Here is a 71,152-nt window from a genome sequence, read left to right as displayed (position 1 = left end):
GCACCTATGCTGGTTGGCCAGGAAAGCCTTTAGGTTGGATGTCAGGGCAGTCCCAAAGATAGTAGGAGAGTTTTTGAAGGCTTGTGGCAACTAAGTCCAAGTCAAATGTCCCTTTTCTCCAGTGTTAGAATTTTCCCATTGGAAGGCAAAGATGGGTTGGCTGTGTGGGGCCAGGTGGATGCAGAAAAATGTGTCCTTAAGATCCAAGCAGGTAAAAAATTTTGCTTCAACTGGGATAAGGCCCAAAAGTGTGTACAGGTTTGGGACTACAGGGTGTAAGGTAACAGTTGCTGAATTGACTGCATGGAGGTCCTGAACTGGCCTAGTCTTCTGTCACTGCTTTTTAGACAGGCAGTAGGGGGGGTGTTCCAGGGAGACTGACAAGGCTGAAGGATCCCATACTTTAGGATTCCATCAAGATGCTCTTGGATCCCAATCTGGCCTTGCAGGAATGTAGTATTGTATCTGACTGACAGGAATGGCTCCCGGCTTTGATTCTACCACCTCTGGAGGTATGTTCTGAGCCAGTCCAGGGAGAAGGGGATGTCCTCAGCCCATACTGCTGCAATCTTAAAGGGAAGGTCAGGAGTTTTAGGAATTTCTTTTTTAGAGGCGTAGAGTCGTCATTCCTCCTCCAGTGCAACAATGAGGGCCAGAATCTTGGCTTCAGGTCCTCTCAGCTTTAAAGCTGCCATGCCATCAGAGTCAAAGATTATCTCTCTCTTACCTTGCACAACAAATCTCTGCTCATCAAGGCCACAGGGCATTCAGGAAGGTAAAAGAACTCATGCCTTACTTCATGCTTTCCAAGATTGCATTTTCTGGATATGAGGAGGGAGCAGTGAGTCTGATCTCCTGTGGCCTTGACAATGGCTGCATATCTCTGTGAGAGAGAGCCCATGGGTTGGGTTATAATCTAATGGGTCATGCCAGTGTCCACCAGTAGGTCAATGGGATGGCCCCCTGTCTTCATTCAGACCATAGGATCCTGGGAGGCCCAATAGAGTGGAGCCTGGTCTGTCCCAGTCCTCTTCACAATCTTCAAAAGTGGCCAGTCCAATGATGTCTTCCTCCCAAGGGTTGCTTCTCCCCTGAGCAGGATGATACTTTCCTCCAACAACTCGGCCTCTGCCTCTGGTCAGGGTGGCCTTCTGGAGGTCCCTGGGCCATTGGGGACACTCATTTTTCCAATGACCTTCTTGATGACAGTACGCACACTGGTCCCACCTTAGTTCCTCTCTAGGGTGAGGCTGTTTCATGGGCATTGGCCATGTCTACAGGGATTGCCTCTTCCTCTGCCATGGCCTGCATGGTGGGGCCCACCCAACTGTCCAGCTAGAGCAGCAGCAGAGAGATCCACCTTCCTTTTCATCTTTCTATCAACCTCTCAGTTGGCCTCCTGGTCTCAATTGACAAAGACTTTTGTGGCCACTTCCAGAAGCTGGCTGACGTTTATACCAGCAAACCCTCAAGTTTTTGCAGCTTTAACCTATGTCCCCCTGGGCCTGGCTGACAACAGATGCATTAATCATCCTCTGGTTTTCAGCTGCCTCTGGGTTGAAAGGGGTGTACAGGCGGAAGGCTTGTAAAACTGACTAAGGCTCTCATCTGGCCCTTGGTGGATTTCTGTTGTCTTATTCATGTTCATGCCTTTTTTCCTCCTTCCTTCATGCCTCCTAATAATGCCTCCTGATACTGCTCAAGTCGTTGGTAATCTTGTTTGTCATTAGGGTCCCAGGGGGGTCCTCCTTGAGGAACTGGCCCTGGGCATAGGCTTGGGCATTTAGAGTGTCCACAGGGGCATGGTCTTCCAGCCACCTTAGCTCCACCAAGGTCATACAGCGTCACTCTGCAGTATTAAATAGCGTCAGAAGAAGCTGTTGGCAGTCTGTCCAGATAGGCTATGGGTTTGGATGATGGACAGCATTAGATCAATCAGGGCCTGAGGCTTTTCCGTGAAAAGGGGGGTATGGTGCTTCCAATTAAGGAGGTCTGTGGTGGAGAAGGGCTGGTAGAAAAATGTTTGCCTTCTTCCTTGTATCTGGCCATGATGATCATAATATATTTGGCCCCGGACCTCCCTCAGGGGCATCTGTAGGGTGGTGGGTTACAGGGGAGAGGCTAGGTCCATACTGGGACTGTTCAAATGTTCCTTGTTCAACCTAGGGGCCAGTCTCACAGGGAGCTGTGGAGTGAGGACTGGTGGGCTTGGAGTGAGCAGGAGGTTCATGGGGCCTGAGGAAGGTGGGGTTGTTGCACTTTCAAGGACTCCTGGGCTCAGCTTTATAGGTGTATTTGCTGCTGGGGCTTCCACATTGGATACTGCATCCCCTTCTGTGGATGGAGGCAAAGAGGAGGATGGTGGTGGCAAAGGTGGGTATAGTGGCACATAAGGGGGTGGGATCTTCTCGGGGTCTCCCACTGTTATGGGCTTCTCTGGTTTTTTACATTTTTCCCTGAACTTGGAAGCTCCTGCCACTCTGGCTACCATGACCCTATATGCTTCCTCTAGGTGGAATATTAGCCACATGGACCAACTGAGAACTGCATCCTGCCAGCAATCAATATAAGGAAATTGATCTGGGTATCCCTGTTCCCCTAGAAGTATTTCAAAAACTCTATTGATTATGACATCATCTAATGACCCCTCTGAGGGCCATCTGACACCAAAAGCAGGCCAATCTATTTCACAGAAGGTCCTAAGCTTGCCAGGAGTCAGTTTGAACCCGTAATCGCCTTTAAATTCCCTCTTAAAGATCTTAAGCACGCATTCTAGGGGGGTATTCTTACTCTGACCTCCTCCCATTCCTCCCTTTTGCCAGATGTGAAGACAGAGACAGAGATGGAAGGGATGAAGCCTACAGAGAGAAGGTAAGGGGTCCTCCTCTCTGGTACATAGGGGAAAACAAATAACAGAACTCACTTGTCCATCTCCAGCCACTCCCCTCCCAGGGATTTAGATGCCTCTTAACCATAGTGAGTCTGTGTAAGCCCTGGACTGGAGGCTGTGGTAGTGCTCACCCTAGACCATTTGAGTTTGCCACAGACCTGTGGACTGGGACTCCACACTCACTTCATCACCAGGCCACATCTCAGGCTCACACTTTCACACACTCTCACACAGCACAGTACTTCTGCCCCACTCCCCGAACCCGAAAGACAAGGTTTCACCCTAAAAAGGGGGGCTATTCAGGTGTCTTTGGGAGTTTATCAGACTTCCTTTCTGCCTCCTGAGGCAGGCCTGAATTTGAACCAGTATGATAAACAGGGCTCCCAAGTTGGTTCCTGAGCTTTTCCAAGTTCCTTTAAGTAAGCAGAACTCGCCTCCTCGGCTCACCAGGAAAGAGGCTCCCTCCCCTTGGATCAACATGGTCAGGGGGGTCTGGCAGTGGCATCCCACTGGGCTGGGGACATTGAGCCAGTAAAAAGGAGGTGAAAAGCCACCCTTCCAAATCCCGGGTGGGCCCCCAGAAATGTTGTAGGAGGGTCCAGACAGAGATAGAGAGGGTACCAAAGCTTTCAGGAAGCAAGTTTGTAAAGCAGCCGGCAGCAACTCTGTGGACTCAAGTCCAAAGTCTGAGCCCCAAGAACAAAGGGGGTCTTCCTTGTATACCATTTCGAGCAGGCTACAGAAATGGTGGGATACAGCTTGTCCATACATATTCACATGTCATTTCATTGGGTGCTCTAACCACTGGGGTGAGGTGACCCTTCTCTGGTCTTCAAGTAACATTCCCCAACTCCAGTTTTTCTTTGTTTCACTATAGCACTCACTGATCTCCCTTCTTCCTCCCTACCTTCCTGCCACACTGTCTTAGTGGTCTTGAATTCCTTTAGTTTTTGTTCGTCATGGAAAGTTTTTACTTCTCCTTCAATTATGAAGGATAACTTTGCTGGTTACAATAATCTAGGTTGGCAGTTTTCTTTCAGAGCTTGAAATACACTGTTCCATGTCTCTTTTGCTTTTAATATATCTTTTGAGTAATCTGCATTCTGATGGGTTTGCCTTTAAATGTGACTAGTTCTTCTCTCTTATATCTTTCAATAGCCTTTTTTGTTCTGTATGCATAATATTTTAATATGCCTTGGAGTTCTTTTCTGGTCTTGTCTGTTTGGAGTCCTAAAAAATCTATACATGTATGACAATCTCTTTCTCAAGATTTGGGGAGTTTTCTACTAATACATTTCATTTCCAGAATTTTAATTTGATTCTTTTTCAAAATTTCTATATCTTTATTGAGTTCTCTTTCAGGTTCTTCATTATCTTCTTTATTTCATTCAGCTCTTTATATTCTCTAGGAGTTCATTTAGGCATTTCTGCATTTCCGCTTTGCTTTCACTTATCATTCTTAGAGTAATTTTTTGGAAAAAATTCTTTTTCTGAGATTTCATCCACTTCACTATCAATGGAGTTGTGGAGTTTTGGAGGAATTACGCTGCTTTTTTTCCTAATTCTTGTTTCTGTATTGGGATTTGTGCATCTGAGTCCAAGTCACTGGAAGAATATTCAATGTTCAGGCAGATGCTATAATGGCAAGGTTAAGATGCTATTTCTTACCATTGGATTGGGGTATGGCTCAGAAGCCAAGACTTTTCCACATGCTCAGGGCACTGGGGCTAATCCCTAGCACTGCTCAGATCAAAGTAAACTATCTGGAGTGTCTTGTGAGAGCCAGTAGTCTGCTTCCGGACTGCTTTCTCTGTGGAACCTTCCCTTTTTGTGAACTGGGAGCCACTGCTGGTTTTAGGAAGCTCTAAAACCTGTGGGTGGGGCAGGTTACCACTTGTTCCACAAGCCTCCTGGTTTGTGCCCCCAGGGACTGCAAGCATGCAAGCCTAGGGGGGTCCCCTAAATGCATCAGAGAGTGGGAGGGGGAGCAAATAGAGAACTGAGTTCTGCACTGGCAGGGGGAAACACTGAGGCACTGAAGCAGCCTCTGGTCTCAGTGCTTTCAGACCCCACCTGTGAGTTCTCCTCCCTGTTGGAGGCTTTAGAAATTACCTGTTTTGGAAGGTCTGGTCTCAGGGCTCCCAGACCCACCTGGCAGCAAACACTATGATGCAGTTCCCAGAGGCAGGTCTCAGTGCTTTCAGAACCTGCCTAGCAATTCAACTTCCTATGTGTGTGGTGGTGGCAGGGGGCAGTGGAAATCATGATTTGGAAAATCTGGGGTCAGGGTTCTCAGGAACCTGTCTCAGGTGAAGCCAGGAGACAGCACCTGGAGGCCAAGTTTCATGCCAGCCATGGGTTTCATGGGCTCAGTCCTCTGTTTCCACCTCAACCAGCCAATAGTCTCACTCCTCTCCTGGGAAGGTGTGGCCTCCAACCACCAGAGGTGGTTCACTGCCAGAGGTCTTTGATGCTTGAACTTCTCTGTAGATACGCTTCGGACCCTGTCCCTCTTCCATGACCACCTCTCATAGCCATCTCCCACCTAGACACCATGGCAGGTGTCCCAAGACTCCCTGAGCCATGATTATTCCTTGTTTTCAAGCACCCAGAGTATGTCAGTCTTAAACAATAGACCCTCTCTTGAGATGACACTTTGCTAACATTCTCCATGATAAAGGGAGTGACAGAGTGTCTTTCTTCCTTAAGGCTAGCCTTCCACACTGAAGTCACTGTCTCACCAAATCCCCACACTGGGTTTAAGGTTTTCAGGAGGTGTTGGCTTATCCTGAAGGTGAAGTTGCCAGTCTGTTGCCAGTGCCACCTGGCTTACCTTGTGATTGTGATGTCATCTCTCCCTCCCCACCCCTGGAGTGCCAGGAACAGGGTTTGGAACTGTGTTCTGCTATTATTTATTTGTTTATTTAGCAGTACTGGGGTTTGAACTCAGGGCCTCACACTTGCTACGTAGGTGTTCTACAACCCTTCTACCACCTGTAGCTTTCTTTCATTTTTCTCTATCTCCATGTTTTCAGCTGTCCTGCCACCTCTTTTGTGACTCCCAATGCTCTTCCTCTCTTTCTCTGTTCAGAATATAGAATCTCCTTTGTTACCTGCCTCTTTTCACTCAGGGATCACAGTGAAGAATGCTCCTAATCTGCCACCTTCTTTTTTAGTGTTTTAAAAATTATCTACATTTAGATAGTCTTGGATCCTAAATTCTTCTAGTTGTCTTCGATCCAATTTTCTGTGATGAAGTTGCAAGTTCTAATCCAGCCTGAGCTACATAGGGAGACTCTGTCTCAAAAATAAATCTAGAGTCACTTTATCATTTGATACCCCATAACTGGGTTAAATTAAGGGAGTCTTATAAAAAGGAAACACTAATATAATTTGAACAAAAACTATCTTGAGTGCCAGGTATGGTGGCACACTCCTCTAATCCTAGCTACTCAGGTGGTGGAGGTAGGAGGAGCACAGTCCAAATTCAGTGTTGGCAAAAACATGAGACCCTATCTGAAAAACAAAAGGACTAGGTTCATTTCCAGTGGTAGACTGCTTGCCTAGCAATTATAAGGCCCTGAGTTCAATCCCCAGTACTGCCAGAGAAAAGAAACAAGTTACATTTGTAATGTTGCCAAAATTACACACTAGGATTCCTGTCAAGGTAGGTGCAATAGTTATTGACTGTGAAATTTTAAGTGTATCATTATCTTGCCACATGTGAAAAAGATATATATAAACAAAGAAAAAAACTAAGAACAAGAGTCTCATTATGATATGGAGTCTGGTTCTGACATCATCAATTTCTTGACCCTTTTGCAAATTAAATGTCTTTGCTTATGACATTGGAAAGGTTAGTAAACTTTCTGTGTGACCCAGGTATCGGGCATGAGTCTTGTGCCTTAAAATTAACTTCAAGTTGTCCAACTCTGGTTTATAGTGTGTTAGGAAAGATTAGTTCATGTTAGCAACTTCATTTTATGTTTTTAACATTGACATAAGCAACTGCAATTTGAGTCTCAGAACTTCAACATTTACCCCACTTTAACCAAATGCTGATATTATAAGTGAGCACCTCCATATCTGGCAAACTATCGATTAGTTATTGATTAAATATGAAAAGTCTGTTCTGCCAGATGTGGTGGTACATGCCTGTAATCCCAGCTACTTGGGAGGTGAGGAACAGGAGGGTAACAGTTTGAGGATAGCCTGAGCATAAAAGTTAGTGAGACTCCATTTCAACAAATAAGCTGGGAAGGCTGGAGGCATGGCTCAAGTGGTAGAGTGCCTGCCTAGCAAAAGCAAAGCCTTGAGTTCAAAACCCAGTACTGCCCCCCTCCTCCCACAAAAAAAATATGAAAACAAATTAGCTGGGTATAGTGGTGCACACTTGTAATCTCAGCTCTGCAGGAGGCACAGGTAAGAGGATCATAGCCCAAAGCTGGAGTCAGGTAAAAAGCAAAAAACTGAAAAATAACTAAAGTAATAAAAGAGTTGGGGGCTTAGCCTCAAGTGGTAGAGTGCCTGCTTAACAAGCATGAGGTCCTGAGTTCAAACACCAGTGCAGCCCCCCCCAAAATAAAATGTTCTATTTCTAAAACCACATGCTAGGACTCAGAAAAGGAGACTGAGTGATGTAAAATAAGAGAAGGGACTTTATGATTACAACAAGACTCACCTAGTTTCTCTTGGGAAATCGATATATTTAGCACTAAGTTCTTGTTTTCTTTTTTCTTTTCTTTTCTTTTTTTTTTTTTTTGGTGGTACTGGAGTTTGAATTCAGGGCTTCATGCTTTATAGGCAGGGGCTCTTGAGCCATTCTGCCAGTCCAGCTCTAAGGTTTTCTTTCCAGTCTATTATGACAACTGGATTTGTTACATGTTTCTTGGCTTTGATTTGAATTTTCCTTTTTCACCTTTGTACCTATTGCCTATCAAATTTTTCAGAAGTATGACTCCTAACAAAATAATGTTGGTTCAGCATTTGAGATGATAGCCATCAACAACAGAACAGTAGACTCCAGGTAAACTTAAAGCGAGTACCCCCTTCTAAACTTTCTTGTTGCTCAAATGTAGCAAAAGGGTTTGACATGGACTCCTGTTCACCAAGCAATTTCCCAACATGAGAACAGACCCAACCAATGACCATGACATGTCCATCCTGGCAATGAATGACAATCAAACCTAACTCCAATATGAGGCTCTGGGTTCAATCTTCAGTACCATGAAAAATAGACAGACATAGATGATAGAGATAGATAGCTAGATAGATAGACAGATAGACAGACAGAGAGACAGACAGACAGAGCATAACTACAGGATGGCTCATCAGTGATGTTTTCGGAAAATGATCTTGATCAAAAGAGGGAAATGTTCAAGTTCTCAGATTCAAATTGGACTTGCTTATGCTAATGTTAAAACCATAAAATACATAAATACATAAAGCTAGGGTTTGTGAATGAAGGGTTCTCTTGCGTGGCAGCCCAATATTATCACAAAAGACTCTGTCAGTCTGAGAGTCAGAGTGCACAAAAGCCACTGCCACCATGACAAAATACGTAACTTTGTTTGGACAACTGCCCAGCTCTGTCCATTCAACTTTGGACTGGTCAAGGAGTATTGTTTCTAAATAGCTCATGAAATCTTCCTCCCTCTTTCCTTTAAAAGCCTGTCCTTGACTTAACCTCTTTAAATACACACATTGTATACTGCAGTGTGTGTATTTCCATTACAATGCTATTCTATTAAAATAAATCACTGTTCTTTGGAGAATCTCAGATTGTAATTTCAGTTGACATTTCTACTTTGTGATTTCTCTTGAGAGAACATCAGTATTCCCTTTCACTATTACAAAAGTAAAGAGGGAAAGCTGCCATTGGAGATCATCCAAGGGAGACATTACTGTATGTAACAGAGAGGTGGCTCATGGGCATAGGTGGCAGTTAGGGAACTCAGCTGCACACACATTCCTTAGTGTCTTCCTCCCCAAGGACTGCAAGAATGGACTTTGTTTTGAAATTCTTGGAAAGTCTGGCACATTTAAACTGTAAGGGAAAAACATTGAGTGTTCAGAAACCACAGTAAATATTTATACACCTTATTTTAACAAAGAATTCTAGAATAAGGCAGGACAAATTGACCAGTCTGAATTTGGGAACAGAAGGTCTTGTAGGGAGAACTTATTCGAATATGAACTTACTTGAATCTAACAAGGGTGAGATGCTGTTTCTGTGTTTGATGAGTATTTCCATGACCCTAATTATGGGATGCTAGAGAACAACTGCCCAAATGATCTCATTTCAATAAATACAAAGAAACTGGGGGCTGACAGAGTGGCTCAAATGGTAGAGTGCCTGCCTAGCAAGTGTAAGGCCCTCAGTTCAAACCCCAGTACAGAAAAAAGAAAAAAAAAAAAGAAAAGAAAAGAATTTAGCACTCCTAATATTCCAAATGTTTATGTCCTTCTCTTCTAAATAGTTAGAACTATAACAGGGAATGGATGGTGTTGGTAGTGAATACTCACTCAGAGAGTCAGCAAATAATGTACTTTTGTAAGCCAGAACCCAAATTTATTTAACAGCTGCATGACTAAACCCTGTGGTCATACTTATTGATCATCAAAATTCCAAAAGTAATTGATGGAATCACTGAAAGATTTAACTTCTCAAACTTCTGAGTGTCAGCTGGAACTAGGGGAAAGGTCTTTGCAAGCACCCAATCAGGTGACCTACAGGACAAGGTTCTGGAAAGTGAGCCAAGAGAGGGCTCCCGGGGATAATGACGAGAGCCTCTTGTTCCCAACATCCTGTGGCTGTTTTGAAAACTGTGCCTTCCATTTACCTAATCATCTTAAATGTAGGGAACCTTCTTGTTATGTTTGGATCTTAACTATCTCCCAAAGGCCATGTGTCAAAAGCTTGGTTTCCAGGCTATGGCAATATTGGGAGGTATTATAACCTTTAAGTATGGCTTCATGGAAGGAAGTAAGGTCACAGGTGGCCATGCCCTTAAAGGGGCTATTTGGACATCAGTCTATTCTCTTTTCTCTTTTCCTCCTGACTGCCATGAGGCAAGTAGCTCAGCTCTGCCACAGGCTCCCTGCCAATATGTTCTATCTCATGACAAATACAAAGCAATGGGGCCATCAACCATGGACGAAAGGCTCTGAAACTTGAGCCAGTTGATTGTCTCCTATATTTTTCACAGCAACAGAAAGCTGTCTAATACCCCTGCCTTAAAGACTAAGGACGAGATCACTCACAAGGGGAGATGGTGATCCCAGTGACCCTCATACTATCGGTTTCCTCTGGAGAAACTGTATGCCTCAGTCCAGAAGCTCAGTACAAGAAAAGACAAACTATCATAGGTAATGTAATGCCTAGAAACCTCCATCCATTGAAAAAAATCTAAGTTTTTGAGACTATAGAGGAATTAGGATCTGAGGTGGATCGATATATTAACCCCGTAAGTTGACCACAGAGGAACAATGATGCTGTAGTGGTTTCACCACTCCCAGGTATGACTGTGTTTTGTTATTGTTGTTCTAATCTTTTTTTTTTTTTTGACAGTTCTGGAGTTTGAATTCAGGGCCTTGCACTTGCTATGCAAGTGCTCTTCCACTTAAGCCATTCCTCCACCCTTCTAAACTTTTTATTTAGAAATAACTTACACTTACACAAATCTTGCAAAAAAAAAAAGTAGAGTTCCCTATAGGTTTCAGCAAGCTTTTTACAATGTTAACATCTTCCATGCCACAGAAAAAGGTCAAAATCTGCAAAAATTACCATCGATGTCCTACTGTTAACATGACACTGCTGCTGACCTGTATTCCCAGCACATTAGTTCACTCCTTTCAGTCCCAATGCGTTTTAGACATCAGTGGCAGTTTGCCTCGCTTGACAGCCGGTGACTTACCTTACAGACTTGCCTCAAGGAATTTCAGTGCCCTAACATTGGCCCTACTCTGTTAAAGTGGGGTGTGCACCAGTGTTTTTCACCCGATTCACTGTGAAATGACTCCCGACATGATGGTGTGGGGGTGCGGGCTGGCCCAGGTGCCACTGCTTCTGCAGCTAAGCCCTCCGCGCTAATTCAGAGCTGAAAGCCCGTGGCTAGTAATCAAGGAGAGGTTCAGGACCCTGGCAGGGAAACACTTCTGGGAGTGTCCTTACCTGAGGTAACCAGAGAAATTCAGCAAAGGATTTTCTCTGTCCATGAAGTCACAGACTTTCATGTTTTGGCTTAATTCTGGGGACAGTGTGTTCTATATCTGGGTGTTAAGTTCACCCACTTTATCAAATCACTGCACAGACACTAGAATTTGTGTGGGGCCACCCTCCTCTTATGAGTACAAAGAACTTTCCAAGGCAGTTGATTTTTTTGTAGGTTGTGGGCACCCCTGGCACTTGGTCTGTGTAGTCCTATTTCTTCCACAGAGTTCCCAGTGTCAGAACGCCACAGTGAAGGCGTTCTGAATGGCTGGGCTCTGGTCACTTCTTGAGCTGCTTTTCCCTCATGTGCTACTGAGCCATTTCTGTGTCTCTTCACAGCATCCAGGCATAAGGGAAAGGGAGGAAGTGCTGCCCTTCTGAATTCTGCCTGGCCATTTCAATTCCAGGTAAATCTTTGTGAGCTGAGTGTCCCAGACTGGGAACAGTCTAAGACACCTTAAACAACAGGTATTTCAAATAGCAGCAGCAGTTGCTTCATTAGGTAGAATGAAGGGAAAGTTCTCTGAACTCAGACCTGGAGCCTAGCCTGAGGACTTTAAAAAATAATGTATTGACATAATCTCTCATGTTGGGAACCAAAAGCCACAGTCTGACAAGGTCACTGTGGCTTAGCGGCATTCTGATAAGGTTGGTGCACCATGTCTGTATCATGGTGGGAAGGAACGCTAAATGGTTTTCCTTGACTGAAAAGAAGTTTATACTTAGTCAAGGACACTAGCAGTAAGAATGCTAGGTGGAAAACACAGAAAGGTTGTAACTAGGTCAGAGTGTTTTGATGTTTAAGTCTCTTCCTCTTTTCTATAAAGCTGGCTGAGAAAAATAAAATTTTGCCAGTTGGTCATCAGCCTGCTGGCCCTCTCGATTTGTGTCTTGTCTTGTCTTGTTCATTCCTGCCCTGAGCCCTTTCGGGTTAAGGACCTCTGTGATCCCAGCACATGGCACCCCAAAACAGGGACCTGGACAGAGGCTTAAGGTAAGGAAGGCTCTGGAGGTGCATGCAAACATAATTTTAGTTTCAGTTCAAGGATACAGAGCAACATCGAGAGAGAAATGGGCCAACAAGTAAGGCTTTCTTTACTGAAATTTTATGTTCAATGTTGTGTAATAGAGGTTATAAAGTGCCTTAAAGTCAGCTTAAATGTTTTTTGTCTTATGTCCAAGAGTGCACTCGAAATTGTTATAATTGTTCTGTGTTTCACTGTGTAAGTTTTGTGTATGTCTATGATATGATTAATTTATTAGAGACAAAAAATCTAATAGCTACGATAACAGTCTTACTAAAAACTGGGACTGACTCAAAACACTATTCCTAAAATTGACTCTTACTTCAGCTATCAATCCACTCAAAATGAGTCCTAAAAAACCAGAATGGGACACTTCTCAATCTACTCCTAAAAGTTTTAAAAAATAACTTATCAATGTACTTGTGTACACTTAAGTTAATTTTTACATGTTCTTGAGCTCTTAAATCTATGCACACTTAAATGGCATACCTAATTTAAAACTTTTTTACATATGCATATATTTAAACATCTTTAGGATGATTCTTATTATAAAATTAATGTAAAGAAATACAAGGCTTCTGTTCTCTACTCTCCCCCACCTCTTCTGCTGCTACTTTTAAGAAAAAACAATTTTTTAAAGATTATATCAATCAGGTCTAACTAAATTATAGGTATTATTTTATGGTCAGTAACCTTAGTCTGTTTCATTTTGTCATAAGTAATTTACATTCAATTCCTTTATTATTATATCTATATATATGTAGTTATAAATATATAATATATATGTTTATATATCATATATAATAAATATTATATTTATTATTATATCTATTAACAAATGGTGTCTTTATAGGTTATTTATTGTATAAAAACAATTTAAAATTGCCTTTCTATATGGGTCTACATAATAAAAATAAGGCTAATTAAAAAAATTTTTGAGTCTAAATTTAAAATTCTTATAAAAGTTATTTTAAAATACAAGTTACAAAATGATAAAGTTAAAGTTGACTATAATCTAAAAGTTGCCTAAAAGATTTTTTGGGGTCATATCTGTTAGGTTCCTGGCATTCTTGGGGTGGGCAGAAGGCCTCGAGGCTAGCACCAAAACCAGATCCCCTGATTTATGACTGCTTGCCCAATTCCCCTGCTCTTTTCTCGGATATTTCTCGGCTTGAAAACAACTCAGGAACTTCCAGTTACTCAACTAGTCAGGCATGTTCCATCTGGTGGTCACAGATAATCAGAAACCAGAAACTCTCCCCCTCCCCCATGGCTTGGCCCCTCCTATAAAGCCCACTACCCAATTCACCCAAGTTGCTGCTCCCTGACCTGGGGTGGGGGCAGCCCTAGGGTCTGGATTCCAATAAATCTTTCTTTTCCACACGCGTCCTGGTCTTTATTCAACAGAACCTTACATCTGGTGCCGAAACCCAGGAGAGGTTAACAGGATGCTCAGGCCTGGGGCTGGTCCCTTGGCCTTCGTGTCCTGCCCTCTCCCAGACCCAGACTGCTGAATTGACCCCACGTGCCTCCGGACTGTGGGTTTCAGACCTTACTGCCTTGCCAGCTTTCCCATCCATCATTAGCCTTTCTCTTCCACTGTTTTCCACCTGACCTACTCCTCAGACTCAGTAAGTGTCACCTTCCTTGAGGCTGCCTGCTCTGGTCTGGTCTGGTAGTTGTGGCGCCATGCCAGGTACGCCTCCTGTGCCCGCTGGAGCGCCCCTCCGCTTAGCACGGGGACACCTGGCTAACCGGTTGGACATTCTCTACGAACAGCAACCCAGGCGGGGGATGCCCGCCCTTGGGAACCCATTCGGGTGACACTCCTCCTCCCTCTCACTCTCTCTCACTAACACTCTCTCTCTCTCTCTCTCTCTCTCTCTCTCTCTCTCTCTCCATGGCTTGCTCTCCCTCTTGCTCTCCCTCCCTGTTTTCCTTTCCTCTGCCCAAGGTGAGAGCTTGACAGCCCCTCCAGCTTACTATGAACAAACAGCAACCGGAAAAGAAAGACAGTTTTATTTAAATGTAAAATTCTTATAAAAGTTAATTTTAAAATACAAGTTACAAAGTAAACTACTGGAAAGGCTATAGATAGGTAGACTTCAATGTATGATAAAGTTAAAGTTGACTATAATTTAAAGTTGCCTAAAAGATTTTTAAGGTCATGTCAAACTAAAATCAAATTCTCTATGTCTATAAAATAACAAGGTTATCTTAATATTGTTCTGCTCTGAGTAACATCTACAAAAAATTGTTACAGGACTTGTATTTTCTGTTGATCTTGTCAAGCTTTAAGTACTACTAGATCAGAGTTCATTTACATATTTGCTTATGAGTCTTAAATGACCAACTTGTAACAGTGTCATGTCTACTTTCTCTAAATATGGTATAAACATGTACAAAGTTAAAAATGTAAACTTATATAAAATGATGAGCTAAATCTTTCTTTTATCCAAAAGTGTTACATTTAACCTACATTCTGACAGTCAGCCCCTGTTCGCCTTTAAAGATTCCACAAACCCTTCATAACAACTAACCTGGTCAGTTTTGCCACAAGAATTTAAAGACAGCCCTCATCTTTGTGGACAGGCCCTAACCAGAGACTTATTAGATGCACTACCCAGAGGCCACCCTTCTTCAATGCAGAGCCACAGAGCCCCTTACCTGCAGGGCAACTAAGTCCTTCTTAAAACTTTCTGGCCTCCAGGGATACAAAGTCTCTAAGGAGAAGGCTCAATTATATCTCCCACAGGTCATCTACCTAGGTGTGGTCTCAAAGGGACAGACTCTCCGAAGCCCTTCCTTCTTGAACCCCTTTAAATACTGTTTGGCCACCATTTCTCTTAGGAAACTTGTCTCCAACAGACTCTGCTTCTCTGGCTGACTATCTACCTTATCTTAACCTCCTCCAGGAACTTCTCAGCAAACAGGCAGACCAGATCCTGCCCCACCTCTCAGAGGGCCCTGTAACAATTTCTATTAAAACCAGGGGATCGTGTTCTCTTAAAGGATCTTCGGCACTCTCCATTGGGACCTCAGTGGACTGGCCCTCATCTGGTCATCCTCACAACACCCACCACTGTCAAGCTCAACGGGACCCCCCAGTGGCAGCACCTTTCAAGAATAAAACGTTGCCCACCAACTTCAGGCTTTTCCACTACAGCAAAGGATGAATACTCATCTCATCATGCTGGGCCCCACACGGCTACACCTCTCCTGCAAACTCTCTCTCTTTTCAACTCCTGCATAAGCTCTTAGTCCTCATTTGGCTCTCGATCGGTTTTCCCTTCACAGACCAGAAATCCTCCTCCTGTGACCCATGTGTGAGCATTGCACAGGCAGGAAGTATTGTTACTAAGACTTTACTGTTTCACACTTACTATTCCTGTGCAGGCTCTGTTATTGGGTCATGCACTCTCAATCACACCATCTATCAGGTGTGCTCCCATGATAATCAATTTACCTGCTTCAACCCCACTTATCGCCCTGTGGAGCAGTGGTTAGAACTCAGGAGTGGCCCCCTCGCTGGGAACATTGTTACTCAAACCCAGGTGTTTGATCCTGAAAAACCAGTGTCATTACTGTTTGATGCATGTGCGGCCATAGACTAAACTCTGCGGAAGTACAGGCTGTGGCTGTGGGGGCTTGGGTTGGAAAAGGACCTATACATCAAATGAAAAATATATGTGCAGGGGAGACAACTCCTGACTGTATAATAATGAGGGTTATCATTTTTGCCCTTATTTGAGTTGGGTTTCCTGGGCTGCGTGGCCTGGGCTACATACTTAGCTCTCCTTCAAAAAGGCACTACTCCCCCTAACTGCAGTCAAGCACCTGTAACCCTGTAAATTTCACTGTACTTAAGCCATCTGATTGGACACAGGGACAGATAATTAGCATAAGGATAGATGGCCAAGGCTTTGACCCCAAGACTCTGTTACACCCTAAGTTAACAACTGTTACCCATGAGAGTTCCTCATACCAGGTCTTCCATTCCTTGTATGAGGAAATGCCAGATAACTTCCCCATTTCTGTTACAACTAAAAAGTTGTTCCTCACACTGGCTGAGTCTACAGCCCAGACACCAAATGTCACTTTGTGCTATGTGTGCGGGGGAGCCAACATGGGAGAACACTGGCCCTGGGAGGCAAGGGAGTCAGACCCATGAGTGCCCTTCAATGAAAGTGCCTTCCCATGACACAGGACTTCCATCATTGGGAATTACTGCATCTCCGAAATGGAAAACAATTCTCCACCCTAATGGGGAACCTAACTTGTCTAGGATAAAAGTTTTACAATGACACAGCCCAAGAGACTCAGTGGTGGGGTACTCCACACCATACAGAACCCCAGCCTCTACTCTCTCTACAACAAAATTAGAAATAAGGGCAAAATAGTTTCTGCTGGGTATTGAGGGTGGGGGGAGAGGGAGGGAGTGGAGTGGGTGGTAAGGGAGGGGGTGGGGGCAGGGGGGGAGAAATGAACCAAGCCCTGTATGCACTTATGAATAATAAAAGAAAAAAAAAAAAGAACCCCAGCCTCATCCATGGCCAACTTTTCTAGTCTCAAAACAGCAAGCATAATACTTCCCTGCCCCCTTCCCGTGGTTATCCAATCTATTAGGTCCATTACAGAGGCTGCTATAGAAAGAAAAACCGCTGCACATGTAATGATGCTATGCAAATACAAACCCTTAAACCAGGAAAATGCCCTTTAACCCTAGATGCCTCCAGGATCATTCAGGGAACTCAGCAGACAGACTTCCCACCAGATGCTACTACAACCTTCTCCCAACAACTGGCCTTGTCTGCAGATGAAGCCTGGAAAAAAACCCATCAGCCTCCACTCCTAGGGACCCTACAAATTTCCAAGCTCCAGACTACCCCCCCCATTAACGATGCCCCCATTCAGCATGAAGCAGCTAGATTGATCGGCACCCATAATATCAACAAAAGGCTAGAATGTTAGGTCCTTGGCATTCTTGGGGCAGGTGGAAGTCCCGAGGCTAGCACTGAAACCAGACCTCCTGATTTATGACTGTTTGCCCAACTTCCTTGCCTTTTTCTCTGATTATTTCTTGTCTTGCAAAACAACTCAGGAACTTCCAGTTACTCAACTAGCCAGGCATGTTCCATCTGGTGGTCACAGATAATCGGAAACCAGAAACTCTCTCCCTCCCCCATGGCTTGGCCCCTCCTATAAAACACACTACTCATTTCACCCAAGCCACTATTCCCTGACCTGGGAGGGGGGGTGGTCCTGGGGTCTGGATTCCAATAAATCTTTCTTTTCCACATGTGGCGTGGTCTTAATTTGGCAGTATCTTACAATATCAAACTAAAATCTAATTCTCTGTGTCCAAATAACAAGGTTATCTTAATACTGTCCTGCTCTGAGTAACATCTACAACAAACTGTTATAAAAAAAAGATTTTATCAAAGAAATTACTTGTGTTTTCTATTGATCTTGTTAAGCTTTAAGTACTACTAAATCTGAGTTCATTAATGTATCTGCTCATACAAAGTCTCTTAAATGACCACCTTATAACTGTGTCCTGTGTCTACACTTTATCTAAATATGATACAAACATTTACAAAGCTAAGTGTGTCAATTTATGTAAAATGATGAGCTAAAACTCTCTTTTATCCAAAAGTATTACATTTAACCTGCATCCTGACAGTCAGGCCCTGTTTGCTTTTAAAGATCCCACAAACCATTCACAGCAACTAACTTTAACAGTTTTACTACAAGGGTTTAGAGACAGGCTCACTCCCTGAGTCACCTACCTAGGTGTAGTCTTAAAGGGACAGGCTCATCTCTGAGTCATAAACAAATTTACCCAGTCCTCCATTTCCCACTCCTCCATACCATAAAGCAGCTTAGCGCTTTCTTGGGAGTTACAGGATTTTACAGAAACTGGATCCAGGTACCCTGTGATATTAAGGACTTACTCTATTAAAAAAGAAATGACAACCCATTTTTCAACAGTCTTATTTCATACCATTGCCTTATGGATGTATTCCAAGTCCACATTACAGCTACAAGTTCCCTAACAAAAACATCTATAAATCAACATGTGTATACCCTTAAATCTTGAAGTTGAGACAACATAAAAGACTCAGCCCCAAAATTATTTTACCATTTAGAGTGTATCATTTTTTCACTGCAAAAATATATATATATTAAATTTAGCATTCTCATAGGAGTGCTTGTTTACTCTCTTGCTTAAAAAAAAAAGTTAGAGCAACTCTCACACTTAGGCCATTTCTAAAAAGTGAACTACAAAATGTTAGAACTGGCATGTATCTTAGATGTGATTTAGTTAATCATAGGAAATACATTTGGCTTCACTACTCTTGGAAAAACCCAAGATGCAAATAATTAAGAGACCCTGATTGATTCTCCTATTTTCCTCATATTTGAGAAACAAAAAATAGTCATTTTTAGGCCTGGACTCTAAATGCAAGTGAGACAAAACCATTACACACCTACTGTCTGTTTCATTTTTAAGATCATAAATTCTTCTACAATGCTCCACTCTTCTATTTACCCCAAGCCAGTGGCTCTCATTATTAACAAGTCATTAGGACCATGAGATGGAACAAAAAGTATGTTGGCATCCATTGGATACTATAACCATAAACAAATCACTGTAAACTGTAGTTTTATCATTTGTAAAATAAAAATAATAATGATATTTATAAAAGTTTGAGAAATTTAATGTACTAATTGATGAAATACATTTATATAAACTCAAATATAAATAAATATTAAACATTAATATTACATTTAACTACAATGTCACAAATATGTATAACAGTAAAAATGGATGATTAATGTGTAGTTTTTTTGCTTCTCAGAAATCAGTAATATAGGATTCTTATTTAAAATTAAAATTTTTAAGGTCTGGGATACAGCTCAGTGGTCGTGTTTGCCTGGCATGTTAGAGACCTGGGTTTGGTTCCCAGTACCATAAACAAACAAACAAACAAACAAACAGATAAATAAATAAATATATATAACATACTAGTTAGAGGGAAACCTTCCCATTTTTGATCACATAAATAAACATGTAATTTATTATGCTAGATAAAATTAGCCACACACACTCAACTGCTGTGTCATATGACTTGCATAAAAAATTTTAAAGTTGAATCATAAAAAGAGAAACCAAAATGGCAAGTACTTGCCAGGACTTGAGTTGGAGTAAAAAATAAATAAATAAATAAAGAGATGTGGTTAATGGGTAAACATTTTCAGTTATGAAATGGGTAAACTCTAGTAATCAGACATGCAGCAATGGGGACTATGGTTAATACTGTAAGGTGTAATTAAAGTTGCTAAAGAGAGTAACTATAAGTGTTTTAAACACACACAAATACACACACACACACACACACAACTATGTGAGGTGACGGTTAATTAACTTGACCTGGTAAACACTGTGGTAATACAATAAATGATTACCTTTTATACCTTAAGTATATACAATTTTTCTTGTAAATTCTATCTCAATAAAACTGGACCCAAAAAAAGCCAGTAGTTTTACCAGACAAAAATCCAGAGGTTGACAGCCTGTGTTTTCAAAGCTTTATGAGAGCAACTCTTTCCTTCATTCTTCCAATCACAAGACTTTGTCAAGTTTCAGTTTTAAGATTTTGAAGGCGTCATAAAATAACTTTATGTTTAAAATGCAGGAAGCCTGAACTGTATGGCTGAACTCAGCAAAGAAAGGCACTAGCAAGATATTGCAGAAAAGCGTACAGTGACAGTGAGATACAAGTATTTCTTCTCTCCCTACCTACGTTGTCATCATGAAAGCAGCTCCTGCCAGGCAGCCATCTGATCCTAACGGAGGCCTCAGGACAGCACCTCAACTTTTTTCCCCCCTACTAACATTGCCCATGATCATCTAAATATCCCTTTTATATAACCCTATTCTCTTTTTTTTTATTGCATTGAGGTTTGAACTCAGGGCTTCTGGCTTACTAGGCAGGGTTTTCTACTACTTGAGCCACACCTCCTGCACTTTTTACTGTGGTCATTTTGAAAATAGTATCTCACTTTTTGCCCAGGCCAGCTTGGATAGAGATCCTCCTAGTCTACGGGCTTTTTTTTTGTAACTGGGAAGACAGGTGCACCACCATGATCAGCCTTCCCCCATCCCCCATTTAAAGGGCGGTCTCACAAACTTTTTTGCCCAGGGTAGCCTGGAACACAATTCTCCTGATCTCAGCCTCCCCTGTAGATTGGGATGACAGGGGCACACCACTGCCCCATCTATTGAATGAGAACGGGTCTCAATAACTATTTGTCTGAGGTGGCCTTGAACCTTGATCCTCCCTATCTCAAACTCAGAAATTACTAGGACCACTGACACCCAGCTGAATCTCTCCTTAAATGACCCAATTTACATGGGAAATCTGTTTCTTGCCAGAACTGTGAGTGATACAACCAAAAACAGACACTTCCAGTGACACATCAGTTGAATTGAGAACAAATACTCTTTTCTTATATAGTGGTTTTATAGTTTTATTGGTAGAGATTTTTTACTTTTCTTCAAATTGGTTTTAATTTTTTCACTGTTGTGTTGTGCATTGTGGCACTTACAAAAGTTCTTACAATAGATGAAATATATCATAGTTGGATTCATCCCCTCCATCATTCTCCTTTATCCTCCCTCCCTGGAATAGTTTCAAGTATTTTTCTCATTTTTCCATTTACATATATGCATACATAGCATTTGCACCATATTCACCCTTCTGCATCCTTTCCCCACATCCCCCTACTCCCATTGGTACCAACCTCCTGGTCAGGACCTGTTTTGTCCTCCTATTCTCTGATATTTTGTAAAAGAAAAGAAAAATTACATTTTTGTTTTTTTAAGATAGCTCTACAGGGAGTTTCCTTGTGACATTTCCATGTATATAGGTATTATAGCCCTAATTGGTTCATCTCCTCTATTTTTCTCCTTTCTACATTAGTCCCCTTCTTGGGTGATTTTGTTGCAGGAACCGTACAGAAAGTATGACTGACCAGCGAGAGTAAGACTCAAACCTAGATGGTTAGAGGAAAAAATTAGCTAGCATTTGTTGCCCTTAACGCAGAGAAACTAAAGCAGATACCTTAAAAGCAACTGAGGCCAATAGGAAAAGGGGACCAGGAACTAAAGAAAAGGTGAGATCAAAAAGAATTAACCTAGAAGGTAACACACACGCACAGGAAATCAATGTGAGTCAATGCCCTGTATAGCTATCCTTATCTCAACCAGCAAAAACCCTTGTTCCTTCCTATTACTGCTTATACTCTCTCTTCAACAAAATTAGAGATAAGGGCAAAATAGTTTCTGCCGGGTATTGAGGGGGTGGGGGGGAGAGGGAGGGGGCGGAGTGGGTGGTAAGGGAGGGGGTGGGGGCAGGGGGGAGAAATGACCCAAGCCTTGTATGCACATATGAATAATAAAATAATAATAATTAAAAAAAAGACAGTTCTGGAAGCCGCTCCAAGAAAAGGCTTGGTAAGGCACTGAAGGGGAAGGAGCGGGTTCAGGGCCCTGATTCAAACCAATCACCTGAATTAGTTTCTAGGATGCCTCAGAAATATGTAGATTTTTGGACGGTATCTCTTCCAACCAGTCTCCGTACCTTTAGTTCATCCCTCCCCCAGCGGAAGGCACAACTCATCATTATCGCTGCAGGCCGCCCACACTAGGGAGCCTCGCTCAGGACACAGGGACTCCAAACCAAACGGAGGCGCGCGAAGGGTTCAGTCGCGACCATTTCTCTCCCCGCGAAGCCATCGACTCTCCGCTAACCCGGATTCATATCCTGATTTCCGGCGCCTGCTACCCGGGAGGCAGAGCGAGACCCCAGGCTTGTCCAGGTCCACATCCAGATGGCCGCCACGCTGACTGTGGAGCCCGCGGGCCGCTGCTGCTGGGACGAGCCCGTGCGCATCGCCGTGCGCGGCCTGGCCCCCGAGCAGCCCGTCACGCTGCGCGCGTCCCTGCGCGACGAGAAGGGCGCGCGCTTCCGGGCCCACGCGCGCTACCGCGCAGACGCCGCCGGCCACCTCGACCTGGCGCGCGCGCCCGCGCTGGGCGGCAGCTTCGCGGGGCTCGAGCCCATGGGGCTCCTCTGGGCCCTGGAGCCCGACAGGCCGTTCTGGCGCCTGGTCAAGCGGGACGTGCAGACGCCCTTCGTCGTGGAGCTGGAGGTGCTGGACGGCCACGAGCCCGACGGCGGGCGGCTGCTGGCCCGGGCGGAGCACGAGCGCCACTTCATGTCGCCAGGGGTGCGGCGGGTGCCGGTGCGCGCGGGCCGGGTGCGGGCCACGCTCTTCCTGCCGCCAGGTGAGCCACCTGCTGGCCTCGCTGGCCTGTCATGCATCACAGAGGCAGGACCCTGACCCTTCTCGCTTTCCACATCTCCGAAGGTTTCCGTGGGTCACTTAGAGGTCACGGTCACTGGAAGAGCGTGGCCAAGTTTGCAACTCAGGGCTGGGTAAAGTCCTGAACTGCCCCTTGGCAGCGGGAATAGACCCCGAAGATGCTTAGGAAAGCTGAATGTCTGATGTCGCCCAAGCCCTGCTGAATTAGAACTGTGACAAGATCCCGGCTGATTGGTGTGCACGTGCAGGTTTGGGACCTGGTTCTCAATACACTGACTCATGTGGCAGCATCCCAGGGAACTTGTTACAGGTGCAGCTTTGGCTCTACCCAGGTTAAGGAACCTAATAGGTGGGAGGACAGGCAGGAATATGACTTTCACCTTATTTCCAGAGTGACTCTGAGCAGAGCTCAAGTTTGAGAGCCACTGCTGAGAGAAAGGGTCCTTTCTCTGAGAGAAAGAGCTGTCACTGCCAGAGAGCTGTTCTCAGGACATTGGCCAATTGTTCCTGTCCCCTTGAGTTGTTGAAGCGCTGAAGAGGGAACAGCTTAGTAAAGGTGCAAGGAGAGGACCTTTATTTCTTAAACAATAGGTAAAGCTTCCTCTTGCCAGTTTTAGTGACCTTAAAACTTCCTTAGGAAGTTTTAAATTTAAGAAATGTTAAATTTATAAGGTGTTTCCTTGGTACCCAACTTTAGCATATTATGGTTACATATTTAAACTCCAAATTCTCTAAGGGGCTCTTGGTCACTGGAAAAATCATTAAAACTATTAGAGAAAAATGTGAGTACTTTTATTACCCCAGGAGCAGAGAGAGTCCTACATAGACTAAGAAAATACAAATTATAATACATTAACTACAAAAAACTCAATGAATCAAAGAAGATGAAGTCAAAAGATAGGTAACAGAAGATATTACAATACATAAAAATGACCCAAATCCAGAATATAAAAAAGTAAAGTTCTACAAGCAAATAAAATAATACCACTCTATAGAAAAATCAGCCACAGATAGAAGATTCAATTTTAAAGGCAAAGGGTAAAAGAAGAGATACTCAACTCCTTAAAATCATAGAAATATACTTTAAATGTGTTCTGGAGGGGGGACATGGCTCAAGCTGTATAGCACATGTCTAGTAATCACAAGATCCTGAGTTCAAACCCCAGTACTACAAAAAAAAAAAAAAGTCTTCTGGAATACCTTCTTACACCTTTCAACTAGGTAAATATTTTTTGAAACCTGATGTAGACTCTTACTGAAGCACAATTCTAGTGGGAATGTCAGTAAGCAACTTTGGAAAACAACTTGGCAGTTCTTAGTAAAAATTGAAATGTACATATAGAATAAATAACCTAGGCATGTAACTTGTGTATATATTCCTAGGTAAATGCACCTGGAGTTTAAAGGATGATGATATTACAAAGCAGGGTTCCTTTTGCTGTACCCAGGTTGGAATTTGGGTAGGCGAGGAGACACTTCTCCAGTTATTCTGGGCCATTGACAGGTATTTGAGGGCTGTGGAGTGGATGACAACAGGCAGCAACAGTTGGCTCTGTGCCTTTGACAGCTAGGGCAGTGGCACAGGGTTCAGACCTCAGGGTTTGGGCCTGAGGTCCCTGAGACCCAGCATGGCAGCATGGGGTTCTAGCCTTAGGCCCTAAGTGTTACAGCTCTTTGTGCCTGAGACCTGCAGCAGGAGTATCTCTATTGGGCCATCCAGCCACCCTCTGTCACTTTCACTTTTTGCCACCTCTCCTGTCAATTTTACTTCAGTGCTGCCAAGCATATTCTCTCTGTTGCTCTTCTTAGGTCCAATCAGCTGTGATCTGCTGAGACTCCTGCCACTAGAGGGACACTTGGCTCCCAATATGGTCCTTCTGCCAGGCAGCTTCTTTCATGTCTCTGCTGTTTCCCTTGCTTCTGCTGCTACTTCAGTGTATGTAACCAGCTCAGTAACAGTAGTCAAGAAGACTTTGTTGGGACCTAATGTTGCAACACCATGGGGTCAACACAAGAGGGTGCCTCCTAGCAGCTCACAATGTGAGTTGGCCAGCCTACTTATATAGCCAGAAGGGAGGCTTGGTAACAGGTATGTGTACCAATTGTAGAGGGCAAATCATGCAAATGAAGGGTTATGTTTGCACCAATAATGGCAGTCCCTTATGCAAAGGAAGATTAGTGTCTGCACCCATCAACATTTCCTGTTAGGGCACCACAGGGAAGTGCCCAGTGCCCAGTGCCCACTGGCCTGGGTGGAAATGGTGCAGGGTCATCTAGAGTTCGTTAAGATTTGTAATAGCAAAAAATCCTGTGCATCCTGTTTGTTAGGACAGTGCCTTTGGAAGCCAAAGTACAGACTCCTCAGTGTACCCGCGGAGTATTGAAAGAAGCAGGTGCTGGCGTGGGGGAAGTCAGGCTGCCTGATTGACTGACGGTCCTTAACTCAAGGCAGCTAGGGTCCCAGGGAAGAGTCTAAGAGCTTTAAATTAGCAAGTCACATTGCTTCAGCTCCCTACACCTCAGCACACTTAAAGCAAAAATATACATTAAGAGGGATGCTTACACTAATACCTTTATACAATTAATAATAATATTAACATTAGCAGTGCTTTCATAGTATTTTACACTGCTCTAACAAAGCTTAACTCCTGTCCTAGTCCCCTAGGTAGAGATGGGTTCCTGGCCTCTTTGGCAGTTACTATAACACTGTTAGTAATAAAAAAAAAAATACGTAACGTCTTGAGGATCATCAAAAAGAAACAGGTAAATTGTTCTATAGTAATCAACACATTATCCTTGGAAAAAAACAGACAACCACCAACAATGTGGAAAAAAACAAAAGCAATATTACCTGAGTCCTTAAAAAGTTTTACTCCAATTGTAAAGATCTGAATTTGTGATAACAGACATAGATGAAATGTGGATTCAGTTTGATTATTTTGATGGCAATCCTGAAAGTCACAGGCCAGGTGATGGAGTGTCCAAGCATTTCTGAGAATTCAGAGTTTCCAGAAGATGTTTCCAGAAGACCATTGATGGCTTTTGACATCACAATCCTTGGAAGCCCAATCTATCAAGTATTAAGTTGCAAGCATGAAAAATAGATTCTGAGTTGCTTAAGTAGGAAAGGATACTTTTGCATTATTGGCATTGGTTTAGGAACACTACTGACCAGAAGACGGGGGAATCAGGATTAAACAACTGAGGTTCCAAAGGAGGCTAATATAGGATCCTAACTGGGTCACAGCACCCATGCCACCACTGGATATAACTAAAACTGGGCTCCTGTGAACTCAATTTAAATGCTGTTCATAGGAGTAAGTTGCAAACAATCTCTCTGTCTCTCTCTGTGTATGTGTGACTGAAAGGTGTGAGTAGAAGTCATTAGGGGAAAGCAAATGCTCCTACTTGGCTTACTGATTTTCTTTTTGTGTGTGTGCGTGTGTGTGGTGGCACTGGGGTTTGAACTCAGGGCCTCGCACTTGCTAGGCAGGTGCTCTTACATCTGAGCTACCCCACCGCCAACCTACTTGGCTTCTTAATGAAAGGTACATAGAGCCCTCGATCCCTGAGGTTTGGATGCTCGTCACTCCCTAATCTGCATCCCAAATTTAAAGACTCAGATTCCAAAACTCATGAGAATATAAGTTCTGGGTTTTCTTTCTTCCCAAGGACCTGGACCCTTTCCTGGGATTGTGGACCTTTTTGGAGTTGGAGGGGGCCTCATGGAGTATCGAGCAAGTCTGCTGGCGGGGAAGGGTTTTGCTGTGATGGCTCTGGCTTATTACAACTATGAAGACCTCCCCAAGAAGGCGAACATCCTCCACCTGGAGTACTTTGAAGAAGCTGTGAACTACCTGCTCAATCACCCTCAGGTGGCTGTTGTTTTTTGGGCGGGGGCAGGGAGGAAGGTAATTCTAGCAAGTATGTTTTTATAAACCTTTCAGTACCTGCTACCACTTACATGTTAGGAACAAAATAAATATAGAAGGAAATGAATAATGATTTAGAAGCTGCCAGACAGGTTACATTGATTTCTTTGATTTTTCAAATACAATTGAGTGTAATTTTATAGTGCATACATACACTCTGTCTGTGAAGTAACCAATTATCTCAAACATTCTGGGAAAAAATAACTATTAATATTAGGTAGAAAAACTTTCTTTGAAGCCCAGGCCTTCTCTTCTCCAGTACTTCCTGCATCCTAGAATCCTGCACACATGGAATGCTACTTAGGGTCACCTTCATGCTCTTCAGATTATCATGAATGACTTATGTGAGTGTAGTGCTCACTGCAGTTAAAGACACTGAGGACTCAATAGCAAACATATTTTGAATGTGTCTGAGTGCTTCTTATTGACAACATCAGGTTCAGTAGTTTACATGTGGTTTCTCAGTTAGGCTTCCCAAAATTTCTGTGGCATAGGGTGAGCCTCAGCTTACTGCTAAGGACTCTGAGCTTTCCGTCAGCTTAATAAGCTTTCTAACATACAGATATTGGTAGAGTCAGACCCAGGCTCAGGTCCACCCAATGTCATGGATGGTCATGGCTTATGATCCTACTTTTTTTGAGGGGGTGGAGGGAACTCATTCTCTTTTTATCTTCCTTTCTGGTCTCAGGTAAAAGGTCCAGGAATTGGGCTGCTTGGAATTTCCAGAGGGGGTCAACTCTGCCTGACCATGGCTACTTTCCTGAAGGGCATCACAGCTGCTGTCATTATCAATGGCTCTGTGGCCAGTGCTGGGGGAACCTTGTGCTACAAAGATGAGACCCTGCCCCCTGTGGGAAGCAACCTAAATCGAATCAAGGTGACCAAAGATGGCATTGCAGACATTGTGGATGTCCTGAACAGCCCTTTGGAAGAATGCTACCAGAAGAGTTTCATTCCTGTGGAAAGGTCTGACACCACCTTCCTGTTCCTTGTAGGACAGGATGACCACAACTGGAAGAGTGAGTTCTATGCTGATGAGGCCTCTAAGCGCTTACAGGCCCATGGGAAGGAAAAGCCCCAGATCATCTGTTACCCCGAGACTGGGCACTATATTGAACCCCCTTACTTCCCCTTGTGCAGGGCTGGCATGCACCTCTTGGTGGGCAGTAATATCTTGTTTGGAGGAAAGCCCAAGCCTCATGCCATGGCCCAGGTGGATGCGTGGAAGCAGCTCCAGACTTTCTTCCACAAACACTTGGGTGGTGAAGCAGGGACAGTCTCCGCAAAACTGTAATTTTTTTTTTGATTAAGTGACATCTCTGATGCTCATCTCACCTGTCAATAGCTGCTACAATTAGTGTGTATATGTATATTCTTTTCTCTTTTGAATAACAATTTAGAGTATTCCCTGAAAAGGTTTTATGCACTGTGTGCCTTATCAGTCTGGAAAAGGAGTGATGCTGAGGAAAAAGTAAGGGGTGGAAAAAGTTTACCTCTTACTTAGGCACAACATACAACTGATAAGGCTTCTCTCAGAAAGGGAAAGTAATACATGAGCAATGCCTGCTAAGTAACTGGAGTTCAAGAATTATTTGCTAAAGGAATAGTTGATAAATAAATGCTTACCTAGTGTGTAAGAAAAGCAAACACAACGGCCTTCATGTCTGTGGGTTCCACATTGTGGTTCAACCAACCATGAACCAAAATTATTCAAAAACAGTCTGATGTCTGTACTGAACACAAACAGGCTTTTTCATGTCATTATTCCCTAAACAATACAGTATAAGAACTATTGACAAAGACTGTACTATCAGGGATCATGTCTATAGTTCGTTATTAGAGAAGTTTACAAGTGTCTCCACAAGGAGACAACGTTCTCATCTCAGCGTGAAGCCAGCTGCTGTGTTGTAGCTTCCATTTGCAATTGATGATCGTTCTTCTTTGGAGGAGCAAGAGGGTGAGGATGTTGTCTGAGTGGTTTCCTTTATTTAAAAAAAAAAAACAACAACTATTGACAGAGGATTTGAATTGTACTAAGGATTATAAGCATTCTGTATGTGATTGAAAAGTTTATAGGAAGATGTTCCTAGGTTCCATACAAATACCATACCTTTTCATATGAGCCTCTGCAGATTTTGGTGATGTCTGGATACCCATTCTAGACCATAGATACAAGTAAGTGACTATAATATCAAAAATGTTGTAATATCAGATTTGAGTTTCTTCTTTTACAATGGAAGTAACATCTTAGGTATAAGCTGATTACTAGTGAGCTATGAAGCTTATAAAAAATTTAAAGCAAATATATTTTTAGTTTTTTGTGATCTCATTTTGGATGAATAAGGATTCTCCTAACAAAGAGATTATGGTAGGTTTCTGTTTGGACCCTTATGATTTTGTTATTTTTGAAGTTGATAAACAGCCATGGTTTGTAGTATATGCCTCTAATCCCAGCACACAGGAGGCTTAAGGCAGGAGGATTGCAGGATGAAGGCCAGCATGGGCTGCATAGTGAGGCCTTATCTCGACAGAAAAAAAAGAGAGTTGCTAAAACATTATTTAGATGAATTACATAGTAATTTTAACAATGATATTAATGATGGGTGGGGTTGTAGATCAGGAGGTAGAGCATTCATCTACCAACCAGGGGCCTGGGTTCAGCCCCGGATAGAAAAATAAAAACAATGTAATCATGAAAATATAGGACATAATAATTGTGTCACTTGAAATAGTGGCTCCTCAATAAACTTAAATCTTGCTTAAACCTTATTATTAATTTGTATTTAGAATAATAGCAACTTGGGGTGGGAACCAATGCTATGGGGTGGGCAAAAGGAAAGGGTGAATGAGGGTCAATATGGCAGATGTATTTTGTATTCATATTTGAAAATAGGAAAATGAAACCTGTTAAAATTGTTCTATGACAGATGGAGGGGGGAAGAAGATGAATGATGAAGGAAATGAATCTAAGATATATTGTAAGCACATGTGTAAATATGTACAATTATTATATACTAATAAAAATGAATGAAAAATAAAAACAACTTAGTTTGTGGGTATCATGTTCTTGTTCTTTAATTCTCTTTTTAAAGAGACAATTCCTGACAGGTTTATCTCCTTGGGACTCAAGAGCAGTGCAGTGCTTGTTGTCATTTGGATGTGAAGCGTTCATGTGTTAAAGACTTGGTTGCCAGGTGACAGGGCTTTGGGCCATGACTGGATCCTGAGGATTCTGACCTAATTGGTTGATTTTCCATTGACGGCTCATAATCTCATAGCAGTATCGGGAGTAGCTGGAAATGTCAGCAGGGGGTCTAGCTGGATGAAATATGTCACTGAGGGTATACTTCCTCTGTCTCTGCTTCCCAACCACCATTAGATAAGGAGCTTTGCTCCACCAAGCCCTTCGGACAGCACATTCTTCCTCAACACAGCCAAGAAACAATGAAGCCAGAGACCTTGACCTGAAACCTCTGAACCTGTGAGCCAAAACAAGTCTTTCCTCCTTTGAAATGGTTTCTCTAGGCATTTGTCACAGCAATGAAAAGTGTGACTACCACAGTGCTCCTGTTATGTCAGCTTTCCTTCTACACCACCATGTGCTTGTCATGAATCCTCAGATTCCAGGATCCATGTGTTAAAGATCCCTAAAAGCCAGGTGCTAGTGACTCATGCCTGTAATCCTAGCTACTTGGGAAGCTGAGATCAGAGGATTACTCTTCAAGGCCTGACCAGCCATATAGTTCATGAGACCCTATCTCGCAAATCACCAGAGCAAAGTGCACTGGAGATGTGGCTCAAGTGGTAGAGAGACTGCTTTGCAATCTTTAAACCCTGAGTTCAAACCCCAGTCCCACCAAAGCAAAGACAAACACCAAATACAAAACCTAAAGAGTAGATCTGGAATGTGTTTAGCCCTGGCCTCGATGTAGTACTTTGGTTTTGGAGGACTCATGTGGAGGGCAAATAGTCTCAAATTGCCAACCATACCACTTCCTCGGTTTTGAACATAGGGGTCATTTGCCATTCTCTCTTCCTCCTTTTTCTTTCCTCTCTTTCCGGTGAGCCTCATATCCTCTTCAGCCAAGAATAAATTGGGTGGTCAAGACACTTCACACAATCTCATTGCCTAACTTATTAGGGTTGTGGAGGATGCTGGTCACCAGGAATAAAAAGCAGAGAAGCAGAGATCTGGGTTCATTAATGATGGAATCATGTAAACCATGCATTTGAAAAGACACAAAAAATATTCTAAATTTATTTATTTATTTTCGTACTGGTGTTTGAACTAGTGTCTATACCTTGAGCCACTCTACCACCCTTTTTTTGTGATGGGTTTTTTTCAAGATAGGGTCTCAAGAACTATTTGCCCAGCCTGGCTTCAAACCGCAATCCTCTTGATACCTGCTTCCTGAGTAGGTAAGATTACAGGCGTAAGCCACCAGCCCCTGGATTTTTTTTTAGACAGGGTCTCACTACGTGACCCAGGCTCACCTTGAATTCTCAGTCTTCCTGCCTTAGCCTCCCAACTGCTGAGATTATAGGCATTGGCTACCATAATTGGGTTCCCTTAATTTTTTTTTTTGTGGAACTGGGGTTTCAACACAGGGCATCGCCCTGGTCACCTTACTATTTGAGCCACACCCCCAGTCCTCCACTTAACTATTAAATCAGCACCTGTAAGCTTTTTTCCTTCTCTCCAGTTTCTTACTTAGCTATTGTGGTTAACACCAAAAACATTTGTCTTAAAGGCCTGGGATGACTTGGATCTTTACTCTAGGCTTTTCTCCTTGTATGTGAATTGTTCTGGATAACCAGTTTCACATGCTTTTACCAGTCCCAAGCATCATGCATTCACCTGATCAAGGTACTGGTTTTCTAGTTTCCATCGTTCCATACTGGAATGTACTTGCATAACTTGGGCACATGTAGGACTTAGCCCTGTCTTTTCTGTCCAACTAGCTTAACCAAACCACGGACATCTTGAATCAGTAACCATTTTAGTTTCAGAGACTTAAAGTTTCATATTCCTGGAGTCCTGAGTTTCATTTCCTTGCTGAGCTGTAAATGTCAATCCCTCCCCTCCCTCTCCAAGAGCTGTGAATCCAAGCATGAATAATCTTGTAAGGTTGGATTAGAGATAAAACCTGAGTGGACTTCCCATAAGGGTGCTTGCTTACCAGACTTCTTGTCAGTTGCACACCCTTCTGCAGAAGTAAAATAAGTAAAATTTTTTGCCTTGCTGAAGGACTCTTGAGTGTTTTTTCTGATCACCACTTGGGAGTCCTGAGACCCCAGACTTTATTTCTAACAATTTGGTGGCCTGTATGGGGAATCAATTTCATCAACATGGTGGTCGCAGGGACTCCCTCTCAGAGGGAGCCTCAGTGTGGGGAGATCTGCCATCTCTAGGCCAACAAAGAACTCATGGTTGAGAATCACTCAGCAATGCAGGGAAGGGCCCAAATGGCAAGCACCTTGGCAGCCAGGCAACTCTGTGCACAGGCCAATGTAGGAAAACTCGAGTACTTCCTTGGTGGTCTAGACATTGCAGAGGTTGTGTGCATGTGACTGAGAAGTGTCTCAAGACACAAAGTGTGTGGGGACTCTTGATCCTTGGTTCCATTTTTTTTCCCATGAGGGAGCCAGCTAGAAACAAAGGAAGTGATTCAAGGAGAGTGCAAGAAACCTCCAATGCAAAGGGAAGTTAAGCCTCTAGCCAAGAACACACAGCCAGGACCCTGAGTTGGGAAATAAAAATTCAACTCTAGAGAAGAAAGAAACTGAGGAAAAAAAAACCAAAAACCCGATTCCCTCTGATAGCTCTTTGGGAATCATGTTCAAAATATTGGGAAGGTAATTCTCACACTAATGGTAAAAGGAGACAAAAGATGATAAGATACTGCTGTTTCTTGTGCACCCAAGAACCCGTATTAATTCTCTCAGTGTTTTGGCCAAAATTTGGGTCTGATGAAGAGTGGATTTGTCAATTATTGACAGAGTGTGTTAATGACAAGAGTCCAATCACCCAGCAAGAAACTGACTATGTGCTTTGTTGGAGGAAGAAAGCTGTTGCTGTTTCCACTAAAGATGACAGAATCTCAGAGAGTGAGAGAGAAAATTCAAAGAGGAACCCCCTGACTTGTCTTCCCTCTTCTCATGCTCATGGGGGGCTGCCACTATCAGATCACCCCAGGCAGCTTCACTACCGCCTAAACCCCTGGGGGAGGGAAAGTCAGAGGAGGGAGATGAGAGTCCAAACTTGGCTCTAGTTCTCTGACTCTATCTCCAACTACATACCCATCCCTGTAGGGTTAAAGACAGAACTGGAACAACGCAAAAACAATATCCAAAATTTTCCTTTTCCTTCTCTGGGTGCTTCCTCACAGGGCTTATTCCCTCTCCAGTAGGCTCCAATGGGAGCGGGAAGAATTGGGTTTATAAATGCCTCACTCACCAGCTCAAAGTAAGAGATTTTAAAAGGGAGCTAGAGCCCCTCCTAGAAGATCCTCATGGTGTTGCCGATCAACTGGACCAATTCCTAGGTCTCCAGGTTTACACATGGACAGAACTCTTGTCCATCCGGGGCATACTTTTCTCAGGGGAAGAGAAAGGGACAATCAGAAGATTGGCTATGACCGTCTGGAAATGGGAACATCTGGCTGGCCCGGACATCTCCCCCAAAGATCCATGGGGGCTACATAAGAGATCGCAGAGATTTAATTATCAAAGGGATAAGAAAGCAGTTCCCAGGTCTGAGAATATGGCCAAAGCATTTGATATACAACAAGGCAAAGAGGAAGGACATGTAGAATTTTTAAGCAGAGTAAAGGAACAGATGAGAAAATATTCAGTATTGAATGCAGAATACTCTCTAGGTCAGGGTTGTGTTACAACTGCACTTTATAGCTGGCCAGATATTGCTAGAAAATTACAAAAATTAGATAATTGGAAAGACAGAAGCATAGTGGAATTATTAAGGGAAGCACAAAAAGTATACATGAAAAGGGATGAACAAAAAACAAAACAAAAGGCTAAAGTAATGGTATCTATCATAAAATAAGTAACTCATAATAAGGCAGGTCCTGATCCCAGGGCCAAGGGCTCCTCAAAAATTGCATCCTAAAAATCAACAGGTCAAAGAACAACATAAAGGAAAGGAAGAAAATAAATGTTACAAGTGTGGAAAGGAGGGGCACACCAAGAGCGTATGCCCCAGGGGAAAAGGAGAAAAATGTGATGTTCCTCCTGTACTTTGATGAGGATTAGGGGATCAGGGGCTCATTTTCTTTAGGGGGTCCTACCTAAAAAGAGCCCTTGATAAATTTAGAGGTGGGACTCAACAGGGAGAAAATAACTTCTGGTTGTCTCTGGAGTGTCCTGTTTCTGCCTAACCTATTCATTATCTAATGAATGTGTGCTAGTTTCAGGAATAAAAGGGGAGGGATTTAATATCCTTTTATTTGAGGAGACTCAAGTGAGTGATAAAGACAGACAAAGATAGTTTTCTCTTTGTACTAGAGGCAGGAACCAATTTATTAGGTTGAGATTTGATGACAGAATTTGGAATTGAAATAAAAATAAACCAAAAAGAAAATCAGATTGCTCTTAACTTCCTGTTCACAATGGATGAAGGGAAAATCTTCCCCAAGTTTTGAAACAGGAACATTGAGGACTAAAAATCACTCCAATTCATATTGAACTCTGAAATAAAGAGGAAACTTGTCAAAAGAAAACAATACCCCATATCCCTCGAAGGGAAATTGAGACTACAGCCCAGACTCTACCATTCAAGTTTCCAGTGCATCCGCACTGGGAGATTACATCCAGATCCAGACTTGGAGTGGAGAGAAACTCATCCATGCTGGGAGGGACCTTATTGGGTGTTACTCACTACTGAGGCTGCAGTATGTACCGCTGAGAAGGGATGGATCCACTACACCTGAATAAAATGAGCTCCCAAGGAGGAACAATGGACTGTGTCTTCAGAGCCTGGCAACACCAAAGTAACTTTAAAAAGACTATAGTGGGACTGTTTTCCCTTTTTCACTTGAGAAACTGTATTTACCATTGATGTCACCCAAACTTCTTATCCCTTGACTGCTAAGTTTGACGCATGCCTTGTACTCCCCTGTGGTGATCCCCAGGAAGAACATTAACTCTGGGCTAAGACTATATTATATTTGTGTTCATATCCTGGCCCTGGAGAGGACTATCCTGATGATTTTGATAAAAAACTTAGATGGGCCATGTGGGGGTGGTCAGACATAGGGTGGACTATATAGTATAAGGGTTAGACCTCATCAGCCTATGGGAAGGAAAAGTGGAAACAATTACAAAGTACGATCCAAATTAGTAGAGCTCTCTCTCCCCAACTACCAACTCTACCAATGCAACCCCCTTTTGTTGGTCATAGACAACCCATATACCATGACCTTAGAGCCTCCCATCCTGAGACAGTATGGATTGGGAGCTGCTGCCTCTGGAAGAGGCCCCATAGGTACATTCCACTTGAGATTAATTAAAAATACTACATCTGCATTGTCTCCTGATGATAGGCCCCTATCTCCAATGCCACCCTTCAAACCTAATAGTGACCAAGCCAAGGTAATTGTACTGAAGGGTAAAGATTTAAAAACAGACCATTGCTATTAAAACTGGTATGAGGAAACTAATGCCTGGTTGAAATGGATTAAATATTCTGTCCACACCTTAAACAAAAGTGAAGTTATTTGTGTGTAACAAGAAGGCCAGAGCCTCACGTTGTCCCTTGCCCTTTAGAATGGACCTCAGACTCTACTTAAATGAAATATATGATAACACTCTTCCAAAAAAGGACAGCCTGGTGCAATGAGTCTTGTATGACCGTATCACTACTGTTTCCCAAGTTCAAATATTCTGCGGGGCAAAAGCCACCCTGGTTGATTAGACCCCCATCCTAAAACTCTAACTAAACTACACTTCATGCCTCTCAGGGTGGGGAGGAATTAGAGTTCCTGGAAATGCACCCGGGTGCAGTGAAGGCTGATCCTTTGAAAAGATGAGCAATAAGTCTACTCTAAAAGGCAGATGTCTGGTGGTATTGCAGTGGACCTTTACTCAAAACTCTTCCAGTCAAATGGAGTAGGACTTGTACTCTAGTCCAATTGCCTATCCCTTTTACCCTGGCATTCTGGAAACCTGAACCTTCCCTAAGCAAGGCAAGACAGAAATGAGATCTCATTTCCCCTGCAGGGTCCACAGGAGGGCTTGACTCCCATGTCTACATGAATGCTATTGGGATGTCCCTGATGAATTCAAAGCAAGGAACCAGATAGCAGCAGGATTTGAACCAATACTATTCTAGTGATCCACTATTAATAAAAATGTGGACTAGATTAAATATATTTATTATAACCAGCAGAGATCTGTCAACTATACGAGGGATACAGTGAGGGGAATTGCAGAACAATTAGGCCCAACCGAATAGCTCTAGACATGATTCTGACAGAAAAAGGGAGGGGGAGTAGGTAATGTGTCCTGATTTGGAGCAAATGCTGTACGTTCGTCCCCAACAACACAGGTCCAGATGGAACCATAACCACGGCTCTCCAAGGCCTGACAGCCCTGTCAATGAACTGGCTAGGAACTCAGGGATAAATGACCCCCTTATTAACTGACTAGAACATGCTTTGGGAAATGGAAGGGGGTGATGACCTCAATCTTAACATCCCTCCTTGTTGAGTTGGGGGCAATGGCTCTAATTGGGTGTTGTGTTATATACCCTGTACATGGGGACTAATTCTTAGACTCATAGAAACTGCCCTAACTAAACAAACTCCTGTATCATACCAATTATTGTTGAGTATGGCTGAAATACAGTCAGATAATGTTAAACGAGTTTCAAGAAAAGAACAAAAAACAACAAGGGGGGAACTATAAGGAAAACAGTTTTTTTAATCAAAGTGTGTGGCCCTCTTAGTTGCTTGCAGTTCCACATTCTTGTTCACTGAGCTCCATTTTCACACTGAAATTAATACCTACCCCACCCCCAAATTCCACGTGTAGCATTAGCCAATCACAAGCAGATCGTGCACCCAAACTTGATCAATCAAAGTAAAGGGGGCAGGGCACCACATCAGGGATATAAATGCTGATCTATGGTCTACTCCATGTGTGCTTGCTGTGCCCATGTGCCTGTGCATCCTTCTGCAGAAGTAAATTTTGCCTTGCTGAGACAATTCTCTGTTTCTGTGTCTGCAATTGTGACCTCCGTGGTCTGCGGGGATCTTATTTCTAACAAAGTACAGGAAGGACTGACTGATAACATGTAATAAGATTCCAAGATCCCCCCAGAGCAGCAGTGACTTTCTTATTTAATCAGGCCCCACCTGACCAATTATAAGATGATGATGAACCAGACCACACCTCTCTAACTCCCTCTGACCACTGGACCACACCTCTGACAGGGACTGTTTAATAAGTATGCTTATCTCTCACCCATTGCCCCAAATCTTCCTCTATTTTAACCCAAAGCTCAAGCCTATAGCTGAAGATGGGCCGAAGTGATTATTTTGCCTCTTCTGACAGTATGCCCATGTCATATAATAAATCTTTCTCTGCCCTTAAAAGAGAAAAAAAAAAAAAAAAAAAACCAGATTCTGACAAGTACTGTTGAATAATAAAAATGCACCAGGAAAAAACTCAAAGCTGTGGAGATTCCTATGGAAATTATTAGAGAAACAATACAAATAGAATTAAAAAAAAAAACCCAAACACAATTAAGTTTGCATATCTGATGCAAAAATGCTGAGGTAATACTAGCTTTTTAAACAAACCTGCCCACTTCAATCAGAGTGCTGAGATCAGTCACCTTCTTTTCAGGTACTTGTCTCCTTTGCAGGGACAAGGGATTCCCTTGCCTCTCACTTGGCTCAGGGAGAGGGCAACTGCGGAGGCTGAGATCTTCATTCTCATATCCCTGGCATGTTTCTCCAGCTCCTTCCTTTTGTCGGCCCTCAACATCTTTGAGACATTGAGGACCAAGTGTTTCCACTCACTGTGTTGAAAGCTGTGAGGCTCATAAGGAACATAAATCATTTCCTAAAATCTAAATGTAGTAAAGTAACTGAAAGCTAGCATCTAATTCTATCTTTAAGATATTCTGCTCTTAGTAATATCTGCTAAACACTGGCTTATAGGAGAGATTTTATGTTTTATCAGGATAATTGTGAAATTTATTAGGCTTTTGATTCTATAGGAAACTGAATCCCAACTTAATCTGTTTATGTAAGTATCTTTTCAGCAATTTTAATACATTTAACTTCCCAAAAATGTGTGAGCTATTTGTCTAAACTTCATTTAAATGCTATACAGAAGTTTACAGGGTTAAAATCATGTAAGTTTAATACAAAGTGACCAAAACTCAGTCAATAGAAAACAAGTCTATTTGGGGGACATTGGTCACTACAAAGTATATATGTAATAAAAAACATATCGTAACTTATTTATTCTAGCCAGGTGCCGGTGGCTCACGCCTATAATCCTAGCTACTCAGGAAGCAGAGATCAGGTGGATCACAGTTCAAAGCCAGCCTAGGCAAATAGTTCCTTTAGACTCTATCTTGAAAAACCCTTCACAAAAATTGGGCTGCTGGAATGGCTCAAGGTGAAGCAAAATAAATAAATAAAATAAAATTCATTTACTATAAAGGCAAAATTAAAAGGAGGAATTTATTCTTTTAATAAGATGTCATTTTTTTTGGTTTTAAATATATACTTGAGATGAGAACTTAATGGTACTAATTAATGCTGTCATAATTATTATCCTAAAATGTGATATATAATAAAAACTGTTTCGTTAAATTGCTAAACACTTAAAATCATACTAATAATAATTGTTCTAAGTTTTTGTCATCTACAGTTTGGATCCTTCTCTAAAACATTTAGTCAGCTCCCACAAAACATTTCTAACATGTATCTATTTCTCAGTTGTCTATTTAGATATTTGCTATCATTGGTTTTGCTTTCTATTTTCCTTACAAAACTTTGACTGTTCTCTGTTGATATTTTGCAAAGTGCAACATGAAATAGCATGGTTTTTAAAATGCCGCATTACCTACACAGAAAAAACTAGGCTTACTTACAGCCAAGAGATTAAAAAGAATGGGTCCTTATGTGTGAGTATTTTAAATAGGCAATTCAATTAGAAGTTTTATTCTTAGCAATTAAATCTACTCCATCATGATACTTCAATTATTAATTTTTTTTGTGAGGGGTAACATTAATGCTAGCGATTAATGAAACTTTGTTCTCGTATACCTCAATGTAGTATGTCAGAGTCTAAACTTGTTTAAGGTCCATTCCAAAACTGTGGGCCTGTAAATGAGTGGGTTCTATGGGATTTGGATTCCTGGCTCTAAAATACAGGACATTGTATTCAAAAAGGGAAAAGTTCTGCAGCCTATGACTGATTCTCCAAAACTATCAAATGATGTCATATTCAAGGAGACTAACAAAACTTTTTATATCCCACCTTAGTTTGCTTCAATTATTTGGTTGTTTCATTAGGATGACTAACTCATATGGATTGTCTCTCAGGGGAGATGTCTTTTATTCCTATAACAGATTGCTATTTTGAGCCTGTATGTTGCCTGTAACATGCCTTTGTGTTCCATTTGAGAGACCCTTTGGAGAGAGCATGTCCAGAAAATGCTGCCACCATGATGAAGCCACCATGGGTTCAATGCCATCCTGCCACTTCCTAGGGATAGGATGCCACATTGACATCCTCTAGGAAAATTATAACTAACTTGTGGTTAAATTCTCTACATTAATATAGCTTTTATACCTGCTGTTTTTGACACATTAATCTGTTAAGGATTGGACCAAGAAGAGAGTATTTGTGTTAAAGATCTACTAAAGATAATAACAAAGAAATGGTTTGTTTAAGAGTGTACTCTGAATTAATGTGATTGTTTTGTGTGTCATTGTATGCTTTCTGTGTATGTCTTAGTCTGTCTCCTACCTATGTACTTGTGACCACTAAATTTTTGAGCTCATAGATGCACACTTATATGCTTTGGCATGCCTAGGTTAAAATATCTGTGTGTGTGTATGTGTGTGTGTGTGCACGCAGATGTCTTTAGGATGGATTTTTTTCTTTGAAGTACTGAGGCTTGAACTCAGGGCCTTCACCTTGAGTCACTCCACCAGCCCTATTTTTGTGGAGGGTTTTTCAAGAAAGGGTCTTGAGAACTATTTGCCTGAGCTGGCTTTAAATCACTATCCTCGTGATCTCTGCCTCTGTAGCTAGGATTACAGGCATGAGCAGCATCTTAAAGTTAATCACATAACTGTCTCAAAAGTTATCTAAAGTTCTAATCCCAACCAGGCCTAACTATACTCTGCCTTAGGACTGAAAGAAAATTTATGGATAATAACCTGTTTCATTCTATCATGAGTTTCATTCTATCATTATAATTAGGTTTATTAACCCATGTGTTCTTATAGATTACTATTATAAAAAAATAGTTAAATTTAATTTTCTTCCTAAGAATTTTAAGGTATAAGGTTGCTAAGAGTTTTATTAAAAACAGAGTTATCTAAACTCAGGTTTTTACAAAGGTTGTTTCAAGATACAAATTAAGGCCTTAAATCTTATAAGTTTATATATGTGTGATTGGGTTGGCTTCAGTTTAAAGTTTGTTTAGAGAGTTTTCTGAGGTCAAAATTTAAGGTACTAACATCTTTAAAAATGGGTTCTGTTTTATCAAAATAACTGTCGGGAAATTTTGGTGTTATAGGCTGATAAAAAATTTTACCAAAACCAAACAAAAGGTCACCCTTCAGATGGGACAGTAAAACCTTACATTTTTAGGAATCTACTAAAAGGTGATTAATCTTTGAATATTAAATTATGTGTGTCATTAACTCTCAGTGACTGAGCCTATTATTTTGGGGCTCCAGGGGCTACAAGCAGGTCAACAACAACCCTGCTGTATGTCCAAGCCATTCTGTTAGTTAACACATCAGCAGTCTAGGATGTGATTTCTTGTGCTTACTCCCTTAACTCTGTTTCTGTATGTAATCATTTGAGACATTAATCTTGTTGGTTTATACTTGTTCCCCCATTCTTCTCAAGTTTACAAGCTGACTACCACCCCATGGCCTGATGTGAAAATTGACCACAAGTGATGGGTTTGTACCAGCCAAGCTTACCTTAGTGCAATTTGGATTTGGTAGTTAAATCTGTGAGAAGAGGGGTGATATCATTTACACTTGCACTTTAGACAACTAATGTGCTGTGAAGGAGCCACGTGGACACTGTAGTTAAAACAAAGGACTCTGTTACAATGGCTTATTGGGAGAGTGGCTCTTTCTAGCTCACATACCTATGGGAATTCATAACTTCTTGGTACTCTGTAGTCATACCCAAGAGATGAAAGGAGAGGGGAGGACTGGTTCCTTCCCGAAAGAGCTTTCCTTCTGCCCAGCTGTTGGAGGCCCTTTCTGCATGAACAAGAGGATGGGGCTGCCAATAAGCAAACCCAATGGAAACCATGACCACCTTTATTAAGCAATACTTCTATGGCTAAGTTGATGGGGGTGCTCAAAGCGCTCATTTGCACTAACGCACCTGTCCTAAATTCAACCCTAGAAAGCCAGTGAGCCATGTTGATCTTGCTAATGGTCCGGTTGAGGTTCTGCAGATGGGCTTTATCCAGGTACTCCCTGGTATTGATATGAATATGTTTTGACCATTGTTTGTGGGTTCTCCCACATGTGGAAGCATCTTCTTGCAGACAGACTATCACCTCAGCCGTAACTAAGGTCCTAGAAGAGAAGATAACTTCTACCTGGGGTACCTCCGCTTTCTCCACAGTAACCAAGAACCCCATTTTACTGGACAAGTAACATTTTGGATGACTCTTGTAATGCACCAATGTACCCTCGAAACCAAATTATGGTAACTTTACATTCACTCTGGTCCAAAGCCCTATATAAAGTAGAACTGAACTTAATGGCCACTCCATCTGAGTGAACTCAATGAACTCTCACCAATCAGTACAAATACTGGATTCCCCATGCATTTTCTCCAGCTTTCTTTTACCTCAAATCAATAAAAGGTGGAGAGAGAAGAAGACAAAGGAGAGTGATGGAGGGGGTGAATTCAATTATGGTATGTTGCAAGAACTTTTATAAATGTCACAATGTACCCCCCAATATAACAATAAAAATGAATAAAAGGTGATATATTTCAGTACTGTAATGGTGTAACTAGGCTATGGCTGGTGGAACATCTGAGTCAATCATGTCTCTCCTTCTGATCAACATCAATCAAGGTAGCAAGCATGAGGCCGTGAGTTCAAACCCCAGTACCAAAACAAAAAAGCAGAAAAGAAAAAAATAAAAAATGCCGGTGAAGTGTCTTAAATGGTAGAGCACCTGCCTCCCAAGTGTGGGGCCCCAAATTAAACCCCAATACCACACACATACACACACAACTAGTAGGCAGGGAAGACCACCCAATGATGCAACACCAGGGGCCAACTCAGGAGGTGTCTCCCAGCTGCTCACAAAATGTGCTGAACAGCCTGCTTATATAGGTAGAAAGGGGGAGTGACAAGGGTATCTGCACCAACTGTGGCATTCTCCTCATGTCAGTGAAGGATTGTGTTGGCACCAATCATTGCACAATCTCTATAACCAGTCATGGCATTTTATGTAAATGAAGGAATGTGTTTGCACCAGTCACAGGTCTTTTGCTGGATTATCCAGGACGTGCTCCCCCTGGGTGCAGCCTGGGTGGAAGTGGCTGCATGGTCTTCAAGAGGTCTTTGAAACTTGTGGTGATGAAAGTCAGCTGCAAGCCACCTGCTGCAGCAGTGCCTGCTGGAGCCAGAGTCATGCTTTGAATTCAAATGGGCCAGTGTAGCATGAGAGCAATCCAAATGGCTGACTAGCAAGCCTTCCCTCAAGCCAGGTCGCCAATATCTCAACACATTTAAAGGAAAAAATAAACAGTATAAAAAGTACTTACAACAAAGGTTTGTAATTGATATTTTCAGTGTTCTAACAAAAAGATCTGATCTCTTAGGAGAGATGTCTCTATCATGTTTCATTGGGGTACTGGTAATGGCCTTTGTTTTTGAATCATGTGCTTGCTTTAATGGACATGCATGTATTTATGCATGGCTTGTGAAAAGTCATTGAACTGTACGCATGGGGTTTGTATTCTTTGTAGGTAAATTTCCCATGTCTCAATGTGCCCTTCAACATTAATCCCTTATGCAACAGTGCATTTAAAAAGGGCTCTGCCTTTGTGGCAGGAGTGGGTTAGTTACCTCTGGAATAGGTTTCAAGGATGAGTTAGGCTACCCTCACCCACCCCCTGCCCCCACAAACCACCACCTTTCTGGCACGGACTTTGCTCTTCAGTCATGGGATGACAGCAAGACCGTCATAAACCGGCCCTTCCAACTTGAACTTCCCAGACTCCAGGACTGTTAAAAAATCAGTGTGGTTTGAAAAATTACCTAATTTCGGGTACTCTGTTATAGTGGCCCAAATGGTTGAAGATCAAACGTTAAAAAACCAAACAAAACAAAAAAACCGTACTGACTTATTGAGCCCCTAGCGTGTTGGACTTTGGTTTGACCTCGTTCACTTCTGTGGCCTCGCTAACAAGTCCACAGCTTCCACTCCCACAGTGGGGAGTGGTTAGAGGCAGATATTCTTCATCTGGCCAGGCCGGGTCCAGCCACACTGCCAGGACCTCCAGCCACACTGCCAGGACCTCCAGCCGCCCCTGCGCTCTGTCACCTGACAACAGCCGGGCTCCGCTCGCCAGTCCCAGCGAGGTCCATGGGTCTGAAACTCTCGCGCACCCTCTGGGTCGATTCGGCCACGGAGCACTCGGGGTCCGGCATGGCCGCCACGCTGACTGTGGAGCCCGCGGGCCGCTGCTGCTGGGACGAGCCCGTGCGCATCGCCGTGCGCGGCCTGGCCCCCGAGCAGCCCGTCACGCTGCGCGCGTCCCTGCGCGACGAGAAGGGCGCGCGCTTCCGGGCCCACGCGCGCTACCGCGCAGACGCCGCCGGCCACCTCGACCTGGCGCGCGCGCCCGCGCTGGGCGGCAGCTTCGCGGGGCTCGAGCCCATGGGGCTCCTCTGGGCCCTGGAGCCCGACAGGCCGTTCTGGCGCCTGGTCAAGCGGGACGTGCAGACGCCCTTCGTCGTGGAGCTGGAGGTGCTGGACGGCCACGAGCCCGACGGCGGGCGGCTGCTGGCCCGGGCGGAGCACGAGCGCCACTTCATGTCGCCAGGGGTGCGGCGGGTGCCGGTGCGCGCGGGCCGGGTGCGGGCCACGCTCTTCCTGCCGCCAGGTGAGCCACCTGCTGGCCTCGCTGGCCTGTCATGCATCACAGAGGCAGGACCCTGACCCTTCTCGCTTTCCACATCTCCGAAAGTTTCCGTGGGTCGCTTAGAGGTCACGGTCACTGGAAGAGCGTGGCCAAGTTTGCAACTCAGGGCTGGGTAAAGTCCTGAACTGCCCCTTGGCAGCGGGAATAGACCCCGAAGATGCTTAGGAAAGCTGAATGTCTGATGTCGCCCAAGCCCTGCTGAATTAGAACTGTGACAAGATCCCGGCTGATTGGTGTGCACGTGCAGGTTTGGGACCTGGTTCTCTATACACTGACTCATGTGGCAGCATCCCAGGGAACTTGTTACAGGTGCAGCTTTGGCTCTACCCAGGTTAAGGAACCTAATAGGTGGGAGGACAGGCAGGAATATGACTTTCACCTTATTTCCAGAGTGACTCTGAGCAGAGCTCAAGTTTGAGAGCCACTGCTGAGAGAAAGGGTCCTTTCTCTGAGAGAAAGAGCTGTCACTGCCAGAGAGCTGTTCTCAGGACATTGGCCAATTGTTCCTGTCCCCTTGAGTTGTTGAAGCGCTGAAGAGGGAACAGCTTAGTGAAGGTGCAAAGAGAGGACCTTTATTTCTTAGACAATAGGTAAAGCTTCCTCTTGCCAGTTTTAGTGGCCTTAAAACTTCCCTAGGATATAGAAGAAATGTTAAATTTATAAGGTGTTTCCTTGGTACCCAACTTTAAAACAGTATGATTACACAAAAATTATATAGTTCAAAGGGTCTACAATGATAGGTCTCTCTTCCATATGAATTCTTTCCTTGACTTTCTCATGGACAATTTGGGAATTTTTTTTCTTTTTGCTTGTTTTTTATTCTTACTCTCCCCTAACCAGATATCCCTGTTAGAGCACAGTTTTGGAATTTCAGAGGTTTTTGGGAACCCTGATATGGTTAATTAACTCCAGCATTGTCTCATTTTCCAAAGTCCTTTATTCCCCCCACCCTCTCCTGCTTGCAGCCAACTAGATCATCCTTGTTCTCCTCTTTACTTAGATCCTCTCCTGTATCCCAAGATCCCTTTCATTTTGTACTGTCCTTGGTCACAAGAACAATTTGTACCTTTGAGGCTAGACTGTGCCCTTCCTACTCTGTCAGCTCCCGCTAGCCATTGACATTAGTTCTGATTTTTAAAACTGCCATAATGTACTTTTTTTTTTTTTGGAGGCACTGGGGCTTAAATTCAGGGGCTTCATCTTGAGCCACTCCACCAGCCCTTTTTGTGTTAAGTATTTTTGAGATAGAGTCTCACAAACTATTTGTCTGGGCTGGCTTTGAACCACGGTCCTCCTGATCTCTGCCTCCTGAGTAGCTAAGATTACAGGCATGAGCCACCGGCGCCTGGCCTGCCATAATGTACTTTGATGTGGCACTGCCACCAACCTGCAGGAACTATTCCTGCTGGAGCTCACCAATCTGTTTGCGGCAGGTCTTGTCATAGGAGAACTGAAGACCACCTGAACGTCCATGAGTCAGAGAATGGAATTCTCATGGGCCAAACTTTGAGAAGGTCTGCAGCTCCTAGCAGTGAGGAGAATCAGTGTGCACTGGCATGGGAGGCTATAGGCTATCTGGGATGTGTTGATGTGTGAAAGAAGCAAATTGAAAAATGTATATAATGTGACTTCGCTTTTCTAAGCAAGGGAGTTATCTTTATATTTGGATTGTGTGCACCTACAAATAAGCAGTATGTCTGTGGCATATTCAAAGCAGCATATGCTGGCCTAAGGCTGTCAGCCTGGCTCTTGACTTACAGTCCTTCACTCAAGGCAGCCAGGTCCCTAGGGTAGAGTCTAAGAGCTTTGAGTTAGTGAGTCAAATTGCCCCAGATCCCAACATCTCAGCACAATTAAAGGAAAAATATATGTTAAAAGAGATGTTTATAGTAAAACCTAATGTTAACGTTAGCAGTGCCTAATAGTATTTTACACTGCTCTAACAAGGCTTAACTGCTGTCCCAGAGTCCCAGGAAGAGATGGGTGCTACCCTCTTTGGCAGTTATCATAGCACTGTTAGTAATAAAACATACAACACCTTAAGTATCATCAAAAAGAAGTAGGCTAATTTTTCTGTAATCATCAACACATTATCTTTGGAAAAAAAACAGACCCCAAACTACCAATGTGAAAAAAAAAAAAAAACAATATTACCTGAGCCCGTGAAACAATTTTACTCCAGTTATAAAGATTTGTATTTGTGATAACAGGCATAGATTAAATGTGAACTGAGTTTGACTATTTTGATGGCAGTCTTGAAAAATCACAGGCCAGGTAATGGAGTGTCCAGACATTTCTAAGAATTCATCATTCTCTCGAAGATGTTTCCAAAAGACCAGTGATGGCTTTTGACATCACAGTACTTGGAACCCAATCAATCAGGTATTGAGTTGTAAGCATGAAAAACAGATTCTGGGTTACTTAAATAGGAAAGGACTCATTTGCATTGCCATTGGTTTAGGAACACTACTGAAGACTGGGGAATCAGGGTTAGAAAACTGAGGATCCAAAGCAAGCTTATTGTTTGCCAGCCAGGTCACAGCACCCTTGGCACCACTGGACATCACTAAAACCAGATATTAGGGCTCCTGTGAACTCAATTCAAATGCTGTTCACAGGAGTAAGTTGTAAATAATCAGTGTATGTGTATGAGTGAGTGTGTGTGACTGAAAGGTGCGAGTAGAGGTCACTAGGGGAAAGCAAATGCTCCTACTTAGCTTATTGGCTTTTTTGTGTGTGTGCTGGCACTAGAGTTTGAACTCAGAGCCTCACAGTTGCTAGGCAGTTGCTCATACTGTTAACGGCACTGGCGCAGTCTGTGATCAGAAGATCCTGATTTTTGTGCTCCAAATGGACAAATCCAAGCAGAGCTCATGGATGGGGTGAGGTAGGATAGCTTTACTAAGAAAAGGGGAGTCACTTGTTCTACCAGGTGAGGAAAGGGAAGAAGAACCAAAGGGCATGGTGGGTGCAGGTGGAGTCCACCAGCAGAGAGAGAGTGCTTTTCTTTTTCAGGTGCCTTTAAAACCTACACTACCCCATGGGAGGGGAGGCCCAGCAGGTTCATTCATTCAATAATGAATGAGTGGGGAGGGGCATAGGCAGTTCCCAGCCAGGTGAGGTAGTCTGGCCCATCCCCAGGAAACCTACATGAGCCCCAAACTTTTCCTACTTCTAGCCTGCCTCGAACTCCCCCTAAGAGACAATATTCCAAAAAATAATGTTTGGGGGGTTGTTGAAGGAGCATGATCCATCTTCAGTATCTGCTTTGAGCTGATTGGGAGCAGCAGACCCTACCTATAAAGGGAAATTGTCTTTCTTACTTCTTTCTCTTGAGGCTTATTTGGACACAAGGTTTCTGAATTATTGTCCAGCATAGTTGAGGTTTCTCATGGAGATCTGGATTGTTCATGGAGATCTCATTTGTTTGTAGAGCTCAATAGCCTGTTGTGTCATGATTTGGGTCCTAAAGGCTTTTATTGTGGAAGAGATAAGTCTGATTTAGAAGGCATGACCTGAACATGTAACACTGATAGGAGCACCAGAAGGGGCCCTGCCAAGTGTGGCAGGAAAGACAAAGTAATTTTGAAAATCAACAGGGAGTCTTATGGTTGCTTTACCTATAGGGGTTTATACCTGTAGCTATTTTTGTGGACTGTAGTTAAAGGCTGACTATATTAGGGGCCAGGTGTACCAAGGACCAGGCATTAGTTCAGTTAGAGAGTAAACATTAATGAGTCAGTTCTGTAAGAATGCTCACAGCATCCCTAAGCAGAAGTTATATACCCTTGAAAGTTACATTGTCTTTGTTTAAATAGAAGGCTTTGACCAAAAACATGAGTTTGCCTTTTGCCAGAAGCCTAGAAGGCTTTAATATTAAAGCACATGTATAAGAGCCCGCCTTTTTAAAATCTCTTAGCTTTGGTTACTTTTAGAGGTCTGGCATAATTGACTCCATCTAGATCTGGAGAAGTCTTCTCACGTATGCAGTCCTTTTGAACTATCTCAGGTGGCTGAATGCACTTGTTCCTCTGAGAAGTTGGGGGATGCTGACTGCTCACGGGTCATGTCCTCTTAAACTGTTTCTCTGAACAGTCGTCTCTGAAGATTTTGCCAATTTGCAGTTCTGTCCCTTGATGCAGGAGTGCTCCCCTGGAAAGTCCAGAAAGTCGGATTCTGTCCCATGGAGGAGGGAGACTCGAACAGATCAGAAGTCAGTGCCAGTGTGACCTTTTTGGCCAAATTAAGCAACAAAGAAATTTATAAAATTGTGGCTCTTAGGCTGGACTTAATTAATCTGATTGCTTGTCCCATAGGGGATGTACTGACATCTTTAAATTGCTGTAAAGTGTTAGTAGGTAACAGTTACAAAGTTTTACAAGGAAAATACAAAACAACCCCAATACTTAAGAATGTCTGTCCTGGTTGATAGATAAGTGCTTGTCAGAGTCATTTTTTATGGGCTTACTTCTGAATGTTTTTGAAGGATCAGAACTGTAATGACAAAACTTAAAGTAACCATGGTTAATTATAATTTAAACCTTGCATTTTGGTTAGGTAAAGTAACAAGTTAGTGGTTGTCACTGACAATTAAAAGCCCTAAGTTTTCCAATAGTTAAGGGAAAGCAGTGTTGGTAATTTTAAATAGCCCCTGTTTTGATGCTCAATTATATATATATATATATATATATATATATATATATATATATATGTTTATCTACTCAATGTCAGTTAAGCCAATGTTTATCCGATGAGCAGATATCAGATAAACCACTGTTTAGCTGACAAGCAGATGTCAGGCCTAAATGATAGAACTTTTAGCAATTGTCATAAAGAGCAGAAATGTCAAAGAACTTATTAGAAGGTATCTTAGATAAAAGAACTATAGCTGCTTACATGTATACACTTTTAACTCTATAAATGATTTTATGACATTTAGATATACATATAAGGCACTAGGAGTATTAGAACCTTTTAAGGAATTTTTACTTAGATTAAACTTAGTTTCTTTAGTGTTATTGGAAAAATACCTTAGGTTTTTGTGTCTGGCAAGAGACTAATTTAAGCAGGATGTAAATGATCTTAAATGGGCTATGAAGAGAACTAGTCATCCTATTTTGGTTAGCAGGATCAAAGCATCTCCCAACACTTAAGGATACAGCCAAATGAATATGTTGGCTTCCCCTATGCTGGCTAGTGGAAAGAGAGAGAGGAAAATGGGAGGGGGAGAATCCATTTACCCCTCCACCCCTCCATGAGGGCTCCTGAATGGAATTCCCTATGCTGGCTGGTGGAAAGAGAGAGAGGAAAAGGGGAGGGGGAGAATCCATTTACCCCTCCACCCCTCCATGAGGGCTCCTGAATGGAATTCCCTATGCTGGCAGGTGGAGAGTGAGAGAGAGGAAAGGGGAGGTGGATAGTTGCCCTTTCAGAAAGAGAAAAACGAGAAGTTTCTAGAGTCTCAAAGCATCCTTCTTGAACCTTCTGAAAGCTTCAACACAGGTCCTTTCAAACTGTTTCCATCACATGTCTGAAGAGCAAGTGAGTGGCAGGGTACCCTGGCTTCCGAGTCAACTGTTCCCCTAAGGGCCAGCCTTATCCACCCCAGCATGAGGGTTTTTGTTTGTTTGTTTTTATTATTCATTTATTCACATGTGCATACATTGTTTGGGTCATTTCTCCCTAGGAGGGTTTTTTTGATTGGATATTGATCCTGAATGTTGACCCAACTATTAAAACATCACAGCTATTAAGACCAGTACAGAATCCAAATTGTGCCAAAGTAAGCTTGGCTGATACAAACCCATCACTTGTGGTTAGTTTTTATATCAGGCTATGGGGTTGTAGTCAGCTTGTAAACTGAGAAAGATGGGAGAACATGTATAATTTTTGATAAACCAGTTAAGATTAATGGCTCAAATAATTAGATGCAGAAACAGAGATAAGGGGTTAAGCATATTACTACATCTGGAGGGTGAGCTCTTGTTCGGTTTTGGTAAAATTTTGTATTAGCCTACAATACAAAAAGATCTTGATAGTTATTTTGATAAAACAGAAACCCATTTTAAAATATATACATTGTTACCTTATTTTTAAACTTAGAAAACTTTCAGGCAAATTTTAAATTATAAACTTGTAAGTTTTAAGACCTTAATTTGTATATTGAAATAACATTTGTAAAAATCTGAATTTTGATAATACTGTTTTAAATAGAGCTCTTAGAAACCTTATAACTTAAAAGACTCAGGAAGAAAATAAAATTAAACCATCTTTTAATAATAGCATTCTATGATAATACATGGGTTAATAAACCCAATTATAAAGAGTTAAATGTAAATTACATTCATGGTAGAATAAAACAGATTGCAATTATTGTTTATAAAATTTTCTTTAATCCTAAGGCAGAGATTTTTTAGGCCTGATTGGGATAAGAATGTTAGATAACCTTTGAGACAGTTGTGCACATTAACTTCATAAAAGTAGCTTAAGAACCATCCTAAAGACATCCAAACACACAGACACAGATTTTATGACCTAGGCCTGCCAAAGAATATAAGTGTGCATAATAAGCTCAAAAATGTAAAAATTAAATGGCCACAATTGGTAGGAGATAAAGACATTCAGAAAACACAATAACACACAAAACAATTACATTCAAAGTGTACTCTTAAACCATTTCTTTGTCATTATTTTTAGAAGATTAGTCAGCTAGAGTCCTAAGTAGTTTATAATAGATCTTTAGCATAAATACTCTTTTTGGCACAATCCTTAACAGATTAATGCAGTAAAAACATGTATAGAAACCATATTAACCTAGGGAATTTTAGACATGTTAGTTATAATTTACCTAGAGTAGGATAAAATGGCACCACCCATGAATTTCCTATTCCTAGGGAGTGGCAAGATGGCGCTGGACACATGGCGGCTCCTTTATGGTGATATTTTCTGTGACCAAATGGTTTCTCCAAAGGAACACAAAGACATACTACATGCAACATATAGGCTCAAAATAGCAATCTGTTGTAGGAATAAAAGACATCTCCCCCTGAGAGTCAGATGTCCATGAGTTAGGCATGCTAATGAAAAGACTAGATAAATTGAAGCAAGCTAAGATGCAATTTAAAAGGTTTCATTAGTTTCCAGTTTTCTCCAGGTGTTCATAATTAGATCCTGATTTTCTTATAAATGGGCTTTGTTATTCCTGAAAAGCCAAGAATCTAAACCCTGTATAACCCAGCGATTTACAGATCTACACTTCGGAAAGGACCTTAAACAAGTTTAGAATTTGACATACTACTTTGAGCTATGGAGAACAAAATTTTATTAATTTTAAAATAAAAGTAATTAGCCTGGGCCAAAAGACCCAAAAATTTTATGTTCTCCCTCATATGCACACAATAGATCCAGGGTAAACACAACAAGGGGACTGGACTCTGATCACACGATAAAGCAAGAGCACACAAGGGAGGTATGAGGATAGGTAAGACACCCAAAAAACTAGACAGCATTTGTTGCCCTCAACGCAGAGAAACTAAAGCAGATACTTTAAAGCAACTGAGGCCAATAGAAGAAGGGAACCAGGAACTAGAGAAAAGGTTAGATCAAGAAGAATTAACCTAGAAGGTAACACACACGCACAGGAAATTAATGTGAGTCAACTCCCTGTATAGCTAACCTTATCTCAACTAGCAAAAACCCTTGGTCCTTCCTATTATTGCTTATACTCTCTCTTCAAAAAAATTAAGAGATAAGGGCAAAATAGTTTCTGCCTGGTGGGGGGGGGGGGAATGACCCAAACATTGTATGCACATATGAATAAGAGAAAAAAGAAATAAATAAAATAAAATAAAAATAATTGTTATGAATAAAACCTCTAATTAAATTGTCTATTTAAAACATCCACATATAAAAACCCATTTTACTTTAACCTTTTGGCTATAAGCCTAATTTTATCAGCAAAGAATAGTTAAGATTAGAATGTTTTTAAAGGTTTATTGTGTATCACATTTTAAAATAATAATTATGATGGACAGCATTAATTAGCACTATATTTTAGTGTAAAAAGATGACATTGTATTAACAAATTTTCCCTTTAGAGTAAAATGAATTTTAAATAAGTTACAATTTTTTTTTTATAATAGATATACTTTATGGGTGACCAATGTTAAATCCTTAAATGGCACTGTTTTTAATTTTAGAAAACATGCTTTAGAGATGCATCCTTACATGCATCTAACATGTAAAGACAGCAACAATTAACACCACAGATGTAACCTATATGTTAATTTAGATTTTTACCTTTGAATGGAATTTAGACTCTTTGGCTAAGATAAGCAGGTAGGTTGGTAAGAGAAAGAAGACAGAGAAGGTTGCAGATAGGAAGAAGGCAGTTTGGTTAGGCCTGGGACCTTGGTCACCAGAGATGGCACCTCATCCACCTTGTCCCTGGTGCCCTGAGCTCCCCTGGCCTTCCCACTAGTGGTGGAGCTGCTGTGACTTTGCGTTTCCTTTCTCAGCCAGCTCAGGCACTGGGAGCCTTTCAGACGGAGGCTGCTGGACAGAGGCTGCTGGCCCATGCAGCGCCCGAGTGTACACGCAGGTGCTGCAGCCCCCTTTACATACTACAGCTGCAGCTGTAACTATTTCAGCACATACGCTGCTGCCGCCTCTGCAGTCGCAGTCACTGTGCTTTACCACTGTGCTCTGTGACTGGCTAGGTGGGGTTTCCAGCCCACACTGAGAAATGAGGAGGCCTGTGCTGCCGGTCCCTGCTGAATGGTGCCAGACATCAGGAGAGGAGGGGAAGGGGGAGGGGGTAGAGGGTTCTGGACCAGCAGTGATAGGCATTTTGGGGGGTCCTGAGCCAGTGGCAGCCTGCTCTGGCCCTCCCGAGGCATGGCCTTCCAGGGACAGGACTTCCAACCTCCCCAAGGGGTGGATCGAGAAAGATGCACATGTACCAGCCTGTGCAGCTGTCTAGATCAGCTGTCTGGGAAGCTGAGCACAGATGTAGTTACCACAGGAGTAGTCACCTCGAGTGGCCAGCCAGGAAGCTGGGTGGCCTGTTACACACTGCATGTACCCACCCCAAGTGGTGTCCCAGGAAGCCATGTGTACATGCCTGTCCCTAGGCGCCAGCAGCAGCTGGGATGCTTCACTCAGGATAGGGCAGCAAAGCTCTGTTCCTTTTACTGCTATTGCACTCCCTGACAGGTGTAAAACTTATAGTTTTATGTCCCCTCAACCCCCAGGGAGGAGAATGCAAGGGGCACCCAAGCCTCCTACCCCACAGGTAGCAGTTTATTTGCACCCTGTCCATGTGGCTCCCACACATTTTTTTTATTGTTTTATTATTCATATGTGCATACAACACTTGGGTCATTCCTGCCCCCACCCCCTCCCTCTCCTCCCACCCCCCTCAATACCCGGCAGAAACTATTTTGCCTTTATCTCTAATTTTGTTGAAGAGAGAGTATAAGCTAGTTGAGATAAGGATAGCTATACAGGGAGTTGACTCACATTAATTTCCTGTGCACCACACACACTTTTTGAGCAGCCCTGCTTTCCCAGGACAGGCTTTTTTTTCTTTTAAAAAATAAAACAAAACAAACCTGTTGCTGGATGGGCTGACCAAGGTGTGCCTCCCATTTGTTGTTTTAAAGCCACTGGTTAGGGGGAGAAAAAAAAGAAGAATAGAAAGATGGGGGAGAAAGGCAGAGACATTTCCAATTTTCCCCAGCCATGTGAGAGGTTAGAGACCTTGGAGTAGGGTCTCCCACAGTGCAGAAGGAAAGGAAGGGGAGGGGATTAAGGGTTAGGAAAGTTAGAGTTGAGGAAGGGGCAGCTAGCTTTTAATGTGGTCCATTCCTGGGGCAGGACCAGGGAACTTGGATGCCAGGATCACAGAGTTCCTTGACCCAAAAGGACTCAGAGAAGGAATGAACAGACGAGACACACAAAAGGACTCCCTCACTCAGGAAGGGAATGACAAGACACATGACCAGTTGTCACCAGCTGGCAAATTTTTATTTTTCTTAGCAAGCTTTATAAAAAAGAGGAAGAGACTTAAACATCAAAAACACTCTGACCTTGTTACAACCTTTCTGTTTTTGCCACCCTGCATTCTTACTGCCAGTGTCCTTGACTAAGTATAAACTTCTTTTCAGTCAAGGAAAACCATTTAGCGTTCCTTCCCACCATGATACAGACATGGTGCACCAACCTTATCAGAATGCCGCTAAGCCACAGTGACCGTGTCAGACTGTGACTTTTGGTTCCCAATACTTGGACATGAACCCTGCCTGTGCCTTGGAATGCTTTTGGGGGCTTACGAGTCCTGCTGGCAAATGTTGCATCCTGCCAATCAGGGTTTGGTCTGTCTGCACCAGGGCTCCAAATGAGTCCCAAGCATCAGGTGAATGCCCCAGTGTGAGGGTCTCCTACCACCCAACTGTAAGTGGTGTTTGGTTCTGAAGCATCAGGTGGTGAGGCGTGGTACCAGAGGACAGAGAAAGATGGATTAAAATAAAGATTGGCAGAGAGTGCATATTGGGATCTCACCAGTTTGTAGTTTCTTCTGGCTGTCTTCACCACAAATGTTAGTGGCGCTGGTGCAGTCTGTGATCAGAAGATTCTGGTTTTTGTGCTCCAAGTGGAAAAAATCCAAGCAAAGCACATGGATGGGGTGAGGTAGGATAGCTTTATTGAGAAAAGGGGAGTTACTTGTTCTGCCAGGTGAAGGGAAGAAGAAGCAGAGGGTATGGTGGGCGCAGGTGGAGTCCACCAGCAGAGAGAGAGCTTTTCTTTCTCAGGTGTCTTTAAAATCTACACTACCCCATGGGAGGGCAGACCCAGCAGGTTCCCACCCAATAATGGATGAGTGGGGAGGAGCATTGGCGGTTCCCAGCCAGGTGAGGTGGTCTGTCCATCCCTAGGCAACCTACATGAGTCCTAAACTTTTCCTACTTCTAGCCTGCCTCAATACTTCTTGAGCTACTCTGCCAGCCTACTTGGCTTCTTAATGAAAGGTAGTAGGTAGAGCCCTCGATCCCTGAGGTTTGGATGCTCAGCACTCCCCAGCCTGCATCCCAAATAAATGAAAGTCTCAGATGCCAAAATCCATTTTAGGACTAAATCTGAATTTTGTTTTTTGCCAAGGACCTGGACCCTTTCCTGGGATTATGGACCTTTTTGGAGTTGGAGGAGGCCTCATGGAGTATCGAGCAAGTCTGCTGGCAGGGAAGGGTTTTGCTGTGATGGCTCTGGCTTATTACAACTATGATGACCTCCCCAAGGACATGGACATCCTCCACCTGGAGTACTTTGAAGAAGCTGTGAACTACCTGCTCAATCACCCTCAGGTGGCTGTTGTTTGGGTTTTTTTTTATAAACTTTGCAGTGCCTGCTACACCTTACATGTTAGAAGCAGAATAAATATAGAAGGAAATTAATAAGGATATAGGAGCTGCCACTTAGGTTTATATTGATAGTTTGACTTTTGTCATAGATAATTAGGTGTGATTTTTACAGTGCATACATACAATCTGTGAGGTAACTATATAATTATCTCAAACACTCTGTGAAAAAATAACTATTAATGTCAGGCAAAAAACTTTCTTTGAAGCACAGGCCTTCTCTTCCCCAGTACTTATGCCTGCATCCTGGAATCCTGCACACAAATGGGATGATACTTAGGGTCACCTTCATGCTCTTCAGATTACTATGAATGAATTTATGTGTGTGCAGTGACTGCTGTAGTTAAAGGCACTGGAGACTCAATCACAAACATGTTTTGAACTTGTCTGAATGCATCTTATTGACAACATCAGGCTCAGTAGGGTCTGTGATTTCTCATTGAGCTTCCGTGGCATAGGGTAAGCCACACCTTACTGCTAAGGACACTGAGTTTTATTTGCATAAGCCTAAAAAACTTCTCTAAGTTAAGCATATTGGTAGAGTCAGACCCAAACTCAGGTACACCCGATGTCATGGATGAATGGTCATGGCTCATGAGCCTACGTTTTTTGTTGTTGTTGTTGTTTTTTTTTGGACTCATTCTCTTTTTATCTTCCTTTCTGGTCTCAGGTAAAAGGTCCAGGAATTGGGCTGCTTGGAATTTCCAGAGGGGGTCAACTCTGCCTGACCATGGCTACTTTCCTGAAGGGCATCACAGCTGCTGTCATTATCAATGGCTCTGTGGCCAATGTTGGAGGAACCTTGTGCTACAAAGACGAGACCCTGCCCCCTTTGAGCACTAACAGCAAAGTACTCAAGAGAACCAAGGATGGCATTTTGGACATTGTGGATGCCCTGAACAGCCCTTTGGAGGGACCTGACCAGAAGAGTTTCATTCCTGTGGAAAGGTCTGACACCACCTTCCTGTTCCTTGTAGGTCAGGATGACCACAACTGGAAGAGTGAGTTCTATGCTAATGAGGCCTCTAAACGCTTACAGGCCCATGGAAAGGCAAAGCCCCAGATCATCTGTTACCCCGAGACTGGACACAGTATTGAACCCCCTTACTTCCCCTTTTTCAGGGCTGCCATGCATAACATCTGGCACAGTCATGTCATCTTTGGAGGAAAGCCCAAGCCTCATGCCATGGCCCAGGTGGATGCGTGGAAGCAGCTCCAGACTTTTTTCCACAAACACTTGGGTGGTGAAGCAGGGACAGTCTCTGCAAAATTGTAATTTTTGTTTGATTAAGTGGTGACATCTCTGATGCTGACCTCACCTAGCCACAGTTGCCACAATTTGTGTGTGTATTTGTATTATTTCATCTTTTCAGTAACAACTTAATTTTTCCTAAAAATTCTTTTTATAAACTGCAGGCCTTATCAGTCTGGAAGGGGAGTGATTCTGAGGAAAAAGTAAGGGGTGGACAAAGTTAGCTTCAGCATGAAGCAGGCTAGTGAGAGGGAAAAATCATATTGGGACTCTGGAGCCATGAGTCTTTCCTTGTGCATTTCATGCTAAACTCCTGATCTCAGCCCAGTACCCCCCTTTGCCATTGTAAGCTACTTTTCAACTGTAAAATTTTAGCAGTGGTAGAGTCCTCTTCAATTGTAAATCCTTTGCAATTTTAAGTTTGCCAAAGACAGAATGCCTTGAGGAATTCTGCCCTTGATTACCTCTTAGGTAAAAGGCCTCTGCTTAAACATGAATGTTGATCACACCTCACACATGTAATTAAAATACCTGAGAGTTAGCCTAAGTGCATGCGTAGAGTGCACCATGTTGTATGACAAGACCTTATCAACCAAACCTGTCAGTCACCCTGGTTCGTCCTGCAAACACTGCACAGGTAATTCCCAAAATTTACCCTTTCAATTTATAAAGGGCTTTAAAATAAAAGATTGGTGCTTGCATTCCACCTGGCCTGGCCTACTATTGCTTTCTCTTGCTGTGCCTTCCCATCACCTTCCGTAAATGTTACTATCACTTTCACTACATTTTCTCATCCTTCCTGAATCCTTTGTAGGATGCAAGCACCTGAAATCTTTTGACCACAGTCTCCTTAAACCACCCATCCAGTAACATTATTATGGCACAACATGCAACTGACAAGGCTTTTGCTCAGAAACAAAGTGAATAACACATTAGTAATGCCTGCTACATAATTGGAATTCAATTCAGGGATTATTTGCTAAAGGATTAGTTGATAAATAAATGCTTACCTACAGTGTAAGAAGAAAGCCTTCATGTCTGTGGATTACACATGGTGCTTCAACCAACTGTGGACCCAAGTAATTCAAAAAGTCTGGTGTCTGTACTGAACACAAACAGACTTTTTTCTTGTCATTATTCCCTGAACAATACAGTGTAAGAACTATTTACAGAGGATTTGAATTGTACTAAAAATTATAAGCACTCTTATGAAAAGTTTATAGGAAGATGTTCCTAGGTTCTATGCAAATACCACACATTTTCATATAAGGGATTTGAGCCTCTGCAGATTTTGGTGTCTCCTAGGGTCTGAGTACCCATCCCCATAGATACAAGTAAGTGACTATAATATAAAAAATGTTATAACATCAGATTTGAGTTTCATCTTTTACAATGGAAGTAACATCTTACCTATAAGCTGATTACTGGTGAGATACTGAAGGACAGACCTTGGGAGGTAAGGAGATACTTCTCCTCCCTAGGAAACACCCGTTTGCATCTGAAAGGCATCTCTGCCATCAAGCAACTCAAAAAGGCTATAAAACCAACTCCCCACCCTGACCCACGGGATCACTGGTTTCCAGGTCCCCCTGCATTCCCCAATATGCAGTCTTTCTCTTCTCTTCTCTACAAATAAATTCTCTACAAATAAAATCTTTCCGACCTCTGCTATTAGAGTCTGTCTATGCTTTCATTCTCAGAGCAGGCTTAAGAACCCTGAGCACCTGAAATTCCTGCGCTTGTCATCCACGCATCAATATAAACTAATAAAAATTTCAAAGTAAATAACATTTTTAGTTTTTTGTGATCTTCTTTTTTGGAGAATAAGGATTCTCCTAACAAAGAGATTATGTTACATTCCTTTTGGACCCTTATGATTTTGTTATTTCTGTAGTTGATAAACAGCCATGCCTGGTGGCTTATGCCTATAACCCCAGCACTTGAAAGGCTGAGGCAGGAGGATTGCAAGATGAAGGCCAGCATGGGCTACCATAGTGAGGCCTTTCTCAAAAGAAAAAAAGGGAGTTGAAAAAACATTAGTTAGATAATTATATAAAGTGATTTTTAACAATGATATTAATGATAGGTGGAGGTGTAGGTTAGGTTGTAGAGCACTTACCTACCAAGCAGGAGGCCTGGGTTCAACCCCAGGATTAAAAAAAAACCAATATAATCATGAATATATATGATATGATAATTGTGTCACTTGAAATAGTGGCACCTCAGTAAACTTAGATGTTATTAAACTTTGTTTATATATAAAATAAAAACACCTGTGGGTAGGGACCAGTGGAAGAGGAAGGGCATAAGGAAAGGATGAATGAGGATGAATATGATGTATTTTTATGTATTAGTACAAAATACATCTAAGAATGAAAGCTATTGAAATTGTTCTATGAAGGGTAGAGGGGAAAGAGGAAGAACAATGGAAGGAATGAATAAAACTAAGATATGTTGTAAGCACATATATAAATATCACAATGTATCCCCCTGTACAATTATTATATATGCATAAAATGATTAAAAAATAAAATAAGAACAACTTAATGTATGGTGAGCATATTCTTCTTCGATTTTCTTTTAAAGAGACAATTCCTGACAGGTTTATCTCCTTGGGACTCAAGAGCAGTGCAGTGCTTGTTGTCATTTGGAATGTGAAGCGTTCATGTGTTAAAGACTTGGTTGCCAGGTGACAGGGCTTTGGGCCATGACTGGATCCTGAGGATTCTGACCTAATTGGTTGATTTTCCATTGACGGCTCATAATCTCATAGCAGTATCGGGAGTAGCTGGAAATGTCAGCAGGGGGTCTAGCTGGATGAAATATGTCACTGAGGGTATACTTCCTCTGTCTCTGCTTCCCAACCACCATTAGATAAGGAGCTTTGCTCCACCAAGCCCTTCGGACAGCACATTCTTCCTCAACACAGCCAAGAAACAATGAAGCCAGAGACCTTGACCTGAAACCTCTGAACCTGTGAGCCAAAACAAGTCTTTCCTCCTTTGAAATGGTTTCTCTAGGCATTTGTCACAGCAATGAAAAGTGTGACTACCACAGTGCTCCTGTTATGTCAGCTTTCCTTCTACACCACCATGTGCTTGTCATGAAGACACCATGAGGAGTCTTCATTCTCCAGATGAGGATACCCAGTCCTAAGCAAGCTCCTGTTATGGTCAATGTTGAGCTGGACTCAGCACCCCAAATCCTGTTCTTCCTGAACTAACGTGCTCTCCCTGAATCTGTGGTTCTTCATTTAATTTGGTCCATCAATTTCTGCCAGTTGTCCACTCACCCAGGAAATGCACACTGTGGTGTAAACATTTATCCACATTGTGCTGTGTCAATTCACATACATGAATTCCCTAAGGCCTATCCAGTAGCCCCAGCCACAGGAAAAGGAAATTGCTCTTCTTTCACCCTTATAAACTTGTAATAGAGTTCCTGGATTTGGTCATGATAAGTGCACACACTTCAAGGATCCATGTATTAAAGATCCCTAAAAGAGCCAGGTGCCAGTGACTCATACCTGTAATCCTAGCTACTTGGGAAGCTGGGATCAGAGGATTACTCTTCAAGGCCTGACCAGCCAAATAGTTCATGAGACCCTATCTCACAAATCATCAGAGCAAAGTGCACTGGAGATGTGGCTCAAGTGTAGAGCAACTGCTTTGCAATCCTGAATCCCTGAGTTCAAACCCCAGTCCCACCAAAACAAAGACAAACACCAAATGCAAAACCTAAAAGAGTAGATCTGGAATGTGTTTAGCCCTGGCCTCGATGCAGTACTTTGGTTTTGGTGGAGGTATATGAAGGGCAAACAGTCTCAAACTACTTACTACCACTTTCTCTGCTACCAATATAGGTGTCATTTGCTCTTCTCTCTTCCTCCTTCTTTTTCTTTCCTCTCTTCAGTGAGCCTTGCATACTCTTCCAGCCAAGAATAAATTGGGTGGTCAAGACACTTCATGCAGTCTCACTGCCTAACTTGCTAGGGTCATGGAGGACGCTGGTCATCAGGAATAAAAAGCAGAGCAGCAGAGATCTGGGGTCCATTAATGATCGAGTCATGTAGACCATGCAAATATGAATTCCTCTTTAAATTGTTTAGAGTAGGAAGAGATAATAAAAGGTCCAATTAGGTTGCCTTAGTCAGGTTGGCATGTGAGAGGAAGAAAACTACATCCTCTTGCCAGGCATGATGATTCATGCCTGTAATCCTAGCACTGAAGGTGCTGAGATAGGAGGATCCAGAGTTTGAAGCCAGTCTGGGCTGCAGAAGGGGACCCGTTCTCTCAAAACAAAAACAAACCTAAGAAACGCTATATACTACTACAGAGATGGTTAGAAAAAACAAAGAGTGACATTGATATTTGTTTTAAAGGAGGGTTTTCATGTCTTTTTCCTGAACTTCAAGTGATAAAAATTCATAGTAAAATTGGACAATGGAGAAAATTATTCAGTAGAAAATGAATGCCATAAAATTCCATTATGTAGAAGCCAGTGCTCTTAATATTTTAATATTTTGTTTTCCTCTGGGCTTTGTGTCCTGTATATGTGTATGAATATACAGTCTGGTTTGAAAATCAGTCTGGTTTGAAAAAAATTACGTGATCTCAGGCACTCTAGTATAGTAGACAAAATGGCTGAACATTAAAGTTATACTTTATTAAAGATTAAAACAAAAAACCGTACTGACCCCATAGCGTGTTGGACTTTGGTTTGGCCTCATTCACTTCTGGTGGCCTCGCTAACAAGTCCACAGCTTCCACTCCCACAGTAGGGAGTGGTTAGAGGCAGATATTCTTCATCTGGCCAGGCCGGGTCCAGCCACACTGCCAGGACCTCCAGCCGCCCCTGCGCCCTGTCACCTGACAACAGCCGGGCTCCGCTCGCCAGTCCCGGCGAGGTCCATGGGTCTGAAACTCTCGCGCACCCTCTGGGTCGATTCGGCCACGGAGCACTCGGGGTCCGGCATGGCCCCCACGCTGACTGTGGAGCCCGCGGGCCGCTGCTGCTGGGACGAGCCCGTGCGCATCGCCGTGCGCGGCCTGGCCCCCGAGCAGCCCGTCACGCTGCGCGCGTCCCTGCGCGACGAGAAGGGCGCGCGCTTCCGGGCCCACGCGCGCTACCGCGCAGACGCCGCCGGCCACCTCGACCTGGCGCGCGCGCCCGCGCTGGGCGGCAGCTTCGCGGGGCTCGAGCCCATGGGGCTCCTCTGGGCCCTGGAGCCCGACAGGCCGTTCTGGCGCCTGGTCAAGCGGGACGTGCAGACGCCCTTCGTCGTGGAGCTGGAGGTGCTGGACGGCCACGAGCCCGACGGCGGGCGGCTGCTGGCCCGGGCGGAGCACGAGCGCCACTTCATGTCGCCAGGGGTGCGGCGGGTGCCGGTGCGCGCGGGCCGGGTGCGGGCCACGCTCTTCCTGCCGCCAGGTGAGCCAGCGCTGCCCAGCGCCTGTCCTTGGGCCACGGAGTTGTGTAGGTTCCTTGCCAGACTTGAGAACCACGTGATCGTAACCCTTGCGCTCTTCCTGCACCCCAAAGCCTGTTGTGTTCTCAGTGGAAGTGTTTCTTCAAGTTACGTGGCACTCTGGAGTCACTCAATCCCCTAAATTTAGCTAGAGTGCTTTCAACATACTTATTGAGATCCACGACGTATTGCCACATCGGTTGATTTTGTGAGGAGAGGGTGTGGTTTTGTTTGCTTGTGGTACTGGGGTTTGAACTCGGGCCTTGCTAGGCAGGCGATCTTCATTTGAGCCTCCCACTGGCCCTTTTTTGCTTTAGTTATTTTTTAGAGAAGGTCTCACATTTTTCTCTGCTTGGCCTCAGTCCATCTGCTCAGATTATTGATTGGAGTGGGGGCTCTCTAACTTTTTGGGGGCCTGCCTCTAACGGCCATAATTCTGATCTCCATCTCCCAATTAGATGGGATTAAAGTTAGGAGTCACTGTGCTCTGCCCACGTGGGTGTGTTTTGAATGTGGATATTGTTAATAACTTCTGCCAGTGTGCAAGAGTAACTTTGGCCTCCTTTTACATCGGACTTCCAAAGAGGCTTAAATCTACAAATACAGACAGGGTCCCTTAATCATTAAAAAAGACACACAAAATTCCCTGACAGTCCTCTGCCCCCTTCATAAACATTGTGTTACTGGTTCTCAACCTGGAGTGATTTTTGCCTCCTCTGGGGGGGTGGGGAGGTATATTTGGCAATATATGGAGACATTTTTGGTTGTCACAATGGAAGGCGGAGGTGCTATTGGCATCTAGCATGTTGAAGCCGGAGATACTGCTAAACATCCCATAATGCATAGGACGATCCCCAGAATAAAGAATATCTTGCTCAAAATGGCTATAGTGCTGAGGTTGAAAAATCCCAGTCTAAGTAAAAACAGGTATAAATCATTGGGAAATGGGCCTCTTCCCCACGCTTTCTAACCATATTCCCTACTTAAGCCCCTAGATATAGCAGTGCTAGAATCACAGCAGTGCACAGAACTCCTAAACTGAATTAGTGATTTTTCTACAAAATGAGGATGTGTGCCTTATTTTCACAGCACTTTCTCCTAACCTCACCTTGTGGCTGCTCATTACACTGTGAACTCTTGGGATTGAAATTGGGTCTTACCCATTTTTGTATTTCTGTATTCCTAGAGACTTTCACAGGAATATGATAGGCACTCAATGTGTTCAAACCCCAGTACAGTCATGTGGTAACATGACTGATTCAGTAAGACTGTTCTCAAGGCTTTCATTTAAAGCAAACAAACACCACCACCAACAAAACCTCTCTTACCACCTAGTTGTGGTATCTGATATTCCAATGAAGTTAATCTTGTTTTACTATTTCTCTGTCTCCTACATGGCCCATTTAAAATTTATTGGGATGCAATAGCTAAATCAAATCTTAAGTGGGCTTCATTGTATTTATAGTCTAATAGAGGATGCTGGCAATTATCCTTGCACCTACAATATACCATGTCAGGAGTTATGACAGGAAGGTACAGGCCCAGTGTGCTGTTGGGAACACATCAAAGGCTAGCTAACCCAACTCAGCCTTGGGGGGATCTGGAAAGACTTTCAGGAAAGGAGAACTAAATTTAGGTTTGAAGACTAAGGAGTCAATCATCTCAAAAAAGGGAGGGAGAGAAAATACTGTAAGTATATACCAATATTCAGGGGCCAAAAAAACTTGGCACTCTTAATTTTTTTGGTGGTACTAGGGTTTGAACTTAGGTCCTCATGCTTGCCAAGGCAGGTGCTCTACTGCTTGAGCCACTGCACAAGCCCCCTGCTTTGTATATTTAGTGAAGATGTTCTTTAAGGCTGAAACACAGTATAACAAGGTGGGGAGTACATTCTAGTAATCCCCTGATTATATAGAACACTTTATGGCTTATAAAGCATTCTGAAATAGTTACTGTTTTTTGAGAAAAATGAGAAAGAAAAGTTGGTGGAAAATGTACATCTTATATATTGCTTCTAACTTTATTTGTTTATATTCTTTATATTATTGTTTATGAAAATATGTGACAAATTCAGGAGAAAATAAGGCATTTTCTTTGTGTTAAACACAAACAGAAATGAAAAAAAGAAAAAAAAAAAAAGGGAGTTCTGTTTCACCAACCTCTCCATCCCCCAGTCTTCCTGACTTCAAAACTTGCTGATTGCCAAAATCTCAAGTCCAGAATGCTTTCTTTCTATTCTTTTCTTTCTTTCTTTCTTTTTTTAAAGAGGGAAGGATTTCTTTTGCTTAACAGTTTCAGAGGTTACAGTCACAGTCAGCTGGCTCCATTGTTTAAACCCAGGATGTCTTTTGAGAGGCTGAAGCCTTTTGTGATTTGTGGTGTTCCACAGGCGAAGAGTGCTTCCCCGGGATCATTGATATGTTTGGGACTGGTGGTGGCCTTTGTGAATACAGAGCCAGCCTCCTGGCTGGACATGGTTTTGCTGTACTTGCTTTGGCTTACTTCAGATTTGAAGACCTCCCTGAGAATTTAGGTGATGTGAGCCTGGAGTACTTTGAAGAAGCTGTGGACTTTCTGCTGCAGCATCCAAAGGTGAGTTCCAGTGTTCACCTGAATACAGAGAAAGAGGGTACTGCAGACACAGAGCTGGATCCAAAAGCCTAGCAGGACACTGAGGGTTAGAAACATGCGGGAGACATAAGGGCTCCCCAAAAGTTACTAGGATTATCATTTTCATTCCCACCCCTCTCTCCCATCTCTTAAGACTTGACTGTTTTGTTCTTTTTGCAACTGTTTACCATAATTTAAAGAACACTGGGCTAAGGCAGTACTAACCTTGAGTTCTGGTTTTATATCTACCACATAGTGGCCTTATCGTCCTGAATAAGGCAGTTGACCTCTCTAAGTTCAATTTTTCTCATTTATAATGTTAGTATAAATGTGTAGTAGGAACTGTTTGACATAGAGAGACATTTTTGAGGCAATTGGTGACATTTAAATAGAAACAAACAGTATATTTGATATATTAAGAACTCATTACTAGGGAGGAGGTGGGGCGGGGGGAGAAATGACCCAAGCATTGTATGCACATATGAATAATAAAACAATAAAAATTTAAAAAAAAAGAACTCATTACAAATATTGTTAAGTGTGATAAATAGTATTTTGCTTTTATAAAGAAAATCTTTATTTGATAGCAGAAAAATAATGAAAATATTTTGGTATGATTATAAATGGAATGATACAAACTTAGCAGAGCTGCTAAAATCTAGATGACCTTGAACTGTGACAGTTGATCTATTTAGGGGAGATAAGGTCCTGGAAAGACAACAGACCAATATATACTACAAGTTATGTCCTTAAACTCTGGAAAGGGGGGCTTACTCCTCGGTCCTTTGTCTTAGATTACCATCTTTGGCCCTCCTCACTTTCTTAAGGAGTCTGAGTTGCCAAGGGAATGTGTCCACCAGGAGCCTGTGTGCTCTCTACTATGACCTTGGGGTCTGGAACCATAGAGGTCTCTACCTAACAGCTATATGATCGTGCTTCCATGCCCTGAGTCTCTTCTCTGGGTCCATTACTGTGTATTCACCTAGACCTTACACATGTAGGCTGGGGGTCCATAAACATGTGAGAGAGACCCCTCAAGGTGCATGAAGAGCCAGGATGGGAAGAGAAGGAGGGGGTGCTCAGATACAGGGTCCGGGGTCAGTGCCTGCCTCTTCTCTATGACACATCCCAATACAGAATTCCAATGAATTCTAAGATTTTAAATTTTATCCTGACCTTATAAACTTTTATGGTGGTATATTTATCAATGTAGAAAAAAATAATATATTTAACAGTTTGGTCATTTGATTTAGGGCGTAAGGACCTCTGTGCAGCCTAGTCTTCATAAATATTAGGAGATGGCCTGTATACTAGGAAATCCATTGGTTTGCTTATTAGAAGATGTATTTCAGCTTTGTAGATTGTCATATAAGGAAGGGAGGCTAGTTATATTTGAGAAAGCTATGCAGAGAATGTATAAGCACTGTTTTTGTCCTCCACCTATGAATTCTAAACTTGTTCTCCCTCTCCTTATCAGGTGAAAGGCCCTAGCATTGGGCTTCTTGGTTTCTCCAAAGGAGGTGACCTATGTCTCTCAATGGCTTCTTTCTTGAAGAACATCACGGCCACTGTACTTATCAATTCCTGTGTGACCAACACAATAGTTCCACTGCATTATAAGGATATGATTATTCCTAATCTTGACACTGACCCAAGGAAACTAAAAATTACTGAGTCAGGCCTTTTGAGTTTTGTGGATATTTGGAAGAACCCACTGGAGGAACCCAACAACCAAAGTCTTATTCCACTGGAGAAGGCCCAGGGGCCTTTCCTGTTTATTGTTGGCATGGATGATCATAACTGGAAGAGTGAATTCTATGCTCAGATAGCCTCTAAACGGTTACAAGCCCATGGGAAAGACAGACCCCAGATAATCTACTATCCAGACACTGGTCATTATATTGACCCACCTTATTTTCCTCCCTCTAGAGTTGCTGTGCATGCACTGTTGGATAAAGCAGTATTCTATGGAGGTGAGCCAAAGGCTCACTCAAGAGCACAGGTGGATGCCTGGCAACAAATTCAAACTTTCTTCCAGAAACATCTCAATGGTAAAAAATGTGTGAAGCAAAGCAAAATATAACATTGAAATCATACACCAAAAAGCCTTCATTAAAATCTTGATCATACAACTTCTGCTGGCTTTCCCAAAAGCACCTAGGAAGCTTTTTGTAGCATAGCAAACATCTCAGTTTCCTTGTCAGGTCCTACTGGACTCTTAGTCTTTGCAACCCTCCTTCCTTCTGTAGGACCAGTCTTAACCTTAGGCAAAAGAAATGTAACAAGTGCTCAGCCTGCTCTTAGTTGCTGGCCTAACTTCAACTTCTGTCCCAGTTGTGAGGACTGAGCTACTGTATTATTCATAAGTCGCACAACCCCTTCAGGCCCTAACCAATCTGGTCTGAGCCTTGGGACCTGCCCACTAGAGTCCCTTACCTCAGTGTTGCCAGCACATATTCCTGAAATTTGCTCAAGACTTGACCCTGAACCTTAGGCTGAAGGTTGAGGCCATTGTGCCTGTTGATATACTTCCTGTATGTTTACCATCTGCCTGAATTCCCAGTCACTTTGTGGTACTTTCCTGTCTGGAAGAACACCTTGATGCCAAGATTTTCAGGACTACACCCTGTGAGTCAGGGCCTTCATATTTGGATGGCATGCTATACCTTCGGAATCAGACTTTCTCCCAGAACCATTTTCTTCTATTATTTTCCAACTGTGAAGGGCTGGAACGAATCTGCTTCAGCCTATAGCAGTTGAAGCACTGTCTGGAGCTTTAAGATACCAGAGCATAAGAAGTTTTCCCAAGACCTCAGGGCAAAACCCACTGGACACATACAAAATCTTTCACTAAAATGAGTCTATCCAAACAAATGCCTATTAGATCCTAACTAATGAAAAGAAAGGTTTCTTAGAGGTAACTTAATTTGAGCACGTTGTTAAAACTTTTGAATATGGGCATTCACTATATAGTATAATATTCTATGATGTGAATTCTGGGCACCTCACCTTTCATGCCCAGATGGACCTGCTACTCTAGAGATGTTCCTAGGATGGAAGACCGAACTAGTTATATACAATTTACAACATTAACAAAATAAAAGCAAAGCTTAGAAATCTATTTATCCCAAAGATTGCCATACTAAGAACCATTAAGCAATATAAAAGATAGTATCCTAAAGGATGCATCTACAGTAGACATAAATCACAGGCTCCACTAGTTACTGACTATGTAATTATCTTAAATTTTTCACAGCTCTAGACCTCCATTTCCTCAATCTATAAAGTGGGTACATAAAAGTAAGTTTTTCTTTGGGCTGTTGTGCTTAAATTAATCCCTGTAATCCCTGAGTGTCTTTTAACTATGAAATATTAGCTATTCTTTTTTCAGATGAGGAAATTGAAACCCAGAATGGTTAAGAAATACACCTGGTTGTGGGGAGAGCCAAGTCAGCCCAACTCCACGTGCCAAGGGCTTCCTTGACCATTTGGCTGTATTGTCTTCAAGCCTGAGAAAACCCGTTCTTAGAATGCAGAGCTGCCTTGTGTAGGCTGTTGGAAAGTGAGTGTAAGTTATGGTCACATGATGGAGGCTCCATAAGCCACATTGGAGAGTTTAGATGTGAAATGATTTAAAAAAAAAATAAGAACCCATTTTTAACACAATGATTTTTTTTTTGGCAGTACTGAGGTTTGAACTCAGGACCTCGCATTGGTTAGGCAGGCACTCTACCACTTGAGCCACTATGCCAGCCCCCTTAACATAATGATTTTTTTTAAAGGGCTGTCAATTCTCCTTGAAGACTGATTGGCTCAAAGCCCTTGAAGCCTAGAGGAATTCAAACAGAGATACTTTTAAAAAGGAAAACAACAAATACAAAATCAGAAAATATAACCATGTTGAGAATAGAATGATGGTTATCAGAGACTGGAGAGAGTAGGGAGGAGGGGGATAGGAAAGGGTCAGTCTGTGAGTACTAAGTTATACTTAGGAGTAAGAAGTATATGCTATTTATTGCACAGTAGAGTGACTGTATAATAATAATGAACTATATATTTCAAAAAACTAAAAGGATTTTGAATACCTCTACCGTAAAGATATGATGAATGTTTGAGGAGATAGTTGTTTAACCAGTTTATATGTTACAGAACATATGCATGTATTGAAACATCACATGATACCCAATAAATATATACAATCTATATGTTTTTAGGTGTCAGTGAAATTTAATTTAAATTTTAAATAATAAAATATAAACAAAGTCAGCCCATTGTTCTGCTTTCTTTTGCAAACCTAACACACCTAAGTGCTCTTTTGTTGAGGGGAGAAAGGGAAGTACACAATTTTGAAAGCAAATGCATGCTTTTGCCAAACACTGGTCATTTAAAAATGTTTGTGCAAACCTGTTACACTGAAAACACAAAGACTTCTTAATTCTCCCAAAGTATCACAACTGACCTATGAATTCGTTTTAAAGGATCTTTAAACCCTGGGAAGATGAAAGTTTGCAGAAGTCCTTGTGTGTTTCCAGGTGTTAATGTGCACATTGGCACAAAATCCAATATTCATGGCTAAAGTAATTTTGATCTCTGCTTCCAGAGATCAAAATTACTTGTATTATTTATCTAAAATGGTAGTCAACCGTATCTATATGTGGCTAAAGGAACAAAAAGAGAAGGACTTTAACAAGTACTTTTCAAAGAAAACAGGGTTCTTGGATGGCTTTATACCAGAAACTCCAGGTACAATGGCCATATGCTTTCAGTGGCAAATAGATTCAGAAATCAGGATGTATGGCAATTATAATTTTATTTATCATAACCAAAAATTTGGTCCCTGAACTCAGTGTCAATTTCACAGATAATGAGAGCAGAGTTTTGGAGAAAAGGAAGTTAAGGGGTTTTTGCCAAGTAAAGGAGGAGGACAACGACCTCAGTCTCAAAGCTGCTGTCCTGCCTCTTAGAGAAAATGTCCAGCTTTGAAGGGGGTGCTCAGGACCTTTGTACCGGGGTTCATGACAGAGTGCATGTCCCAAGAGCAGATGGCAGCCTGCTTGTTTCTTCTTATGTCCTAGTTTTACTGATGCCACACTGAACACAACACCTCTGTGTGTCTTATTCGATGGAGATTTACTCCTGGAGTCAGAAAGAGATGGGGGAGGGGAATTTTGTAGTTTGAAAGAGTGTTAAGCTTGGGCTTGGGAGTGGGGAGAGAAGAAGAGGAAAAAGAAGGAAAAGGAAGGGACGAAGGAGGGGAGGGAAAGAAGGAAGAGGAGGAGAAGAATGATGGAGGGGAGAGGAAGGGGGAAAGGGAAGGGAGGAGGAGGAGGAAGAGAAGGAAGAGGAAGGAGAAGAGGAAGAAGAAAGAGGAGGAGGAGGAGTCATTTTTGATTTCTGAACAAGCACACAGTAAACTGACCAGCAAGCCAGCTACAACCAAAAGTTTTTAATTTTTTTTGTAGTTCTGTTACATTATAGGTAAATTAAATATTTGAAAATAGGACTGTTTCTCCAAAATGCAAGATTTATATATGTACCCCTCTTCCTTGACAAGCAGTTTAATGGAATGTGTTTGCCTGGGTTGATTAACCTCATTTTACATATGTGTTTTAATTAAGATAGAATTCTAAATAGAAAGCAAATTTTTAAATTATATATATCAACACATTCCTCACTGTAAAAGACTCAAGTAATACTGATAAAATGTCCTCTTAACTTATACCCAATTTTAGTCTTCTCCCAAGGGTAATTACTGTTACCAACTTGAAGTATACCCTTCCAGAACCATTTTTATGCATACACATAAAATTTTGTATGAATGGGGAAATAGGTCTTTATTTTGTAGGTTCAATGCCTTTTCTCAAAAAGACTAAAAGTCATGTACTGTAGCATTTCTCTGCATACAAAACTATACATTGTTAATACTTGGGCCAGGCCACAGGACAGTAGAGTTTATTTCTTCCGGCTATATATCTGTAGCTCAACTTTCTCAATGAAAAAGCAAAGTTTGTATGATCCCATTCTTCTCCATCCCTACTAGTTTTAGGACTTTATGGCATTCAAGTCCCAGGGCTTTCTGTGTCCTAGTTTCTGTTCTCATACCCTACCATTTTATGTCTCAATTCAGTGTGTCATTTGAAACATTTAAACTTTAACCGCTGACAGTCTTTCTGGGACAAAGATTGTTTCAAGTAAGGACATGAATTTGGCAGGGGCCTAGCACACCTGGCTTCCTTCAAGCAAATATAAGGAATTTAAATTTGCCCTCTAGTGGCTAGCGAGAACTATTAAAGAAGGCCACTGGCTGACATTTTCTGTCAGAAATCATTGATTTTCTTTCTTTTCATTGAGGAGTAGGTTTGGGATCAAATGCTGACTCTTTCATGTGGTTATACCACAGGCCTTCCTCAGTCACACCTTTCAGTGCCTTGCTAAGTGGCTCCCCAAGGAGCCACCCAGGTCCTATCATGTGGCCAGCAGGACTCACCCAACCCCAAGTGGCCCTCCTCCTGAGCACTGACCCTCCAGCATTGCCCTTGGCCATGGTCAAAGCTG

General features: G+C 42.5%; 3 protein-coding genes and 1 pseudogene across 5 annotated transcripts; all 4 read left to right on the top strand.

Moving 5' to 3' along the window:
* The first annotated feature begins 21,789 nt into the window (after positions 1-21,789).
* On the top strand, positions 21,790-29,495 carry LOC109688393 (acyl-coenzyme A thioesterase 1-like). 2 transcript variants are annotated; one of them, XM_074067582.1, is made up of 4 exons: positions 21,790-22,481; positions 26,192-26,394; positions 27,140-27,328; positions 27,447-29,495. In XM_074067582.1, exons 1-4 carry the CDS (start codon positions 22,025-22,027, stop codon positions 27,759-27,761), a joined length of 1,164 nt encoding a protein of 387 aa, XP_073923683.1. In that variant the 5' UTR covers positions 21,790-22,024; the 3' UTR covers positions 27,762-29,495. The 2 variants fall into 2 exon arrangements, with proteins under 2 accessions (XP_073923683.1, XP_020022318.1); XM_020166729.2 differs by having other exon boundaries at positions 21,794-22,481; positions 27,140-29,495.
* LOC141421954 (small nucleolar RNA U3) lies at positions 28,250-28,430 on the top strand (annotated as a pseudogene).
* A 13,637-nt stretch (positions 29,496-43,132) lies between the features above and the next one.
* On the top strand, positions 43,133-59,073 carry LOC109688392 (acyl-coenzyme A thioesterase 1-like). Of its 2 annotated transcripts, XM_074067581.1 has the most exons (4): positions 43,133-43,815; positions 55,012-55,214; positions 55,939-56,118; positions 56,246-59,073. In XM_074067581.1, exons 1-4 carry the CDS (start codon positions 43,296-43,298, stop codon positions 56,564-56,566), a joined length of 1,224 nt encoding a protein of 407 aa, XP_073923682.1. In that variant the 5' UTR covers positions 43,133-43,295; the 3' UTR covers positions 56,567-59,073. The 2 variants fall into 2 exon arrangements, with proteins under 2 accessions (XP_073923682.1, XP_020022317.2); XM_020166728.2 differs by having other exon boundaries at positions 43,138-43,815; positions 55,939-59,073.
* A 2,243-nt stretch (positions 59,074-61,316) lies between these two features.
* On the top strand, positions 61,317-68,878 carry LOC109688391 (acyl-coenzyme A thioesterase 6-like). Its single transcript, XM_020166726.2, has 3 exons — positions 61,317-61,950; positions 64,377-64,579; positions 66,075-68,878. The coding sequence occupies exons 1-3, from the start codon at positions 61,431-61,433 to the stop codon at positions 66,678-66,680; spliced, it is 1,329 nt and encodes a 442-aa protein (XP_020022315.2). The 5' UTR covers positions 61,317-61,430; the 3' UTR covers positions 66,681-68,878.
* Positions 68,879-71,152: the final 2,274 nt, after the last annotated feature.

The sequence above is a fragment of the Castor canadensis genome, chromosome 3 (genome assembly GCF_047511655.1).
Source record: "Castor canadensis chromosome 3, mCasCan1.hap1v2, whole genome shotgun sequence".
Taxonomy (NCBI): Eukaryota; Metazoa; Chordata; class Mammalia; order Rodentia; family Castoridae; genus Castor; species Castor canadensis.
This window is presented reverse-complemented; position numbering and strand designations above follow the sequence as displayed.

Bases quoted from the DNA above. Each gene is read 5' to 3' on its own strand.
- LOC109688391 (XM_020166726.2), top strand. From the start codon at position 61,431: ATGGGTCTGAAACTCTCGCGCACCCTCTGGGTCGATTCGGCCACGGAG. The intron at 61,951-64,376 runs GTGAGCCAGCGC...GGTGTTCCACAG, and splicing joins CACGCTCTTCCTGCCGCCAG to GCGAAGAGTGCTTCCCCGGG. The intron at 64,580-66,074 runs GTGAGTTCCAGT...TCTCCTTATCAG, and splicing joins TTCTGCTGCAGCATCCAAAG to GTGAAAGGCCCTAGCATTGG.
- LOC109688392 (XM_020166728.2), top strand. From the start codon at position 43,296: ATGGGTCTGAAACTCTCGCGCACCCTCTGGGTCGATTCGGCCACGGAG. The intron at 43,816-55,011 runs GTGAGCCACCTG...TTTTTTGCCAAG, and splicing joins CACGCTCTTCCTGCCGCCAG to GACCTGGACCCTTTCCTGGG. The intron at 55,215-55,938 runs GTGGCTGTTGTT...TTCTGGTCTCAG, and splicing joins ACCTGCTCAATCACCCTCAG to GTAAAAGGTCCAGGAATTGG.
- LOC109688393 (XM_020166729.2), top strand. From the start codon at position 22,025: ATGGCCGCCACGCTGACTGTGGAGCCCGCGGGCCGCTGCTGCTGGGAC. The intron at 22,482-26,191 runs GTGAGCCACCTG...TTTCTTCCCAAG, and splicing joins CACGCTCTTCCTGCCGCCAG to GACCTGGACCCTTTCCTGGG. The intron at 26,395-27,139 runs GTGGCTGTTGTT...TTCTGGTCTCAG, and splicing joins ACCTGCTCAATCACCCTCAG to GTAAAAGGTCCAGGAATTGG.